This window comes from Zea mays, chromosome 5 (genome assembly GCF_902167145.1).
Source record: "Zea mays cultivar B73 chromosome 5, Zm-B73-REFERENCE-NAM-5.0, whole genome shotgun sequence".
Classification (NCBI taxonomy): Eukaryota; Viridiplantae; Streptophyta; class Magnoliopsida; order Poales; family Poaceae; genus Zea; species Zea mays.
Genome location: NC_050100.1, coordinates 34,474,954 through 34,545,622, shown reverse-complemented (window position 1 = coordinate 34,545,622; position 70,669 = coordinate 34,474,954). Strand labels below are relative to the sequence as shown.

Below are 70,669 nucleotides of genomic sequence, written 5' to 3'. Positions count from 1 at the left end.
GGCCTATTGACAATTTTCCCATGATCACAGCCAGCCTTCATGAAGGCTGCAGCAGTCCCTCGAGAAGCCACCCAGGCACAGAAGTCACCATGCCCAGCTATGACTTCGTCGAGCTCGTCAATCTCCCCCTCAATGTGTTCGAAGGTTTTTGGTAGGTCTTCAGCTGAGGGGGTAAATTTTTCGCTGCTAGCTCCAACCGAGTAAAAAATCTTTCTTAATCGTTGAATGCACTTGTTGCTAAATTCCAGGCATTTTTCTTGAAGATTTGTCAGTAGTTTTCTCAAATCCGAATTTTGCTGAGCTTCGGCTTCAAGTTTTTCATTAAGATCTTGTTTTTCTCGTTCGAACTGCTCAGACTGGCGGAGAAGCTTCGAGTTTAGTTCTGATATTTTTGCTTCAGCTTCCGCTAGTAAGCCTTCGGCTGCCTGGAGCTCAAAGTTCTTTTTCTCAAAAGCATCTGATTGCTCCTTTATTTTGTTTTCCAAATTTCCGATTATAATTTCATGCTTTTTATCTTCAAGATCTTGCTGCATTTGCAAGGCTTTGCTCAATAACATACTCTACACAAACACAACCTTCGTTAGACATGTTTTTATTAGAAGCAATAAAGGTTAAGAGGCGTCATTCACCTTGAAGTTGGAATAAAACAAACTACCAACGACATGCTGTCGTCGGTAGCGGCTGATATCTGCTTCTAGCTTCGGGAATCCAATACTCTTGGACAGAGTACTGATAACTTTGGCCCCTGTTTGGTCTCGAATACACTCTAATTTCTCATCATCAACGCCTCCGAAGAGGAGTGCCCCAGGTTTGTATCCACAGGATTGGGCATACTCTTTAAGCTCTTCTATTTCAGCTTTTGTTAGATGTTCTCCAATTAAGTTTTGGAACGCGAAGGCTTCGTTTTCTGAAGCTTCGTCAGCAATTTCTTTTCCTTTCTTTGACGCTACGGTCACAGTCTCTTCGGCAACGGTGGCAGCTTCTTCTGCAGCCATGTCTAGCAGCATCTGGTCAATATGTTCAATTGTGCTCTCTAAATTCAAATCTTCGGCTGAGGTAGCTTCGGCGGCTGCGGCCTCCGAAGGTGCAATTTCAATATCTGCCCCCTCTGCAGCTGCTTGTGTTTTTTGGGCCGAAGCTCTTGGCGGTGTTTTGTCAATTACCTCTGTTACGGTAATGATTCTTTGTTTCTTTGCCTTGATTGTTTTCCTCGATTTCTCGGGCTCCTTGTCCTTCTGAAAAAACTTTGTCAGTTGAGGATCCAGTGGACTTAGCTTCGCAGGTAAGGATTCAGTCATTACCTTCAGAATTTCCTCAACAACAGCAGCAGAAGGTGATGCGGGAGTTTCTTCTGCTTCGGATATTTGTTGCTTCGGAGAAGAAGTTTTCCTTTTCTTTGGAATTTTCTTCTTTATTGGCTCTTTTTCACCTTCATCTAGGGCTTCAGTTACCCTTTTCCTTTTTTGGCCTCCGGCACCTTTGTTCAGATTTTCGTAGTCTGGATATTCGAAACCCAAGGCGTCCAACACTCGATTCAGCCTTCGTTTTGGACGGGTGCCGAAGGCTGCGGTCATCAATTGATCTTCTTTTTTGGAATAATTACCAAGTATTTCGTTGCACATCACTTCAATCGTGTCCAGCCACTCTTGGCAAGGAGCTTTAAAGTATTTCTTAAATTTGAAGTAGTAAGGCAAACGTACAAGTTCACCTTTTTTCTTTTCCCCCTCCAGCTTCGGCATTTCCCACTCTTTTACACTAGGGAAAACCTTGAAAGCCAAGAATTCCTGGACCAGGTCCCTTGTACTGATATTCTCTGCAATTATTTTGAATTCATACATTGCTTTTTGAGTCGGACCCTCTGGTAACATGTGGCACTGGGGGCGGGTTTCTCCGAAGGTCAATTCAAGTGGACTCTGTACAAGCTTTTCCTTATCGTCATCAACCTTGACGTAGAACCATTCCGATTTCCACCCTGCTGCCCATTTGCTTCGATAGCTGATCACAGGATACTTCGTAGTTTTCCGATAAGCAAAATTATAGCAACCAAAATTCTCATGTAATCCATCTTTTCTAGCCTTTGTCTGATAGTGCAATTCGTGAACCCGGCAGAAGCTGTCCGCAAACGGTTCCATCGCCTGGCTTCGGAGTGCCCAGATATAAACATTGAGCCTAACGATAGCGTTGGGGGTCAGCTGGTGAAAATAGATCCCAAAATTCTTTAATATCTCTGCAATAATCCCATGAAGGGGGAATCTTAATCCAGCCTTTAGGAAGCTCTTAAAAATAACAATTTCATCTTTTTCCGGCTTTGGGGTAGTCTCTTCTCCCCCGAAGCGTAATAGCTTCTTTTGATTTTCAGTAAAATAGCCTGACTTTACCATCTTGGACAAATCAGCCTTCGAAACAGTAGATTTCCCGAAGTCCAAATGGCTGGGTTTGCTTGGCGTAGCAAGGTGATAATCATCTTCGGGGTCAGTTTCCTCAGCATCTTCTCCTTCTGCTTCAGCGATTGTTCGTTCTACATCATCAATAGGAGCCTTTTCCGAAGTCACTAGCCCGGATCGTCGCATGGCTTCGGAGATAGGGACGGTCTCCGAAGCTTCAGTTTCGTCCCCCTCACGTTCAACCCTAGCTGTAGAACGGACTCTGGCCATTTAACTATGAACTTGTGAAACTTTAATACTTTTTTCTCCGAAGCAGGCTTCAAGATCGAGCTTCGTTCAATTCTGACAAACAAGCTTCGGCGATGGTTAAAAATTTTGGCAGCAAAACAGTGCAAATAGCAGTAAATGCTGTGGTAACTTCACACCTACTCGTCTGTTTATATAGTGTCGCAGGTAAGAAGGCGAAGCGCTAGAAGTTTTACACCAGGCGGACACCCGCTCGCACTCGCTGTACGGTGGGCCGCAAAGACTGAACAGTAATTCTGCACGGTGGGGCCGCCACGCGCAGGGAAATTGAATCGTTTCTCGACAACGAGCTCAGGGAAGGTGTTTTTGAGACCTTCGGCGCTCCGAAGCTTAAGAAACTTTTTTCACGGATCAAGCTCGTTACGAAAAATGATCTAGCACCGCGAAAGGGGCTACTGTTGGGTCCATGCTTCGTCGCCGAAGGTCTTATAGAGAGAAGCGATCCTCGGATGAAGCTGTTTGTATAAGATAGCCGAAGGTTCCTCTTCGTAAAGCTTCGGCATTGCAAACCGACTTAAAGATAAAATGACCTTTTAGTCCATAAATGTCTGAGTCAATGTTGTAAGTTTTTATAAGGGGCATACTTGTAATTCCTCACAGGCTGCGTCCTGTGCCTATAAATAGGTGAACAGTACCCCCGTACTGTTCACGCTGACTCGGCATTTGCTTTTGAGCCACACTTGTATTTTCATCTCCTTCCGAGCCGAAGGTACATTTACAATTCAATATTGTTTCTATTACTCTATGATAAGATAATAAAGTTAAATGAATAATGTTATATGATTATTCATGTTATCTTTTATGTTTCATATGCTTCGTCTTTTGTATACTGTGATGATGAAGGTTCGTCCTTCATGACCTTCGTCCGGAGATCGTTATATCCTAAGGGAAATAATGCTTCAAAGGACGAAGGACCTTATCGTTTAACATTTTCTGTGTTGCCTTGTTCTTAGCTCATAGCATTTGAGAACAAGTCCCCAACAGTCCCCGTTCAGGCGGGGGGCCATGACCCACAGCTCGAGCAAATCCGCGGGGTGCAGGCCAGGCTTGACGAGGGAGCAGGGGCGCTTGAGCCGATCCGCCGGGACGTCGGGCAGGCATGGGCGGACCAACCCCCGGCCGGAGAAATACGTCATCTGCCCCAGGGTTTCCAGCACCGCGTCGCCGATGACGTCAGGGTCAGGCCGCCACCCGCATCTAGTGGGGTCGGCCAGAACCTGGCTGCAGCAGCGATGCTTCTCCGCGCGATGCCGGAGCCATCGACCACCGAGGGACGGCGAATCCAGGGGGAACTCAAGAATCTCCTGGAAGGCGCCGCGGTCCGACAGGCCGAGAGCTCTGCCTCCCGGAGGCAGGGATACCCCTCGGAACCTCATGCTGCGACTTCCCGATTCATGCGGGAAGCCTCGGTCTACACCGGGCGCACGCGCAACACCGCGCCTGCGGCCCCGGGCCGCCTCGGCAACGAGCACCATCCCCGCGACCGTCGGGCCCACCTCGACGAGAGGGTGCGCCGAGGCTACCACCCCAGGCGTGGGGGACGCTACGACAGCGGGGAGGATTGGAGTCCCTCGCCCGAACCGCCCGGTCCGCAGGCCTTCAGCCGGGCCATCCGACGGGCACCGTTCCTGACCCAGTTCCGACCCCCGACTACTATCACAAAGTACTCGGGGGAGACGAGACCGGAACTGTGGCTCGCGGACTACCGTCTGGCCTGCCAACTGGGTGGAACGGACGATGACAACCTCATCATCCGCAACCTCCCCCTGTTCCTCTCCGACACTGCTCGCGCCTGGTTGGAGCACCTACCTCCGGGGCAGATCTCCAACTGGGACGACCTAGTCCAAGCCTTCGCCGGCAATTTCCAGGGCACGTACGTGCGCCCCGGGAATTCCTAGGACCTCCGAAGCTGTCGGCAGCAGCCGGGAGAGTCCCTCTGGGACTACATCCGGCGATTCTCGAAGCAGCGCACCGAGCTGCCCAACATCACCGACTCAGATGTCATCGGCGCGTTCCTCGCCGGCACCACCTGCCACGACCTGGTGAGCAAGTTGGGTCGCAAGACCCCCACCAGGGCGAGCGAGCTGATGGACATCGCCACCAAGTTCGCCTCCGGCCAGGAGGCGGTCGAGGCTATCTTCCAAAAGGACAAGCAGCCCCAGGGCCGCCCATCGGAAGATGCTCCCGAGGCGTCAACTCAACGCGGCGCAAAGAAGAAAGGCAAGAAGAAGTCGCAAGCGAAACGCGACGCCGCCGACGCGGACCTTGTCGCCGCCGCCGAGTACAAGAACCCTCGGAAACCCCCCGGAGGTGCCAACCTCTTCGACAAGATGCTCAAGGAGCCGTGCCCCTATCACCAGGGGCCCGTCAAGCACACCCTTGAGGAGTGCGTCATGCTTCGGCGCCACTTCCACAGGGTCGGGCCACCCGCGGAGGGTGGCAGGGCCCGCGACGATGACAAGAAGGAAGATCACCAAGCAGGAGAGTTCCCCGAGGTCCGCGACTGCTTCATGATCTATGGTGGGCAAGCGGCGAATGCCTCGACTCGGCACTGCAAGCAAGAGCGCCAGGAGGTCTGCTCGGTGAAGGTGGCGGCGCCAGTCTACCTAGACTGGTCCGACAAGCCCATCACCTTCGACCAAGCTGACCACCCCGACCACGTGCCGAGCCTGGGGAAATACCCGCTCGTCGTCGACCCCGTCATCGGCGACGTCAAGCTCACAAAGGTCCTTATGGACGGAGGCAGCAGCCTCAACATCATCTACGCCGAGACCCTCGGGCTCCTGCGTGTCGATCTGTCCTCCGTCCGAGCAGGCGCTGCGCCCTTCCATGGGATCATTCCCGGGAAGCGCGTCCAGCCCCTCGGACAACTCGACCTCCCCGTCTGCTTCGGAACACCCTCCAACTTTCGAAGGGAGACCCTGACATTCGAGGTGGTCGGGTTCCGAGGAACCTACCACGCGGTACTGGGAAGGCCATGCTACGCGAAGTTCATGGCCGTCCCCAACTACACCTACCTGAAGCTCAAGATGTCGGGCCCCAACGGGGTCATCACCGTCGGCCCCACGTACAAACACGCGTTCGAATGTGACGTGGAGTGCGTGGAGTACGTCGAGGCCCTCGCCGAGTCCGAGGCCCTCATCGCCGACCTGGAAAGCCTCTCTAAGGAGGTGCCAGACGTGAAACGTCATGCTGGCAACTTTGAGCCAGTGGAGACGGTTAAGGCCGTCCCCCTCGACCCCAGCGGCGACGCCTCCAAGCAGATCCGGATCGGCTCCGGGCTCGATCCCAAATAGGAAGCAGTGCTCGTCGACTTCCTCCGCGTGAACGCCGACGTCTTCGTGTGGAGTCCCTCGGACATGCCCGGCATACCGAGGGATGTCGCCGAGCACTCGCTGGACATTCGGGCCAGAGCCCGACCCGTCAAGCAGCCTCTGCGCCGATTCGACGAAGAGAAGCGCAGAGCCATAGGCGAGGAGATCCACAAGCTAATGGCGGCAGGGTTCATCAAAGAGGTATTCCATCCCGAATGGCTTGCCAACCCTGTGCTTGTGAGAAAGAAAGGGGGGAAATGGCGGATGTGTGTAGACTACACTAGTCTCAACAAAGCATGTCCGAAGGTTCCCTACCCTCTGCCTCGCATCGATCAAATCGTGGATTCCACCGCTGGGTGCGAAACCCTGTCTTTCCTCGATGCCTACTCAGGGTATCATCAAATCAGGATGAAAGAGTCCGACCAGCTCGCGACTTCTTTCATCACACCCTTCGGCATGTACTGCTATGTCACCATGCCGTTCTTCTTGAGGAATGCGGGCGCGACGTACCAGCGGTGCATGAACCATGTGTTCGGCGAACACATCGGTCGCACGATCGAGGCCTACGTCGATGACATCGTAGTCAAGACGAGGAAAGCTTCTGACCTCCTTTCCGACCTTGAAGTGACATTCCGATGCCTCAAGGCGAAAGGCGTCAAGCTCAATCCCGAGAAGTGTGTCTTCGGGGTGCCCCGAGGCATGCTCTTGGGGTTCATCGTCTCCAAGCGGGGCATCGAAGCCAACCCGGAGAAGATCGCAGCCATCACCAGCATGGGGCCCATCAAGGACTTAAAAGGCGTACAGAGGGTCATGGGATGTCTCGCGGCTCTGAGCCGTTTCATCTCACGCCTCGGCGAAAGAGGTCTACCTCTGTACTGCCTCTTAAGGAAGGTCGAGTGCTTCACTTGGACCCCCGAGGCCGAGGAAGCTCTCGGGAACTTGAAGGCGCTCCTCACAAAGGCGCCTATCTTGGTGCCTCCAGCTGCCGAAGAAGCCCTTTTGGTCTACGTCGCCGCGACCACTCAGGTGGTTAGCGCCGCGATTGTGGTCGAGAGGCAAGAAGAGGGGCATGCATTGCCCGTTCAGAGGCCAGTTCACTTCGTCAGCGAGGTACTGTCCGAAACCAAGGTCCGCTACCCACAAGTTCAGAAGCTGCTGTATGCAGTGATCCTGACACGGCGGAAGTTGTGACACTACTTCGAGTCTCATCCGGTAACTGTGGTGTCATCCTCCCCCCTGGGGGAGATCATCTAGTGCCGAGAGGCCTCGGGTAGGATTGCAAAGTGGGCGGTGGAAATCATGGGCGAGACAATCTCGTTCGCCCCTCGGAAGGCCATCAAGTCCCAGGTTTTGGCGGACTTCGTGGCCGAATGGGTCGACACCCAGCTACCGACGGCTCCGATCCAACCGGAGCACTGGACCATGTTTTTCGACGGGTCGCTGATGAAGACGGGAGCCGGCGCAGGCCTACTCTTCATCTCGCCCCTCGGGAAACACCTACGCTATGTGCTACGCCTCCATTTCCCGGCGTCCAACAATGTGGCTGAGTATGAGGCTCTGGTCAACGGGTTGCGGATCGCCATCGAGCTAGGGGTCCGGCGCCTCGACGCCCGCGGTGACTCGCAGCTCGTCATCGACCAAGTCATGAAGAACTCCCACTGCCGCGACCCGAAGATGGAGGCCTACTGCGATGAGGTTCGGCGCTTGGAGGACAAGTTCTACGGGCTCGAGCTCAACCACATCGCTCGGCGCTACAACGAGACTGCGGATGAACTGGCTAAAATAGCCTCGGGGCGAACAATGGTTCCCCCGGACGTCTTCTCCCGGGATCTGCACCAACCTTCCGTCAAGCTCGATGACACGCCCGAGCCTGAGGTGCCCTCGGCCCAGTCCGAGGTACCCTCGGCCCGGCCCGAGGCGACCTCGGTTCAGCCCGAGGTACCCTCGGCCCCCGAGGGTGAGGCACTACGCATCGAGGAGGAGCGAAGCGGGGCCACGCCTGATCGAAACTGGCAGACCCCGTACCTGCAATATCTCCACCAAGGAGAGCTACCCCTCGACCGAGCCGAGGCTCGGCGGGTGGTGCGGCGCGCCAAGTCGTTCGTCTTGCTGGGCGATGAGAAGGAGCTCTACCACCGCAGCCCCTCAGGCATCCTCCAGCGATGCATCTCCGTCACCGAGGGTCAGGAACTCCTGCGAGAGATACACTCAGGGGCTTGCGGCCATCACGCAGTGCCTCGAGCCCTTGTCGGGAATGCTTTCCGACAAGGCTTCTACTGGCCAACGGCGGTGGCCGACGCCACTAGAATTGTTCGCACCTGCGAAGGGTGTCAATTCTATGCGAAGCAGACCCACCTGCCCGCTCAGGCTCTGCAGACGATACCCATCACCTGGCCATTTGTTGTGTGGGGTCTGGACCTCGTCGGCCCCTTGCAGAAGGCGCCCGGGGGCTACACGTACCTACTGGTCGCCATCGGCAAATTCTCCAAGTGGATCGAGGTCCGACCTCTAAACAGCATCAGGTCCGAGCAGGCGGTGGCGTTCTTCACCAACATCATCCATCGCTTCGGGGTCCCGAACTCCATCATCACCGACAACGGCACCTAGTTCACTGGCAGAAAGTTCTTGGACTTCTGCGAGGATCACCACATCCGGGTGGACTGGGCCGCCGTGGCTCATCCCATGTCAAATGGGCAAGTAGAGCGTGCCAACGGCATGATTCTACAAGGGCTCAAGCCTCGGATCTACAACGACCTCAACAAGTTCGGCAAGCGATGGATGAAGGAACTCCCCTCGGTGGTCTGGAGCCTGAGGACAACGCCGAGCCGAGCCACGGGTTTCACGTCGTTCTTCCTAGTCTACGGGGTCGAGGCCGTCTTGCCCACAGACCTGGAATACGGCTCCCCGAGGATGAGGGCCTACAGTGATCAAAGCAACCATGCTAGCCGAGAAGACTCGCTGGACCAGCTGGAAGAGGCTCGGGACAAGGCCTTACTACACTCGGCGCGGTACCAGCAGTCCCTGCGACGCTACCACGCCCGAGGGGTCCGGTCCCGAGACCTCCAGGTGGGCGACCTGGTGCTTCGGCTGCGACAAGACGCCCGAGGGAGGCACAAGCTCACGCCCCCCTGGGAGGGACCGTTCGTCATCGCCAAGGTTCTGAAGCCCGGAACATACAAGCTGGCCAACAGTCAAGGCGAGGTCTACGGCAACGCTTGGAACATCCAACAGCTACGTCGCTTCTACCCTTAAGATGTTTTCAAGTTGTTCATATACCTCGCACCCACGCAAAGTTTAGTCATCAAGGAAGGGTCGGCCTCGCCTCGGCAAAGCCCGACCCTCCCTCGGGGGCTAAAAGGGGGGGAACCCCCTCTGCGTTGAAATTTTCCTCGAAAAAAGATCTCTTCTGCCAGAATATCTTTCGTGCTTTTTGACTACTTCGAAAAGTGGATCCTGAAAACGACGGAGTACACGTAAGCAGCCAAGGCTGACCGAGCCGAGGGACTCCTACGCCTCCGGGATACGGATACCTCACTCATCACCTTCTGCGATAAGTAACTCACGTTCGGATAAGTGATTCCGTGGACCGAACAAGTCTTCACGTTCGGAAGTTCTTCTGCCGAAGCGATCCTTCGAGCCTTCTCGACTGAGTCGGTGACGGAGCCTCATGGACGGGTAAAAGTGCGCGTAAGCGGCAAGGCCGACCGAGACAAGGGACTCCTACGCCTCCGGGATACGGATACCTCACTCATCACCTTCCGTGAGAAGCAACTCTTGCTCGCACAAACATCCCTGTTACCGACAAAAAAGTCCAGATACTCGAAACAAGAGGAAAAGAGATGCAGCTTTACAACACAGCGAGGGTGTGTGTTCTGGCCTCGGCGGCCGCAGGAGGCACACGCTACAAGACAATCCGATCCTGCAGGCTCGGGTCTTGACGCTGGAAGGGGGCAGCAGCACCCTCGGCATCGACGACACCTTCGGCGAGGTCTGACCTAGCCTCGGACGGCGACGCGGTCCAAGGGTCTCCGCTCTAAAGGACGACGTCATCGCCACACCCGGGCAATCGCTGCCAGGGTCTTCTCCGGGAATCCGGCCCGAGCAGGCGGCTCGGCCGGTCACCCCGGGGCCTCGGCCAACCGTTTTCCAAGGGCGCCAGCCCAACCCGAGGCCTCGGCTGGTCAACTCCGGCGTCGGTCCCGCTAACGGACGACCCGGCTGGGCTTCGGCCAACCAGGTTTCATTTTCGAGCCAACTCTGCCCCTGTTCATGCTGATATCGCTGTCCCTGGCCTCGGCTCATCGAAGAGCGGCCAAGGGGTCCCTTTAACTAAGCTAGAGAAGCCTCAGACAACAAGGCCAACCGAGCCAAGGGACTCCTACGCCTCCGGGATACAGATACCTCACTCGTCACCTTGACACGGGGCGACTCAATCTTGGTGAAGCGGTTCAGACAACCAACAGGCGAGTCTTAGTGCTCGAAAATGAGGAAAAAACACGGCTCCGTGCCAAAATTACATACATGTTCAGGCCTCGACAGCCACAATGAACAAAAACACTGGCATTCAAAGTGCCATTACAAACGGAACTCCGGTTCCCCCTCCGCAGGTACGAACAACCCCACTCGATGGGGGAGGGCCTGCGGAGCGACAGAAGACCGACGAACGGCGCGTCGTCGCCCGCTCCAGCAGTAGCGACGACGATGACTTCTGCTCCGGGGGGCCGAACAGCGGCAGCACTGACCTCAGGGCGGATGCTGCTGCCAAGAGGCCCCCTCCCATGCCCAAACTCGTGAGGCAAGGACGGGTAGAAGGCCGTAGAGTTGGAGGTCGGTCCGTGGGCGGCCCTGGCTATCTCGTCGGCGGAAGAACCTCTTCCAGCTGCCGTGGCAGACGCCGGCGCCGCGAGCGGCTCTGAAGCCACTCGCGTCCGAGAGCCAGGCGCGGTGCAGCTGCCGGCGCCACGGACGACGACCGCCCTTCCCTCCGATCACTGAGTGAAGGAGCGGGCCACCGCCCACGCAGGGGCCGACCCCAACTCGGCACACTCCCCTCCCCAGCCCTGGTGATGAAAACCCTTGAGGCTGAGGTAGGGGCAGAGGCCGCAGCCCGGCTCGCTTTCCCCCACCATCAAGCTGGAGGTCACCATCTTGGGTGACCGCCGACGGAGGGGTGCAGCCGGGCTGCATGATGAAAATCCTTGAAGCCGAACGATGGCTGAAAGGTACCAACTCCCGCGGAGTTGCGTTCCTCCAACGATGAGGTGGAAAGACGGCGGGTATCCCCCATCCGGGGGCTTGGAAGGTGGAAAGACACGATGCATAAGGGAGTGCGAAGACATGGTCGCCTTCCAAGGGGGTCACCCTCCTTTTAAAGGCGACTATCCCTACTTGCGTCCCCAGCCGTCACGGGCTAAGTCTTCTCCAACACGCTCCAAGGCCCTCCCCTGCGGCGTGGGGGCTGGGTCCCACATGCCATGCAAGCCGGCTCAGAGCAGAAGAAGCCAAACCGCCGTGCGCGGTGCGCACAACCGCCCAGCGGTTACAAGTGACCCTCCACTTTTGCCCAGACCAACGGGCGAAACGGGCGGGCATCCATGCAGGCGGCATGCAACCACGCCAAGTGGGCGCGCTTCTCCGACTCCCAACACGCCCAGCATGGAGGCCCAGGCCCACGTGTCATGCAACCGGCGCGCCGAACGCTTCGTGCATGCAACCGCACCGCCACTTGCGCCACCATCGCGCCTCCTCGATTGCGGAACCAATACCGCGACTCGAGGCGACCCAGTGCACGACCCAGCAGCGCCAGCCTGGCGCGGCGGTCAGTGCGGCCAAAAATGGGCCGGCAGTAATGACGGTGGCAGGCGGGCAGGAGCAGCGATCACGTCGTCAGCCAAGCTCACGTCCCATCCGGGGGCAGCGAGAGAACCCTCTCTCACGGCGTGAAGACAACGCGCCCGTGTTCCGTTCCTCGAACGGCTCGCGCACGCGCAACGGTCGCCCCGCCAACCACTCGCCCCGTCGCATTAACTCCGCGACGGGACAGGCGGCGCCTCTGGCAGGAGAAGCAGGCGACGCTTCGCCTTCGTCGTAATAACCGCGCCAAAAAAGGTACGCCGCGTCGTTCGATTTCGTATCCTTTTCCTTTTTTCCTCTTTCTCTCTCTTGCAACAGGGACCGGGAAAGGGGGATACCCCAAAAAGGATCCTTCCCTGTGAAGGAACCTGGCTCCGAGCCACCCTACTGATCAGAGGTTCGAAGGCTGGCCCCCCGGAAGGGTTCGACAGCCGCCTCAGATCGCGTGGGCCCTACAACAACTACTGGTCAGAGGTTCGAAGGTCGGCCCCTCGGAAGGGTTCCACGGCCGCCTCAGGCTAGTCGGGCTCCGCGCCCACTACTGATCAGGGGTTCGAAGGCTGGCCCCCGAAGGGTTCACAGTCGCCTCAGACGTCGAGCGAGGGATGACCATGGGTACGTTCGATACATAACCGAGGCTCGGGCTGCGCTCCCGAGGTACCCTAGGACATTTCCGAGACCAGCGGGAACGATCTTGTAACGGAATCCCATCAGAGGGAGGCATCGAGCCCTCGGACCCCGTCGCCAGGGGACCGGGTCCGGCAGATCACCCGCAGGTACTTTTGGGCGTGCCTCTGGGCCCCTAGCCGACCCCTAACGAACGAGGCACGGACGTCCACTCGGACACCCGCTTGCAGCTCACCGGAGACACCATGTTCGGCGCCCATCGAGGGCAACATGGCGCTTTCCCCCCTCCTCCTTGCGGAAAGGCGACGCAGGGGCGTATGTAAAAAAGTCGAGTCTGTCCCTGGTCGCCCTCTCGCCCTGTGCAGAGGCTCGGGGGCTGCTCTCGCAAACCCGGCTCCGGCCGAACCGTTGACAGCGTCAACATACCAGCCCGAGAACTTGGGACCCGACCGTACACCCGGGCTACGGCCAGCTCGCATGAGGGAACAACCAGACCAGCCGAAGCATTATGCAAGGCATTAAGACCTCGAAGGAGTGAAACCACTCCTCCGAGGCCTCGGGGGCTGCACCCGGCGGGTGCGCTCGCGCGCACCCACCGGAACAAAACGCAACCGAGAAAGGCTGGTCCCCTTGCAAAAAGTGCGATGAAAGCCTCCAAGAGAGTGCTAACACTCCCTTCGAGGCTCGGGGGCTACTGTCGGGGACCATAATTAGGGGTACCCTCAAGCCTCCTAATTCTCAGCTGGTAACCCCCATCAGCGTAAAGCTGCAAAGGCCTGATGGGTGCGACTAAGTCAGGGATCAGTCCATTCGAGCGACTCGATCACGCCTCGCCCGAGCCTAGCCTCGGACAAGGGCAGCCGACCCTGGAGGATTTCCGTCTCGCCCGAGGCCCCCCTCCAATGGCGAACGTATTTCCGGCTCGCCCGAGGCCCTGCCTTCGCTAAGAAGCAACCCTGACCAAATCGCCGCCCCAACCGACCAAATCGCAGGGGCATTTAATGCAAAGGTGGCCTGACACCTTTATTCTGACGCGCGCCCCCCAGCCGGCAGAGCCGAAGTGACCGCCATCACTTCGCCGCTCCACTGACCGACCTGACAGAAGGACAGCGCCGCCTGCGCCACTCCGACTGCGGTGCCACTTGACAGAGTGAAACTGACAGGCAGTCAGGCCCTGCCGAAGGCATCATAGGAAGCTCCGCTCCGCCCGACCCAGGGCTCGGACTCGGGCTAAGTCCCGGAAGACGGCGAACTCCGCTCCGCCCGACCTAGGGCTCGGACTCGGGCTAAGTCCCGGAAGACGGCGAACTCCGCTCCGCCCGACCCAGGGCTCGGACTCGGGCTAAGTCCCGGAAGACGGCAAACTCCGCTCCGCCCGACCCAGGGCTCGGACTCGAGCTCAGCCCCAGAAGACGACGAACTCCGCTCCGCCCGACCCCAGGGCTCGGACTCCGCCCTGGCCTCAGCCGACGGCCTCCGCCTCGCCCGACCCAGGGGCTCAGACTCGACCTCGGCCACGGAAGACAGACTCGACCTCGGCTTCGGAGGAGCTTCCACATCGCCCAACCTAGGGCGCAGACCAGCCACGTCAACAGGAGGCGCCATCATCGCCCTACCCCGAGCTGACTCGGGTCGCAGGAAACAAGACCGGTGTCCCATCTGGCTCGCTCCGCCAGATAGGCAATGATGGCGCCCCGCATACTCTGTGACGACGGCGGCTGTCAGCCCCCTTACGGAAGCAAGAGGACGTCAGCAAGAACTCAACCGCTCTGACAGCTGTCCCTCCGCCAGGCTGCATCGCTCCTCCGACGGCCACGACATCACACCAGCTGGGTGCCAAAATCTCTCCGGCTGCCACAACGGCATGTACTTAGGGCGCTAGCTCTCCTCCGCTAGACACGTAGCACTCTGCTACACCCCCATTGTACACCTGGATCCTCTCCTTACGCCTATAAAAGGAAGGACCAGGGCCCTCTTAGAGAGGGTTGGCCGCGCGGGGACGAGGACGAGACAGGCGCTCGCTTGGGGCCGCTCGCTCCCTCTCCCGCGTGGACGCTTGTAACCCCCTACTGCAAGCGCACCCGACCTGGGCGCGGGACGAACACAAAGGCCGCGGGATTCCCACCTCTCTCACGCCGGTCTCTGGCCGCCTCGCTCTCCCCCCTTCGCGCTCGTCCTCGCGCTCGACCCATCTGGGCTGGGGCACGCGATGACATTCACTCATCGGCCCAGGGACCCCCTGGTCTCAAAACGCCGACACATAGAGATGAGCATATTTCTTTGTATCCATGATATATATATTGCTAAATTGAATATCCATGGAAGGCACCATGTATTGATTAGCAATTATGTGAATTGTTTGTGAGATTATTTACTTATATGGTTATTCTAAATGATGTCCCTAGTCAGAGTCGATGACTAGCACATGTATTAGTTGATGACTACATTTCACAAGTCATGAACATGGAGATGTTAAACTAATAATGTGGGCGCATGTATGACATGAGGCTGGACCGACCCAACGTGAGATATTGTAATATAGTTCTCTTTTTGCAACATGAATATTGTATCCTTAGACCTGAGATTGTCGCATGTTCTCAAGATGTGAATTGACTTACTTAGGGACTATCAAACGCTATCCCGTAACTGGGTAGTTATAAAGGTAGTTTTGGGTTTGTCAGGAAGCATGCTGTGAGGCATGGTCAGTCAAGATGGAATTTGTCCCTCTCTTTGTGAGAGAGATATCTCTGGGCCCCTCGAGTGATTGGATCAAGAAATGCATGACCGTGCTAGGGTTAAGAGTTAACCATTGAAAGGATTCCAATTCACAGTGTCGAGAAAGAGAGGTCAGCTTAGAGCCAGACCAAATATCGTGAGACAAAGGGAACAGCATGTACGTAATGTCGCAATGGTTCGTCTGATACAATCTTTACGTGCGCATAGGAGTTGACATGTCTTGCTAGAGGCTGCTGTCAATTATTGGGCCAAGTAAGAGTACTCGGGCTATGTCTATTTGTACGTGAACCTATAGGGTCACACACTTAAGGGGAAGGAAGCCTAACTCGGATTAGATCCGAAATTAGACTAGGCTTTAGGGTTAATGATGGGCCTCGGTGTCAGAAGCCCACCATAACGCCTATATAATGAGGGGCGGGGGCACGGTTAGGCTTAACCTAATCAGCCACCAGCAAACGAGTAGCCGCTCGCCCTCGCCAAGCCGTCATCGTGAACCTAGCAGTTCGGTACGTGGCGCTTCCTCCCTGTACGTGTGAATACCTCGGAGGTGCTGCATCTGGAGCACTAGGACGAACCGTGCGAGGACGTGAAGGACACCGACGACTACACGGCACTGCTCGACGTGTTTGTCTACATCGAGACGTCTTCCGCTGCTCTGCGCATCTAGTGGTAACTCCATGACCTATAACCGCAGTAGTTCTTGGTATTATGGGGTTGAAAATTTTGTTTTGCGCTAGCATAGCCTCCCCGTAATCCTACAAAATCATCAACTATAACAAGACCATACTTACTTCCTCCTATACTTAGATAGGCGACGGGTCCGAAGAGGTCCATATGAAGTAACTCCAGGGGTCTTGATGTTGTCATCACTTTTTTGGCATGATGAGAGCTTCCCACCTGTTTACCTGCTTGACAAGCTGCACAAGGTCTATCTTTTTCGAAAGTCACATTAGTTAGACCTATCACGTGTTCTCCCTTTAGAAGCTTGTGAAGGTTCTTCATCCCCACATGTGCTAAACGGCGATGCCACAGCCAGCCCATGCTAGTCTTAGCAATTAAGCATGCATCTAGACCGGCCTCCTCTTTTGCAAAATCAACTAAATAAAGTTTGTCGTCTAGTACACCCTTAAAAGCTAATGAACCAGCACTTCTTCTAAAGACATACACATCTACATTTGTGAATAAACAGTTATATCCCATATTACAAAGTTGACTCACAGACAACAAGTTATATCCAAGCGACTCAACTAAGAACACATTTGAAATAGAGTGCTCGGATGAAATAGCAATTTTTCCTAACCCTTTCACCTTGCCTTGGTTCCCATCACCAAATATGATTGAATCTTGGGGATCCTTGTTCTTGACGTAGGAAGAGAACATCATCTTTTCCCTCGTCATGTGGTTTGTGCATCCGCTGTCGATAATCCAGCTTGAGCCCCCGGATGCATAAACCTGCAAGGCAAATTTAGGCTTGGGTCTTAGGTACCCAACTCATGTTGGGTCCTACAAGGTTAGTTACAATAGTCTTAGGGACCCAAATGCAAGTCTTGTCTTCCTTACATTTGGCCCCTAATTTCCTAGCAATTACCTTCTTATCCTTTCTACAAATAGCAAAGGAAGCATTGCAAGCATAATAAATTGTAGAAGGTTCATTCATTACTTTCCTAGGAACATGAACAATATTTCTTCTAGGTATAGCATTTTTCCTAGCCAAATTTATGAGCTATTTCTAACTTAGCATTCAAATCATCATTTATGCTCTTCAAACTAGAAATAGAGTCATGGCATGTAGACAATTCACAAGAAAGCATTTCATTCCTTTTAATTTCTAAAGCAAGGGATTTTTGTGCCTCTACAAACTTATCATGTTCTTCATACAAAAGATCATCTTGCTTTTCTAATAGCCTATTTTTATCATTCAAGGCATCAATTAATTCATTAATTTTATCAACCTTAGTTCTATCTAGGCCCTTGAATAAACATGAATAGTCTATTTCATCATCACTAGATTCTTCATCACTTGAGGAAGCGTAAGTACTAGTATCACGAGTGCTTACCTTCTTTTCCCTTGCCATGAGGCAGGTGTGATGCTCGTTGGGAAAGAGGGTCGATTTGTTGAAGGCGGTGGCGGCGAGTCCTTCGTTGTCGGAGTCGGATGATGAACAATCCGAGTCCCACTCCTTTCCAAGGTGTGCCTCGCCCTTAGCCTTCTTGTACGCCTTTTTCTTTTCCCTCTTGTTCCCTTGTTCCTGGTCACTATCATTATCGGGACAGTTAGCGATAAAATGACCAATCTTACCACATTTGAAGCATGAGCGCTTCCCCTTCGTCTTGGTCTTGTTGGGATGCTCTTTGCGACCCCTTAGCGTCGTCTTGAAACGCTTGATGATGAGGGCCATTTCTTCATCATTAAGCCTGGCCGCCTCAATTTGTGCCACCTTGCTAGGTAGCGCCTCCTTGCTCCTTGTTGCTTTGAGAGCAATGGTTTGAGGCTCTTGGATTGGGCCATTCAACGCATCATCAACATATCTAACCTCCTTGATCATCATCCGCCCGCTTACGAACTTTCCAAGTATCTCCTCGGGCGTCATCTTGGTGTACCTAGGATTCTCACGAATATTGTTCATAAGATGTGGATCAAGGACAGTAAAAGACCTTAGCATTAGGCGGACGACGTCGTGGTCCGTCCATCGCGTGCTTCCATAGCTTCTTATTTTGTTGACGAGGGTCTTGAGCCGGTTGTATGTTTGAGTTGGCTCCTCGCCCCTGATCATTGCGAATCTCCCAAGTTCGCCCTCCACCAACTCCATCTTGGTGAGCATGGTGACGTCATTCCCCTCATGTGAGATCTTGAGGGTGTCCCAAATCTGCTTGGCGTTATCCAAGCCGCTCACCTTATGGTATTCATCCCTGCACAATGATGCTAGAAGAACAGTAGTAGCTTGTGCATTTTTGTGAATTTGCTCATTGATAAACATGGGACTATCACTACTATTAAATTGCATTCCACTCTCTACTATCTCCCATATGCTTGGATGGAGAGGGAACAAGTGACTACGCATTTTGTGACTCCAAAATCTGTAGTCCTCTCCATCAAAGTGAGGAGGTTTACCAAGTGGAATGGAGAGTAAATGAGCATTTGCATTTTGCGGAATACGAGAATAATCAAAATAAAAGTTTGAATTGACCGTTTTCTTTTTCTCGTAGTTGTCATCGTCCTTTTGGGAAGAAGAGGACTCGTCGCTGTCGTCGTAGTAGACGATCTCCTTGATACGCCTTGTTTTCTTCTTCTTCCCGTCTTTACTTTTGTGGCTTGAGCCCGAGTCAGTAGGCTTGTCATCTTTTGGATCATTGACGAAGGACTCCTTCTCCTTATCATTGACCACCATCCCCTTGCCCTTAGGATCCATCTCTTCGGGCGATTAGTCCCTTACGTGAAGAGAACGGCTCTGATACCAATTGAGAGCACCTAGAGGGGGGTGAATAGGTGATCCTGTAAAACTTAAAACTTAACACCACAAACTTGATTAAGAGTTAGAATAATGAAATCAAGTGAGTAGAGAGGAGAACTCTTGTGAAGCACAATAGACACAATAAGGACAAGCACAAGAGACACGAGGATTTTATCCCGTGGTTCGGCCAAGTACAAAAACTTGCCTACTCCACATTGTGGCGTCCCAACGGACGAGAGTTGCACTCAACTCCTCTCAAGTGATCCAATGATCAACTTGAATACCACGGTGTTCTTCTTTACTTTGCTCTTTTCCCGTTTGCGAGGAATCTCCACAACTTGGAGTCTCTCGCCCTTACAATAAGAATCAATATGAAGCACAAAGAGTAAGGGAGGGAAGCAACACACTCAAATCCACAGCAAATACGCACACACAAGATCAAGACTTGAGCTCAAGACAATACCTCGAGGTTCTCACTAGAACGGAGCTCAAATCACTAAGAATGTCGAACAAGTGCGCAAGAATGAAGTGTGAGTGATCAACAATGCTCAAAGGTTGCTTGGTTTACTTCTCATGCGCCTAGGGGTCCCTTTTATAGCCCCAAGGCAGATAGGAGCCGTTGAGAGCATTTCAAGAAGGCAATTCTTGCCTTCTGTCGCCTGGCGCACCGGACAGTCCGGTGCACCACCGGACACTGTCCGGTGCGGATCTCTTTCCTTATTTGGCGAAGCCGACCGTTGGCGCTTTGGAGCCGTTGGCGCATCGGACACTGTCTGGTGCCCCTTCTGACCGTTGGCTCTTGCCACGCGTCGCGCGCGGATTATGCGGCCGACCGTTGGCCCGGCCGACTGTTGGCTCACCGGACAGTCCGGTGCACCACCGGACAGTCCGGTGATTTATAGCCGTACGCCGTTAATTGCTTCCCGAGAGCAGCTGGTTGACAGTCGCCGGCCTGGCACACCGGACACTGTCCGGTGCACCACCGGACAATGTCCGGTGCACCACCGGACAGTCCGGTGCACCTAGACCGAGCTGTCTTTGGCTGAACAACGCCATCTCTTTTCCAACTTGATTTCTCCTGTTTTCAGCACTTAGACACAATGCATTAGTCTCCAAAACAGTGTACTAAGTCATAGAAACATACCTTTACTCTTGATTTGCACTTTGTCCATCACTTTGCATAAGTCCACTTGTGTTGGCACTTAATCACAAAAATACTTAGAAATGGTCCAAGGGCACATTTCCCTTTCACATTGTGTTATCCTCTCCACTGCAGCGTACCCTCCGGTTGCGAATGCCATGAGTATTGTATTATATGCGTATGCACAAGGCACAACTCTAGTTGTCTCTGTCTGGTCAAACAACTCCTCAGCATCATTTAGCTTCCCTGCCTTGCACAACACCCAAAACATGCTCGTGGTGAAAATGAGAGCCTGAGCATTGCTGATGCTAGCGATAATTGCTAGGATATGCTTGGTTGTTCTCTGGCTGTGAATTAGGGTACGGTTGGTTGCAATAACATGACGGGACGGGATAGGACGATCCCTCAAATAAGGTTGTTTGGTTCAGGGTCAAGGGTTGGGATAGAACTATCCCAGTGTTGTCTCCAGTTATCCCTCAAAATTGGAGGGATGAGAGAGGACACCAGGAGACGTCCCTGTCCTGGCTATCCCACAAACAAACGTGCCCTTAAAGGCTCAAGATCGATGAAGATGTGCCCCAACGTGATGAAGTGGTCCCAGCTGCCAGACCTCTGGAAGGACGTCTGGTTCTTGAGCCACCAGAGCAGCCTCAAGCCTGTCGTGTCGTGGTCAGCAGCAGTAGAGTTATTCCCCCATAGGTGACTGCCGACGTCGAGGCCGCGGATGAAGCAAATCATCGAACACATGTTGGGTAAGGTGTTGGGAACTGCCTCCTCCTCGTCGTGGCGCAGGCCGACGATGAGGTCACCGTTGGGGCGGCGCATGAAGACGATGGTGGCCCTCGTGTAGACAATTGAACCTTCCAGGAACATGTTAAGCCACATTCTGAGATCGGCGAGCTCGACGGCTGCCTGCCCGCCGCATGAAACCGCGGTGTCTGCCTCCGGAGCCACAGGGTCCACCGCCCATGAGCGCTTGAAGCCTAGGTCCCCGAGAGGCTGCTTCAGGTACCTCTCCTCCAACACTCTGAACGAATTGAACACGAACCTCCAGCTGACTGAGTTTATTACTATTATAACACTCGTTTCAGTAGCCTTCTCTGTTATAGTATTCTTAAATCCATCTTCTCTCTAATAGTATTTAAAAGTGTTTTCATCCTTTTATAGAGTATTCTGCTCGTTTTTTAATTAATTTACTTTTTCTTCCGTTGCTTTATCTCTTGACATGACAATATTGTCTGTGGCGTCTCCATCCGTTTGATCGCGAGAGGAATCTGATCGACTTCATTTCCCTACAACTCATGTCATCTTCAGACTTCACGTCGCCGCCGCCGTGGATCACCTCCCTCCTCGTCGCAGTAGGATCACCTCCATCCCCACCGCCACAACAGGTTCGAGTCATCCAACTGTTCCACCACAGTAAATTATTGTCTCCCTCCGCGATGAAGCCGATCAGACTCGTGGCGTTGGCATTTGTAGTACAGTACACTGAATACTGATTATGGAGGAAGTACTTTAGCATATTAATATTTTATTCATTGAATGCGAGACATGACTTTGACCTTCATGATTGAGCGGCATGCAGTCTACTGAACACTCGAGTAAACAATTAAGAAACGAGCAGGGCATGTTTGGAAGCCTTTTTCACCATGAAATGACTTCTGATTGTATTTCCATGTGCACAACAAACCTCTAGTGACTCTTTTCACTTAACTTTCTGGTTGGTTCATACGAATTATTTCGCTCAACCCTGAAAATAGAGATGTCAATGGGGACCCGATACCCGTCAACCCGTGGGGAATTTCCCTATTAGGGTACATGTATGATACGAAAATTGTCTCTATGGGTATGGATATGGGACAAAATCTCCACCCATTGGGTAAACGAGTATGGGTTTGGGAAGCAATAATCCGAACCCGATTACCCATGGGTATTTCATACGTGTACACCTGTCGTATTTGTATGAATGAGTTGAGCCGAGCCGGCCACCAAACCCAGCACGACAGCGCACCAGGCCCCAGGTCCTAGCCCAACATGGTAACTAGCAGACTAGTAAAAATCAAAACCCTAAAATAACCAGCTATATGCTACGCCCTGCCCAGACGACGGTGACGACCATGGATTCTCAGGCGCCAACGAACTCAGATGGTGACCAAGGAAGGTGAGAAAACTCCAATACTCCATTTCTCCAAGGGATGGGGACCCATTAGAGACCCGAAACCCGAATGTGGATGAGTATGAGATAAGTTTTGTACCCATGATGGGTATGGAGATGGGTATGGGAATGGATCAAATATGATGGAGATGGGTATAAGATGCTATAACCCGGTGAGAAATTCCCCATTGACATCTCTACCTGAAAACGCAGTAGCCAACTCTCTACATCGCGACGAGTGGTTGTCAAAATTCGAAACCCAAACGCGAGTAGAAAAAACCAGCTAGCATTGGTTCGCCTCTTGTTGTGCCCAATCCGACGTCTCGACGTCCTCGAGACATGTGACGAGGCCGTACACAGTGTTATTATTATTATTATTATTATTATTATTATTATTATTATTATTATTATTATTATTATTATTGTTGTTGTTGTTGTTGTTGTTGTTGTTGTTGTTGTTGCTGTTGTTGTTGTTGTTGTTGTTGTTGTTATTGTTATTGTTGTTATTATTATTATTATTATTATTATTATTATTATTATTATTATTATTATTATTATTATTATTATTATTATTATTATTATTATTATAGAACTTATACCGCAGGTCTTTTTCGTAATAATGCTTACAGTTCAAATTTCTCAAGTAATATTTATGAGTACATGTCTACTCTAAAATAATTATACAACCATAGGTTACCCATTTTAATTTTGTTTTAAAAAGATATCTTATTCTTTGCCTTCTCTCGTGATATAATAACGAAGGCAGTTTTGAAAGAACTCTCAACGCTGCCACATCTTCCTCACGCCGCCAGACGTCCTTCGGACATGCGCTATAAACATATTTCACTATTAAAATAGAGTTGTATGAAATATATGTTCTATATCTTAGTCTCCTTAAGCCATAGAGCATTTTTTTTAAATTTTATTGTTTATATTTTTTGAAACTACAATAAATGCTTCCGTATTTCAATTAGAACTTATAAAAAATGGCCACAGCAACTTCCAATGTCTTCTATAATTTAAAACGGAATGGGACAGATCGGATCTATATAAAAATAAGCATAAGGACTAGTATAAAACATAACTTTAAGTGGCAGAAAATAAAGAAAAAATAAATAAAATAAGATTTAGATCATATTTAGAAGCAACCCAGATTTTAAGAAACTAGTTTCTATCTCCAGTTTATGCCGTTTTCAGAAACTGGTTTGTAAAAAAACTAGTTGATAATGTTTGAAACTCGGTTTCTAAGAAACCACTTTCTAGTTTTTTTATACTCCGGACATCCCATAAAATAAGGCATATATTTTTTGACAAAGTTTTTAGAGTAAAACTTGGATCATTAATTTCTCTAAAAATAGGACATCAATAAATGTAAATTAAGCATCATATTAAAGTATTTTTAATACAAATTTAAGTATATAACATATACACTATATAAGTTTTTTTCTAATTGTTGGTCAAAATTTTAAAACGTTGACTTTTCTAAAAATGTGCATGCCTTATTTTATAGGATGGAGTATATAATGACTAGCCTTTACTTCCTCTATTTTAAAAATATGGTGGCAAAAGAAGTAAATTTCATGAATTCAACGAGGGTATGATGTAATAAAATGGACAAAACTGATTTTAACTAGGTAAGACCAACTACTTGGTTTTAAAAAAATTAAAAAACTGGAAATCAGTTTCTACAACCTAGGGTATAAAGTAGTATGTTTGGAACCAAATTAATATTATAAACCAATTTCTTAAAAATTGGGTGCTTCCAGATTCACACTTATAAGTACTATCTTAAACAAGTAACACTATATTAGTGTTATAATTGCAAAAATCTCGTTCCAACCAGACAGAATTTCTGTACTTTCGGTACATGTGACTATATATGTTCATTCTCCTGGTCATCTTGTCCTTCAAAACTGCAGGGATAAGACTATCTGCAACGTTTAACGCTACCGCGCCCTCTCCCCTGCATAGGGGCCTCTACGCGCGCAGCGGCTGACGCTAGAGAGCCTCCTACGCGCTGCAGCCGTAGGGGTGGGCGCGCGAGTCCCCTAGATCAAGGGGATCACTATTCATCCCCTACAGCACTGTGCTGTGGGGCCACGAGTAATTGTTAGTAGATAAAAAATTGGTAGTAGATATAGAAAATAATATTTTATAGTTGTAGTGGGGTATAAGGGGAGTATTTAGGGGGAACCGCTGCGGGAGATAAAAACATAGGGGATGAAATGCTGATGATGTGACCCAAAAAAGTGATATAGAAGAAAAATTTAGGGTTAACGCTTGCGGATAGCCTAAGAAACCCCCGCCCCCGACACCTTTGAGAAACAGCTTCTGTAGCCGCCACGTGTTCTCATTTTCTGCTATCAAAATGCAAAAGACCTCTAGCCAAACGTTGAACTACAAAGGTGATATGCGATGGTAGGCCATGCTTGCCAGTGAACTATGCTTCATGCCATAGAAGATGTATATGAGGGCCCCAGCCACCAGCCATATGGAAACACGAATCCACGTGTGACTCCTGCAACCATTTGAGTTGAAACTTAAGGTCAAGATGTTCTTCTGGATTCATAAAACTGTATATAATTAGCTTAAAAGAATATACGTGTGTTGCCTGATAAAAAAACAGTCTTATGAAATTCGCACACCCTGCAGACATAGCAGGTTGTGCAAAAGCAAAACGATTAAAAATGAATGTAAACTATATTTTGCATAAACCATAAACAAAAAAAGATGGTTCTAAGCTATATTTCTTACCCGACGTTCATAAGCAGGTATAAGTTGACCATGATGCAACAGACTGGAAGAAATGGGACCAACGGGCACATGAAACCTAGGAGAGACAGAGCTAACTTGAGATTGCAGAACCACATTTCTCACTCAGAATTCAACTTACAGGAATGCTAATAAATGGCCATGTTCCTTAGCTTGTACCTCCAGTTTGTCCCAAGAACTTCTTGTCTTGTCCAATGCACAAAAGCACAATAGAAGAACCCAACACTGCCAGCCCGCCTACAGTGCATGCGATCCTTTGCACATAACTATAGAAAGCAAAACAGGATCAGCTGATGTTGCCTTTTCCTGGCAAAAGAAAATAATAAAAATACTAATAATAGTATGCAATTTGGTCATTCTCTTCAATAACAGTGTTCCATTGCTTTGTTTGTGCACTGTAGATATTTCAAAGAGTGCCCACAGGGATACAGGAGGCGGAGACCTATCACTTACAATGGCAAAAAGGAGACAGAAACCGCAGAAATCAAGATGATGGCTCCAACGCATATCAACACTATGCTTCCAATGGCTTTCTGTCGCCTTACTTCTCTGGCTACCTCACTGACATCAAGCGCTTCTTGAACTAATTCCAGACAGAGAAAAAAAGAATCACAAAATGAATTAGAGCATCTCATTAATCATGAAGGTAAAGCTAGAAATCTTAATATGATTTCTGAAATCATGGGCTGCTGGTGCAGATACTTGCAAGCAATTCATATGCAAATTACAAATAATAGCAAAACAAATTTATCAAGGAAGCGCTGCTAATGTGTCAGCCAGCCGCATTATCAAAGAAAAAGAAGAATGCAAGTTACTCAACGCGTTTCTAACGTTGCTGCCTTGCTGGTGCAGATAACTTGCTAACATATAAAGTTCAGCCAGCATCTTATTACAGTGCAAATGCAAGTTACTTGATAAAAAAGACAAACATATATAATTCTGCTAAAACTTGAAATTAACAGTTCACACAAAATATTATCATTACCATTGCTAAAAGGATCTTCTGAATTTTGCTCATCATGCTCTAAGTGCCCAGAGAATGAAGCTACTGCAAGGGCCACTTCCATTGGCATCTCATACGGAGGAGCATATCTTACTACTAAAACAGAAATGGCAACCGCAGTAAATGCCAATAAGGTTCCCACGCTTACCTGAAAAAAAATCAAGAAACTGTTACCATCTGGTATCCAGCATCTTAAAATTTTATATGATAATTAGCATATTACCATCCCTGCCAATTGGGAGACATCCATGAAAAAGGCCAGGACAGAAGCACATGTGCCAATTAAGACTGTGCTCAAGATTGGCACTTGAGTTTTTCGATTAACATCTGAGAACAGTGGCGGGAGCAATCCATCTCTAGCCATGGCCATTATAATTCTTGGCTGATCAAAAGCAACATGTAAACAATTAAGAATCAGCATTTAAGGTTTAATTTAGGATAAACGGTCCTTCCTCAAATGGAATATACAATGACCACGTTACATTTATACTTCAAATAAATCTAATGATTACTTTGTGTCTTTGTTTCTGTTAGTTTGTTTGGGAAAACTGATGGGTAACCTTCTGTCCTTCTCTCACCATTCCACTATGTAGTTAACTGAATTTTTTTGATGCAAAGTAGTTAACTGAATTTGCCAGGAAGTACCTAATGTTTTTACATATTACAACAAAACACACCCTCAAGATAGGCAAATATACCAATCATGCATGCCTTGTTACATATTGATTCACCACCATTTTTCGGCAATTGTTACTAGACTATACCTTCTAGTCTTGATGCCACACTATTCACCTTACGGTGAACAGATCAATTTCAATGTGTTTGGTGAGATTATGTGACACAAGATTGCTTGTGATGGTGATTATCGATTTCTTTTGGGTTTTTTTACATTGGTGCCCTTAGTTGTGCCTTGTTACTCAACTCTACCCTTAGTTTTTCTTCTTGCTTAGTTTTGCCCACGGACCCGTTCCTTTGCTCAGAGAAACACTCGCACACCGTCTCCATCACAGTTAACGTGCCTGACAGCATGGGCCCACGTTTGTTGCTACAGGTGGAGCCCACAACGAACATCCCCATCTTCTATGTTCCTAGAAATCGATCCCCATCCCCATTTCATCGTCGTCGGCCGCCCCACTGCCAGGCTCCACCACTAGCTCCTCGCCGCCAGTCCACACCGCCGCTAGGCCGCTCCTTCACCAGCTCCTCGTCGCGATTCCACCCAGCCGCCAGCTCCTCGTCGCCCTGCCGCCAGCTCCCAGAGACCTCCACGGCTTCATGGCCACCGAGACGCCAACGCCTCGTCGAGGTCCTCTCCTCGCCCAGAGATCTCCCTGCGGCGCGCCCCGTCGAGCTCCTCTCCGCTTGTGGTTGCGGCCACCGCCTCTCACGTCATCTTGCTTGGATCGCTGCAGCACATTCCCGGTCATCGCGTGTTATATGGAGACCGTGTTGGCCGAGAAGCTTGGGCCAGAGCATAGCGATATTAGTGACCCTAATTAGGGTTTGCCATGTGTCGTCATTTATATGCTTAACAGATGTGATGGAGTGGTACCATACTAAATTGTTTTTAGTTATTTGCCGAGTATTGATAAGATCATTTCTCTGTGTAGGATGGATGCATATATCCTCCATAGCCACTACAGGAAAATAGGCGATTTCGGTTGCTAGAGGCAGCTAAAAATAAATCGTTTCTACCGAAAATAGCTTATTTTCAGCGATATTAGGGTTATTTTCGGCGGCAGTAACTCGTCGAAAGTTTCTAGTCGAAAATAAAGATTATTTTCGATGGCTATAAAGTGGCCGCCAAAAGTAATCTTGCAAATGGTTATTTCGGCGGCGGCTCGTTGCCTAAAAAATAATTAAGTTATTTTCGACGGCTCGACCTGACCACCGAAAATAAAGGCTGATTATTTTCGGCAACTAGAGGGCCAGGTGTTAGCCGTCGAAAATTCACTTATTTTCGGCGGTCATTGGATAAGCCGCCTACAATAATTGCGGCCCCCGAAAATGTACGGTTTTCCTGTAGCGAGCCACAACCATCAGAACCTCCACGAGCTCCACTCCAGTCACCACAATTCTATGTGAAGGACAGCTGTAGCTCAAGTGTCATGCCCACAATTGTAGCATTTCCTGCCATCAACTATGCTCTGTGTCAGCTCTGGCCTTTGAGTCGCTCCTCTATTGTTTATTTTTCTAGAAGATTATTGGCGACTCACATATTTTATGTAGCTCCAGCATATTTCAAAACAGTAGTTTTTGCATTAATTTTACTCAGTCCTAATAGAAGCAGGAAAGCAACTGAAATGAAACAGGAGACTCGACAATACTTTGGTTCATACATATACCTGGGGAAGAATACCACCTATCAAGGATGCCACAAGAGCAAGAACAGCTCCACTGGAAACAACATACCTACAATTCAGTGGGGTAAAAATGTTCAATAACATACAATACACAAGATGTTCAAATGACCTCAATCACAGCTGGATCATTCAGCATTCCAGCTGGAAGGAACCTAGAACTTACTCGGCCCACTGCATCCCATATCGCGCAAACACAGAAGAAATAGGGGTGTCCGGATCCATCGCGTGGTACGGCACCAAACCGACCACAACAGCAGAAACCATCATATATAGGAAGCAACACAGGGATAAGGTCAGGCCCATACCCAATGGAAGATCGCGTCGAGGATTCTTCACCTGAAAATCACTTTGACAGGCCTAATTAATGGTGATCATGTAACTGCACACAAGCTGGAGCAGAATTTACAGGAACACAAATGGCATTTTGTACATGAATGTAGGCTGACCTCCTCGGCCGTACTAGCAACTGTGTCGAAGCCAATGAATGCGAAGAAGAGGGTTGCTGATCCAGAGAGAACTCCGCTGATACCATTAGGGAAATAACTGCGTACCAGCCAGACAAGTGTCAAAGTCCAATTGGGGGTCAATTTATTGATTTGGTTATATGAATCAAGAAATTTTACTATACCCTTCTGGCACTTTATAACCAACCCAGCCATTCCTGAATCCTAGCCATCCACCAGCGCAGATGACAAAGAGCATCACTATGATATTTGCAGTGGTGATGATGCCTTCCACAGATGAGCTCTGATGAGGACATAACTCATACTTGAGTGTATAATTTTAAGTTGAAAGTAGCCAACTGTTGAACTCCAGAACAAATGGAGTCATAATTTCATAGAAGAAGAAACATTTTAATATATACCGGAGCACAAATGACGACACAAAAGAGTGTGGCATCAACACGTTTCCATATTTTACTATCTGTATTTATCTCATGGATAAATGTGCTTGTGTCTAGAAAGGGAACTAACACACAAAATAAAAACCTAGATTGTAGAATCCACACCACAAATGTTGATATAACTGCATAACTGAAAAGATGGAGAACAAAATTTCCAAGACAAGTTTGTAGGCTCAGTGCTGCTACCTCTTTAATTCCCAGACAGAGTAATGCAGTAACTATCAGGACAAGAATAGCAGCACATGGATCAACTGGGGTGTCGAGGCCTTTGACATGCACCTGTGCTAGAAAGAATGGCAACTTATCTTGGCCACCGAAAAATAGAGCCTGAAAAAAAGGATACTGATGACCTTGTTCTGAAGAGATCACTTCTCCGAAGAGATAACTTAATGGATAGCATTACCAAGTTTGGTGACATGCCACGTGCCACTGATGACCCCCCAATGGTGTACTCAAGGATCAAGGCCCACCCAATCAGCCAAGCAACACTGGGCACAGTTTTCCGGAGTTTGTCATGAAGATCAAAAGGCTAAGGTGAGCAAGGAACCCACGGTTCCTCCTTAATTATGATGTGCACTGAGTATAATACAGATGGGAAAATAACAAGAAACCGTTGCCAGTGTGCATTTGCACATGTACCTCTCCCCAATGCAGATGTAGGAGTAGTGATAGGCACTCCCTGCCGAAGGGAAACGGCAGGAGAGCTCGGCATAGCACAATGCTGAAAGAGCCGCGGCGACGCCGGCTATCAGAAAGGAGAGCGTCAGTCCCGGCCCGGTGTGCTCACGAGCCACGGTTCCAACCAGGACATAGATGCCGGCGCCAATCGTCGAGCCGACACCTGAGGATCATGCATGTTCAAGTGAGGCACGTATTGCATTGTCTAAATCTGACAGAGCAGTAGTAGATGTAGATTCAGTGAAAGCACAAAACCCCTCTCCAGCTCCAGAGACTGCATGCCACAAAAAAAAAGGTACCGATGGCGACGAGGTGGGGAATAGATAGCGTCTTGGCGAGGCGCTGGACACCTCCCCTGTCAGCGTCTTCGGCCCAGCCAGCGGTCGCCGGCTTCCGCCGCACCAGGCACTGCAAATTGGGCCAGGAGGGGCCTCCCACGGCCATGCCTGGTCATCCAAGGGCTGAATGGATGCCGTTGGGAGAGAGGAGGTGAAGAACTCGAGAGATTGTCAGGTTGATGCAATCCTCCACAGATCGAGATCGCTGCTGCAAAGCGTCAAGCGTAATAAGGTGTTTGACCTGCTCCATGTGAAAGCTGGACTGCTAGAACGGCATTGACTTCTCCTTGGCTACTCCGCCTCAGCTCGAGTAGTTTTCTTTCGGAGAAGGGCAACAGCCAACAGCAGCTAGCTGCCGCTACTTGTGAACTGGACTACTACAGACTCCCTCCTGTTTCGATTTAGCATACCAGGTATGATTATTTTGAATCTATCTATTCTTCTATGTTTGCCCTTCAAGGCTTCAATGTTTTCTATTCCCGGGTTCAGCGTTTTTTCAAGCTTTTTTTCCATTGCGCGCGTTCTAGCGATTGTGGATGGGCGCTGGCCATTTGTGCGGCGCTTTTTTTTATTTTAGGACTAGTTTAGAAACTTTATTTTTTTCAAATGATTTCTCTTTTTTAAGTAAAATTAAATTATTTTTTCTTAAAAATAGAAATCCTTTGGAAAATGAGGCGTTTAAAGTAGCCTTTAATTTTTTTCATTCGTGCCTATGTTGCTCTTTTTTCGGTTCCCGTCGTGTCTGTCTTCGTCTTAGCCTATTTTTTAAACACAGGTTGTTTTTATCTTAGCCTATTTAAACGCACGGCAAGCCGGCATCAAGGTCTCGAGCGTGAGCTTTTTCTAGCCTTCCAGCAGGGCTTCTTTCTTCAGTTCCTGTGCATGCAGTTATCTGTTTAGTATGTCATCGGTTCTTAGCTTTTTTTTAATAAGATTTGATTTAAACATGGAGGCACAAAATGATGGTTTCATCGATTTGAACTTACCACACTAGATGAATATGATACCATTGATTTTAAGGCACCCCAATATGGTCAATTTGTTATTTGTAACTTTTTTACTATCATTTTATTATGATTTTGAAACACTCAAACATGATATCATAACATGTCAACGAGTTTCATGATTTTTTGTTTTCGTTTGTGTTTTATACAATTTTAAATAACTAGATCGCAAGTTCACGTTAATGTTTCGTGAGCATGGTGCTCGAAAAATCCAATTTACTCCTAAAATAGGTCATAACATGTGCTAAATAACATGAATATTATTTTTTTTTCAATGGATTCATAATTTTCAAATAAAAAATAAAATAATTTCTCTTGGAAAAATAAAAATCTCTTAAAAATATGGTTTCTAAACTAACCCTTAGATTGATTAGAATTCTCCCATGGATCCTTGACCGAGCCATGCCTCCTCACCTCATAAAGAACCGCCTTGTAGCTCTGTCATTGCTAGGCCGATGGAGAAAGAACGTAGGCAGTTGATTTTTTAAACCACCAGTAGACATCAATTGCAAGCATGTTCTCCTCGAGCTATAATCCAATGGCTCCAACCAACTGGAACCTAGACAAATACTATACAAGGATTCAAGCCTACATGTAGAGTTATATTTGAATAATCCTGATATATGAGACCAATGTGACATAGAGGCGAAGGATAGTACGCACAAATTTGTCGTGTGGAAGTTGATGGGGTTGACATAAATTTGGATTTGTATAAGGGATGATTTTGGGCGAGCTTAAAAATAAGTTGTTTGTTTTGAACTCTGTTGGAGAGATTTTGGGCCGTCTATGTTCCAAGAGTTGCTCAAAATTGCGATGTTATCTAAATCTAAGCTTTGTAGCGTAGAATGTGTGATAATGTTATGAGAAATAAGAGTAACTCCAAGAGTTTACCAAAAAAATTACTATCAAAAACTATGTATTGGGGGTTTCACTAAAAAAATATTTTCCTTAAAATTTAATCTTCCCACAACAGATTCTTAATAATTAACCCCAATAGTTAAAAACATAATTTTAAAGGTGAAAGGACTTGCTCCCCAACCCCAACGATGTGCTCCAACTGCTCGGCATCAAAGTGACGGCGTAATGAACTCGGAGGCAGTGTGTTTGGGTTCATCGCGGTCACTGCGAAGGGCGCCACCGTGGGACCAAAGTCATCTGGCATACTACTTCTCTGTCATGCCACCGTAGCTGGCTAGCTGTTGCATTGCGTCGCCTCCTCACTGCGTATCTGCTGCCTCCCTCGGTGTCGTCGTTCTTCATCGGCAAAATGGTGCGGGAAAGGAAACGATGAAGCACGGACAGGTTGGATTGGGGAAGACTCGTGGTCACGGATATATGCGGGACAGTGACGCTCAGATTCAGGACGACAGAAAATTGGGAGAGAAAAGGGGAACTGTTGGTTGAAGGATTTTCTATTTTCAATCCTAAAAAGGTTTTCCGTGATTGTTTTAGCGTTCTTTTGGACACACTCTAAGAGAGATAGACAACGAAGAGGTTAGGAATAATAGTAGTGACGGAGTCTGTTGGTCTCCGCTGAACGGGCGCGTGAAACGGGGTAGTGGAAAGAAGGCAGCAATAGACCGTAGCTAGTCCTAGTCGCCTGCACTGCTGCTAAACTGCTGGCGGCGGTGCCGGACGTGGAATCAAGCTTGGGCGTCTCCTTGGACATATACAATCCTCTTCAGGGTCATGGCCTCCGTCGTCGAGCACGTGTCCCATCACCAGCTCAAAGGCACAACAACGAAATATGGTGTCCAGGCTTCCACTACGGCCTAGCTTCGCCACTAGATAATGGACAACACATGAAACAAAGGTCTCTTTAGTCGTGTCCAGCAGTTCACTCATACCGTATTCGTAGATTGAAGTTTGAATATTGACATAGGGATATGTAAGCTGCTAGAGATAGTTTTATGCTACCCACAACATGTTATATGCATTAGTTATGTATGACATGCGAAATGAAAAACGAAATAAACCGAACCTTATTCACATTTCAAACAAATACCCTCCAACAAAAATCTTGGAGTGTTTGCTGATGCTCTATGGGCGCGTTTGGATCGTTTCCCAGGCCTGCCTGGCTCGCACCATACCAGCCAGGTTACAGCTGGCCTGGTTGAGTTCCTCCAACAGCCCAGTGTTTGGTTACTCGGTCAAGTCGATCCTGGCTGCACAGAGTCTATGTTTGGTTGCTTGTATGAGATGCGGATTCAAATTGCAGATGCAAGCACATGGACGTTTGGTTGGCTGCATGCATGTTGTTAAAGTCACCTCTTGCATACATTGGTAAGGTTACCACCACAGACCAAGAGGGGATAAAACAGCTAATGTAACCATTATTACATCAATTTGGAAACTAAAATTGTAATGATTAAAGCTTGAACTAATATTACAACACCTCCTGCAAATATTATTACATCTTTAATTAGTGACCTTACAGACAAGCAAGTTGTCTCACAGCAAAAGCAAAACCTCTCATGGTATATGTTTGGCTACCCAAAAGAATGATCAGTCAGTTAGCATAATATGCATCTACAGGAAGTAGTTCTTGGCTAGCCATGTCCTTAGCCACAGGACACGATGGGAGTCAGTCATGTGGACAAAAGCATCCCCCTGCGCCTTGTTGTCCACCAGATGAGAGAAAGCACAAATTAAAGCTTCCTCACTAAATCCAGGCATATACATCACTGCAACATATAGGTCAGGATTAATCACCTCCACTTTGGTCTCACGAATAGCAGCTGCCACATCCTTGACAGCATCTGTCATTTTAGACAACATCAGAGTGTCCTCATCAGTGAGCACACCCCTCTTCCTCTTATTGCCTACACCACTACTACCTTCTTTCATATCCTTTGTTGCCTCACCAAGGGAATCAGTCTTAACTGACTTACCACTCTTGTCTTCATCAAGGGAATCAGTCTTAACAGAGCTAGTAGCAACCTCGCATGGAGATCCTAAAGCTTCATTTGAACCCATAGCATACTTCCCAGTTGCTAATCCTGTCCCAAATATAGTCATCATCTCCTTATAGTTTTCTATAGGCTTGTTTAAGAACTCAGCATCCTTAGGGTGGGCCTAAGTATAACATTCAGGACAAGTTAGGCATACAATACAAGTGGAAAAAGGAATGCCACCACTGTAGTAATGTTCAGGACAAGTTAGGAATAAACACAGACCTTAATGTGGCCATTGTAGTGCTCATCCTCCAGACTTATCATGCATAAGTCTTCATCCCAATTGGCACCACTCAACTCTCTTAATTTTGCCACCCTCATCCACCTCTGTCTCCATTTACGTAAGTGGTTGTACACCTGAGTACCGGTCACCTCACTGCCAATAAACTCTTGTAGAGCCTTGGCAACCTGGTTCAGGTGGACCTCCTTAAACCCTTTGTCTGTTCTAACACCACTTGAGATCAGCTGGCACATACGGCGGAGCACAAAGGCAGACATAACACTAGTCCACCTCATTGCACCCCTGCCACGCTGATCAGTACCAGCATGCACTTCCACCACTTCCTGCACCTCCCCAATTACTTGAACACTGTCCTCGGCCATCCCCTAATTAGGTTATTCAATCATTGCCTCAGTTAGGAACACAATCATAGATAGGAAAAATCCATTGCCTCATATTAGAAGCAGATCAGCGCAGATAGGAAAACTCCATTGCCTCAGATGTAAAAAATGCAAGGAGATCATCACAGATAGTGTAAGTCCATTGCCTCAGATGTAAAAAATGCAAGGAGATCATCATAGATAGTGTAAGTCCATTGCCTCAGATGTAAAAAATGCAAGGAGATCATCACAGATTGGAAAACTCCATTGCTTCAGATTTAAAATACAATCATCATTGCACATGTCTTTAGTCTCAGTATATTCAACACATAATTCATCATTGCACATGTCTTTAGTCTTAGGTTATTAAACACATGTCTTTAAGGTTACAAAACAATACAAAGTTACAAGGTTGACATCAACTAAACATGGGAGTTGCCCCTATTGGTCCACATCAGGTTGGCCATTTCATCCCTCTTATTACCCCAAGCTACATTGTCTACCACATCAGTACCATCAAGATGTGAACTGGTATTACAATTGGGTTCCCATGTAGATTCGTCAGGAAACACCTCATCTTGTCCATGATCAAGAATCCAATTATGAAGAATACAACATGCAAGCACTAATTGCACCTGGGTCTTGTAAGGATGGAATGGTTTGTTATCTAGAATACGGAATCGATTCTTTAACGCGCCAAAAGCCCTCTCAACAGTCACTCTCAGGCTAGAATGCCTCAAGTTGAACAACTCTCTAGCATTGGTAGGATAATTCCTTCCACCATATTCTTTCAAGTGGTATCTAGTGGCTCTGTAAGGGGGGAGAAATCCTGGTCGGCAAGCATAACCGGCGTCCACTAGGTAAAATTTCCCTAAAAAAGTTGTATTATACATCAATTATACATCAATGGGAAACTAAGTATGTGGACCATCATGTTGTATAAGTACCTGGAGGAACCCTTAACCCATCATCCCTTTCTAAAGCATCAGCCAGAATGAGGGCATCATGTGCAGAGCCCTCCCAGCCAGCAAGAACATATGTGAACTTCAGATCAAAGTCTACTGCAGCAAGTACATTTTGGGTAGGATAATGCTTCCTACCCCTAAATGCTGCAGAAATCTTTGTTGGAACCCTAGCATGAACATGGGTTCCATCTATTGCACCAATGCAGTCCTACATCATACCAACAACTGTCATCACCATTTGTATATTCCAAAATGTCACTTTAGTTGATTAGTTGTTATGTTTTTACCTTAAAATATGGGTACCACCTTGGGCTGGTCCTGATTTTACTAGCTGTTTCAAGTGATGGTGGTCTTATCATCTCCTGCCTTAGTTCACCAGTTGCATACAAAACCTCCCTAAAGTACCTACAAATTGTCTCCATGGACCTCCTAAATGTTTGGTGAATGACCCTAAATCTTTGGTTGTGGCCTACTACATGAAGAAACATTGCCACTTGCTCTTCTATAGAACTGTGTATGGTGTCCCTTAGCAAGTTTCTATCCCTAAACAGGTTACACAAGTTGAAGAATGGAGCTCTACGCATGCGCAGCATGCTAATACATTCTACATCATTGCAATTGTAAATTTTGTTCAGGTTTGCTTGCCTTTCCTCATCCATAGCACTTAATGGGCCGTATGTGATTTGAGGACGCGTAGCTTGTGCCACCCTAAGCCTACTCATGAAGTATGCATAAATAACAGCAACAAAAGCAGCCGCTTGATTGACAAGCAGTGTTCTCTGATCCATAGGTTCCATCTAATACATAGCAAGAATGGAAAATGCATGGCTCAGAACATGTTCTCACATAACAAAATGAAACATCAATGACTAAGATATGTGCTCAGATAACATAATGAAACATCAATGACTAAGACATGTGCTCAGATAATAAAATGAAACTTCAGTAAGGGACATGAATCATATGCAAAGTTTCAACACTAATCCACAGGGAATCACAAGATCTAGGGCGGATTTGAGGTTACCTGCGCTTTTTGGTCAAGAACCCTAACCGAGATAACCACGAACCCTAACCAGATTCCAACAGATCGAAGGAAAGGGGAAACACAAAAAATGTTAGGAGCGACCACAGATCTTGCACATCCCGAAAATGAAGAAGGAAATAGCACAAAACATCACCTGCTCTCACCGACAGAAAGAAATGAAGAGAGAAAGATGAAGGGACGAAAGAGGGCTGCGACGCCACAGAGGGGTACATATACCAGAGATTGGCGCGAAAGGAGGCGGTAACCCTAGGAGCTTCCCGCGCGAACGCGGCTGCATGGCGGGAGCCGCCTTTCGGAGCGCGCGCTCGCCCGCTCGCGTGCGCAGCCAGCCAGGCCGAGGAGAAACGAGAACTCCAGGCGTTCCGCCGGAGCCAGGCTGGGGAGGGGGTATTGCACGAGCGCATGCAGCATCTGGATGCAGTGCAGGCAACCAAACACCCTAACATAGGATTCCATGGGCCAGGCTGGGCCAAAACCAGGCAACCAAACGCGCCCTATATGGATTTTTTTGCCTGGTCAGGATTCAAAAGGAGAATGCGCGAGAAAGGGCGGAAAAGGATGGCCTCCCCTCGTGGCCACACGTTCTCCACGGCCTCCCCTCGTGGCCAGCAAAGTCGCACAACCTGCACAGCGGAACGGAAGGGGGGAAAGACTCCAGAAAAGGCCAACAAAAAAAAAAAACGCAACAGAAGCTAGCAACGGCACGAGTTGGCTCGAACCGAGGCCTCCGGCAGTCCGGCCCACTCGGCCACTCCCGTCGCGGCTCGCGAGGAGAGAGAAGAGTAAAAGAGCACCTTCTTCTCCGCGTCCCCATCCCACCACACCTCCGGATCAGCAGCGAAGTAGCCTGCACTACGCCGGTGCCTAGTAGTAGTAGCACCGCTCCGGCTCCACTGTTGAACGTTGAACGGAAGCCAGACCGGCCCGCACCTTGATGCCCGCTCCTATGGCGGCTTCCACCTTCCCCGTCGCCCCGCTGCACGCGCCGCCGCTGGTGCGCCCCCGGGTCGTCCCTCCTTCCCCCACCTTCGGCTGCTGCTGCCGCTGCTCCGCTCCGCGCGGGGGGCTCACCTTGCGCCCGCAGGCTTGCGCTCCACGCCGCCGCTGCAACCCCGCGATCCGCCCGGTGAGCCTGTCTCTCTCTCTCCCTCTCGCTTGAAATGCGCGATTGTTTTAGTGATCTGGCAGCTGAAATTATCGGCGGGGTCGCTCTCCACCGGTGCCCTGCCGCACCGCGACCTAACTCAGTGTTGTGAACATAAGTTTTTCAACAGTCAAGCCTGGGCCGATCCGTTGGCTCTGTGGGTTGTTTCCAGGTCATAAATCGGTGGAGCATGGTGGATTTTGGGAGTGCAGGTCAAGTGTTTTGCAGTGCGTGTGCTGACTGGTGTTGCTCTCTCCGTGTGTTCCTAGGTGAGGTTCTGTGCGGAAGTTGGTTCGGTGTGGCCCGTGGTGCTCACTCGATCGATCAGAAGGGGGTTTCAAAAGGGTATAAGTGTCGCAAGGGTGGATGACAATGCTGCTGGTCAAGTCAGTTTAGGTGATGACAACGAGGATTTAGACCATATCACCAACGAAACCCTTCGTACCACAATAAGGAAAAGCAAGGAAGTGCTGGCAAGGCACAAGATCATAATGAATCAGGTACTGTTTTACACGTTTTTTTGACGGAATCAAATGTTTTGGTCAATAATTAATCCATACCATTTTTAGATTTTATGTACTTCTTGTGGATCTCTGATATATCGCGTGACAATTCATGAAACTAGAAAATCACTATCTGTGTTCTAGCAATTGAGTCCAATGCTGTTGTACATTACATAGTATGTCTTCTACTAGCATATAGCCTGTGCTAAAGCTTTTATCCTAGGGAGGGGTCGACGGCGGCGACGACGACGACGTGAGTGAGGGATGGGGAAGGGGGCGGTGGTGTCGCGTGGAGGGGGAGGGGGAGAGATGATCCAAATAATATTGTTTATTGGATTTGAGTAAGGGAAAGAGGTTATCCAGCGATCTGAACCGTTGGTTTTGATGGTGCATTAAGTCTGTGTGCAATTTGTTTGGTGGATTTAGTGGATGTTATGAGTGTGAGGGTGATTTGGCTGGTTCGGTTTTGCAAAGTTTAAACTGGTGGATTATATAGTGGTAGACATATGTGTAAGATTGTATAGGAGATGCGGTACATATATATAGACTCAGAACCCTAACCTTAATGGGCCGACAGCCCAACAGTGGTGTCGCCCCCACACACTCAGAGTACACACATTGTCTAACATCCCCCCACAGTCGCAACGGGGCACCACACATGATGAGACTGGAGTAGAAGCCAAAGGTAGCAGCCGACAGGTTGAAATCCCCCCGCAGTCTCAGCGTCGTGAGGTTGTGAATATTGCGGTTGGAGTAGAGACCGGTGTGTACTCCAAGAAGATGATAGCCCCTGGATGCCGAGGTAGTCGAAGTCGAGGTGGCCATGGTCGAGAGACACGTGACAGTAGCCTGTTCTTCTGGAGGGGTCGACGTTTGAGCGTCAACGATCGATGGGGCGACGCAAAAGGGACAACATCAACCTCTGGGCCTTCGTGCTTCTTTCCGCGTTCGGTCGTCGAGGAGCTCCACCAGGGAGGCCGGCATGGTCAGGGTGGCCACGTCCGTAGCAAAGTAGAAGGGGAAACATTGGATCCAGTCGGGAAGGCCACGACAGCGACAGATCCAGCCACGAAGACGACGATCCAGCCAAAGGGACGACGGATCCAGCCGGGAAGGTCGCGACAACGGTGGATCCGGCCGGGAAAGCAGCGACAACAACGGATCTAGCTTCGGCGGCGACGGAAAAGGGGTGGGACGATGGGGCGGTCCAGCCAGGCAGGGGTCTGCGCCAGATTCAACCAGATAGGGGCGTTGACACCGGCGACAGGAGAAGCTTGAAAGTATGAGGCACTGCTGGTCTTCTCAGGCGAGCGGGCAGGGACCGCTGCTCGCCGGCTGTGGAAGGCCAGAGCGCGAGCGCAGGTCGGTCGACACTGGCCCGCGAGGCTGGAGGCTAGCAGGACGCTATAGAGATGTCCTCTAGTATGCAGCACTAGAGATGCTGCTGTCCCTGTTGTCCTCTAAAGGAGGATAGTCAAAAGGCTCCTGCTGTCCTCTAGATGCTAAAGGAGATGCTATTGTCCCTGCTGCCCTCTAGATGTTAAAGGAGGACAGTCAAAAAGCTCCTGCTGTCCTCTAGATGCTAAAGGAGATGCTGCTGCTGCTATCCCTGAGATGCACGCTGTCCTCGCAGTCAAAAAGGAGCTGCAACAAGATCTGCAGTCCCCCACAAGAGACCCACAAATGCTCAAGACTTATTCCATTAGAGGGAGGCCGGGCAGGGTGCCTGCGGCCTAGGTGGCGCCGCCGCCGACCATCAGATTGAGCAGAAGGCCGGTGGCGGCCGTGCGGCCTGTGCCGGCGAGGGGGGTCAGGCCCGCGCCTGTGGAGGACGCGGCAGCAAGGGTCGTGCCAGCGTAGGGCAGGGGAGCTACGCTTGCGCTGAAGGCGGCGACGGCGGTGGCAGTGCGCCCTGCGCCTATGAGGGGGGCCGAGCCCGCGCCTGTGGAGGCCACGACGGGGAAGGTCGGTGGCTAGAGGAGGGAGGGAGGCTAGGCAGGGAGCCGGCGGCGGCTGTGCGACCTACGCTGGTGAGGGGGCCTGGGCCTGTGGAGGACGCGGCGGTAAGGGCCTCGTCCGCGCTGGGCAGGGGAGCCGCGCCTGCGTCGACGACGGTGGCGGCGGTAGTGCGGCCTGCGCCTGTGAGGGGGGCCGATCCCGCGCTGTGGAGGCCGCGACGGCAAGGGACGCGCCCGCGACAGACAAGGCAGCGACACCCGAGCCCTGGCCGGCGGTGGCTGCGACGGCGGCCCCTGCAGTGGAGCAGGGAAGCTCCATGGGGGGAAGGGAGGGGAGGGAAGTCCGACCGGCAGGGGGGAGATCGGCGGTCGGAGGTGACCAGTGGCGGACATGGGAAGGCCGTCGGCTGCAGGAGGGAGGCCGCACGGCAAGGGCCGCGCCCACGCCGGGCAGGGGAGCCGCGCCTGCGCCGACGGCGGCGACGGTTGTGGACGTGCGGCCTGCACCTGTGAGGGGGGCCGAGCCCGCGCCTGTGGAGGCCGCCGCGTGGAAGGCCGACGACCAGAGGAGGGAGGGAGGCCGGGCAGGGAGCCGTCAGCTTGGGTGGCGTCGCCAGGAGCCTAGGTGGCGGCGCCGGCGTCTTGCAAACTGAGCAGAAAGTCGGTGGCGGCCATGCGGCCTGCCGGCGAGGGGGGCCGGACCCGCACCTGTGTAGGATGCATCGACAAGGGCCACGCTCGCTCCAGGCAGGGGAGCCGCGCCTGCGCCGACGGCGGTGGCGGCGGCCGTGCGGCCTGCGCCTGTGATGGGGGCTGAGCCCGCGCCTGTGGAGGCCACGACGGCAAGGGACGCTCTCGTGGCAGACAGGGGAGCGGCGGCGACCCCTACAGTGGAGGCAAGCTCCATGGGGGGAAGGGAGGGGAGGGAAGTCCGGCCGACAAGGGGAGATCGACGGCCGGAGGTGACCAGCGGCGGGCATAGGAAGGAAAAACCCTAACCCTAACCTAGCCCTCCGATACCATATAAGATTGTGAAGTGCTTGATGTATTGCATAGGAGATGGAGTACATATATATATATAGACTCAGAATCCTAACCAACATTGGTGCCGGCCCACACACACAGAGTACACACACTGTCTAACAATATGTAGATGAAGTTTACATACATGAACCTGCTCAAATTGTTTGAAGAGTCAAACTTCGTTTAGATATGGTTTTACAGAAGAATGTTGAACTCAAAATTGAGTGACTTCTGTTTTCACTGCAGTCACTTTTAAAAATCTTCTTTAAATTTTTTTACTGTTTCACACATGATGTGTGTTTATGGTAAACATGGGTTGTGGGTAGTCTGAATGGGTTACATTTCTGTGGAAGGAGCTGACAGTATCAGGAATTGAGCCTGGATGGGTTATATTTTTGTGGAAGAAGGTGACAGTATTAGGAATGATGTAATATTAATATATTATCATTTTACAACCTTCCATATAAGCAAATGATTACTGCTAGAGCATAGAATATACTGATGAATGTGTCCCTTTAATATATTCCTGTCGGAATTTATGATTTTTCATAATACATATTGGGAATGTGCGGACAATTTAAGAATGTCATCACACTGCTGTTCTTTTCCCATTTTGGCCTGTTTCTCAGTACCTGCTCTGCTTTGGAACTAGTGTTTCATGATAGATTTGTTGGAATTATTTGCAATTCACCTTACTAACGAGGTGTTTGTTTGGGATTATAATCTGTCCAGATTATATAATCCAACAAATTTTGAACTAAGTGTTAGTTCAAAATTTGTTTGATTTTATAATCCGAGTAGATTATAATTCCAAACAAACACCTCCTAAGTTAGCATGCATTCATTTTACTAGCTACTTGTATGGAGGTGTAGTGACTAGTGTATGCATCTGTTGTATTGTTTATTGACCTATCGGATGTTTCAAAAGATGATATTTGGTTAACTTATTCAGATATCAGAAAAGAAGCAGCTCATCTCAACTATACTAGACAGTTCCATTCATAATGAGCAAGAGCCACTCAGTGGTCAGAGTGATGGTTCCTTATCAAACCTGAATGCAATTGCAAAGGGCACAGAGATTGGTTATGACCATCAGACATACCATAATAGGTCTTTACAGCAATATGAATTTGACACCACTTATGGAGAATCCATCTACGATCAGAACACATACTATGAAAGTTCAGAAGACGACGGCACTGATTTCAGTGAGAATTATCAGTATAAAAGTTTTCCTAGAGCTACTCGTAGTGTGTATGAACTAGAAGAAGATAATGGTATGAAACAAGGCTATGTGGTACAACTAAGTCAAGCAAGTGGACATGAGCAGTCAGTTAACGAGGGAACAAATGACAATGCGTCTGAAGTTGATGTTATGAATGTCATATTGGTAGCCGCAGAGTGTGCTCCTTGGTCCAAAACAGGTAAGAACTGAATGATATAATTACACATTATTTTTCCAATTTGTATGCTGTTGCTGTCACTTTACCACATTCTTGGAAAAATAGCTGTGTATGTGTGTATGTGTGGACAGGGGGTGGGATTGGGTTGTGATTCTGTGATTTGGGACTGTAGCGATAGCTAAGAAAAGGAAGTACAATCTCACAATCTGACATTTTTTGAAGGGATCATTAGATAAGTAGGATTGTGATTAGTCCAAAAAGAAAAAAAATATAGTACATCAAAGAACCTCAACAGCCAAATAACTCCAGAAAGGATGGCAATTTTAGAAAATAGCAATCCCTGGAATATCCCATATTCCCATTAGACATTTTATTATAATGCCGCAAATACTCTACTTCTCTAACTTAGATTAGGCTCGGAGGGCAGAGGAATCCATCTGTTCTCTTGTATGGACCTTGAACTCACTATAATGGTGAAAAACCACCATTTTTTGTTAATGTAATGACATACAGCTTTCCTACATTGTTTGAGAAAAAAAGCCATTTGATCAAGGAGTGTAATTTTCAAATTTACATATGTTTGAGATTTTATTAGGTAGCCAAGTGCAAAATTGATGTTATTTCTCTAAATACAACAGAACAGGTGCTATTAGGCTCATTTCCCAATTTTCAAACCCAACTCTGTAACTCACTAGGAGTCATGTCCACTACTCTGTAGTGGCTGCTGTAAAGTCGACATGCAATTTGGGCGATCTTTTCAGTTTTAGAAAGGCGTGATTGCTTGTCAGTGGGTTGTTAACCTATGTTCTTGTGTGGTCAAAGAGACAACTAGACAGACTGATATTTTTCTTTTTTTTCGAGACACGCAGGAGAACTGCGCCCCATTATATATTAAGCAGAAGAAAAAAGAAAAAACAAAGGTTTACAGAAAAAATCTCCTTACGGAGGCCAAAAACAGGCATACAAATATAGATCCATAAGGGGATCAAAAAACAAACTACTCAAACTTCCTAAGGCTCTACCACGGGAGCAGCCAAATGAGCTAGGCCTTTTGCACCAGTAACTTCTCATTTTCTTCTTTCCTCATCAGCAGCTCTGAGACTTAAGGACATACTTGGGTTGCAGCCATCAAAAATGCATTTATTTCGATGATTCCATAAAGTCCAAGCTCCCAAAATGATGAGAGAGTTAAGGCCCTTTTTGTGAGTCCAAATACTGCTCCCCCACCACTTCCCACCATCCCAGGAAGGAGTTTGCGGTCGGCTGTGGTGCAAGTGAATGAAGACCAAATTTCCTGAGTAAAAAGGTACCAGAATTCTCGTGAGAAGGAACATTGCACAAGGAGGTGGTCTATAGTTTCTTCCTCTTGATCACATATGAGACACTTATCTGGATGATTTAGGCCTTGCTTTGCCAATCTATCAGCTGTCCAACATCTCTTATGGGCAACCAACCAAAGGAAGAAGCGACATTTTGGCAAGGCCCAAGACTTCCAGATTCTCTTGTAGTGTCCAAATGTCACAGATCCCAGGAACAGACCTTCATATGCTGATTTGGCTGAGTATACACCATTCGGGGCAATACTGAAGATATGTCTGTCTTCAACCTCCGGCTGCAGCTCGGTGCCAGAAATCAAATCCCAAAGCTGAAGGTAATCTGACAAAACCCCTACTGACAAGGCTCCTCTGATGTCGGAAATCCATTTGGCGCCAACAATTGCTTCCTGAACTGTCCTACAATTGATTAGCCGCTTCGGAATTGCGCCGATCAGCCTTGGAAACAAATCTGCAATTCTTTTTCCATTCAGCCATTTATCCTTCCAGAATTTGGTATTGGTTCCGTTCCCCACTTCAGTGGTCACTATTTCAGAAAAGAAGGCTCTAGCCTTTTTGGGGACTTGTATTTGAAGACCAGACCAGGGGCGAGAGTGATCAGTCTTTTGTAACCAAAGCCATCTTAGTCGAAGTGCCCAACATAATTCTGGAAAACTAGAAATACCAAGCCCACCAAGCTTTAGGGGGCGACATACTTTTTCCCAGGCAACAAGACAATGACCACCTTTAGCTTCTTTGCGGCCTCTCCATAGAAAACCTCTTCTAATTTTATCAATAGCCTCCAAACCCCACTGTAGGATATCTACTGCCATTGCTAAATATACCGTCATGCTAGTAAGAACATGCTGAACTTGCACTCTTCTTCCAGCCCTTGTCATTAAGTCTGCCTTCCAGTTAGGAAGCTGATCAGCTATCTTATCCACAAAAGGTTGGAACTGCTGCCTTGTTAACTTGTGTAAGGATAAGGGGAGCCCCAAATAACGACAAGGAAAGGTTGAGATTTCACATGGCAGCAAAGATTGGACTTCGAGCAGAACCTCCTCAGAGCATCTAATAGGATACACATTTGACTTTTGGACATTATTGTGTAACCCAGAGGCATCTCCAAACAATTGAAGAATGCTAAGAGTAAGGTCTATATCTGTCGGTGTTGGGCATAAGAAAAGGACCACATCATCAGCATACATGGAGACTCTATGGAGCTTTTTTGAACTAGAAAGCTGCTGAAGCAAACCATTATTTTCTGTCTTTGAGAACATGTTTTTCTCTTTCTCTAACAGGCAAGTTGAATATTTTTTATTTGGCTACTTAATATGCTTGGACTGAAGGCTTTGCTGTTGATATGCGTGCCTACTTTAGTGACATCATTTCATCCCTTATTTTTAAAAATAAATATGCACAAGTAAATAACCTTTTCTTTTGGCAAAAAGGGTGTGGGTTTAGTGACCACCTAGTGCACATATGAGTTTGCCACTGATTTTAATGATATATCTGCTAAATTATTATAGATATTAGGAATTGTTATTTTTATCATGTTTCATGTGTTATCATGTTTCTAGTTTATTCCTGACTGAGCATAAAACTGACCCACTCTAGAAAACAGGAACTACTTTAATCTAAATGAATGATAATCCTAACAAACTTCAGTGCTTGTGGCCACGCCAATTTGGTCATTCGTGGATGCTTGTACGGGTGCTCTTCTTCCACTTTTTTTCTGGCCGTATACCACCGTATATCCATACACCGGCTAATAATTTGTTTTTTTTCTTTTTCTTCCTCTGCTTTCTTCTGGCAGGTGGCTCTAGATATCTCCTGCACTAACAGCACCACAAAAATTGCATTCAACACTGACCATTTTAATCCCTTGTTCACTTTGTTTGCAATAACCTTGTACCAATTTCCTGCAGGTGGGCTTGGGGATGTTGCTGGAGCTTTGCCTAAGGCTTTGGCCAAGAGAGGTCATCGTGTCATGGTGTGCCTTTTGTGAGCTATTGTGTCTGAAAGAGATTTAACTAAGCTCCTACTAGTTGGAAGTGGTGCAAGTTAACATGGAAGATAAACAGGATGGTTGTAAAGTCCATAAAATCACTCATTCATCCTGTAGATGGTTGCAAAAAGATTTTTTTGAAAATGCAGGAGACGTGTTTTTTTATATTAAGAACAAAAAAAGGGATAAGAACCCTTACACACACCAACACAAAATCAGTTCAGTTCACATGGTTACAGAGATCACCAATCCTAAGCCTTCTACTGTTCCCCATCCGGCACAAGGGAAAATCACTTTAGTTCAACTAAAGAGGATTGACAATTAAGTTTGTATAGGTACCTGACATTGTGGCCACTATAAAACCATATTGAGTGGACAACCATAATTAACCAGCTGTGCGAGTCATGTGCTCTATGGCCTCCTTATACAAAGTGGGTTTTCACAAAAGACTAAGATCTATTCATGATATGTTCAGCAGAACTCATATACGTTTGGGCCAAAAATATTTGAGCTATATAGAAGCATTTTTCTGCAGCTCAAGTTGCCTAAATTCTAAGCAGTGTACCTGGATATTCTGTTTTTCAGTTTTAGGGCTAGATTGCAATGTTGTGCTCTGCTACCTTCACTGTGCAATCTAGTTAATTGTGGGAGCCTACTATTCTATTAAACTTTTGCTTTATGGTTCCAGTAAAAACATACCTTCATATAATTGTTATGTCCAACATTAAAAAGTACGCTCTTGAAAAGCCACAATACCAATAGGCACAGTAGTTTTTCTAAAAAGTAGGAGCTGTATTGTTAATCTTGGTTAGTGCCTCATATGGGAATAACTCATGCAGTACATTCCAAAGCAAACCAGTGTTCTTATTTGAGAGAACATAGGCTATGTTTCTGTGATTTTTGGTTAGAACAAAACTAAATTTTCAATAGCTACAGTTGGAGAAGCATTTAAATACTAAACACATAATCATTTTTTATATTTTTTGTTAGGTAGTAGTTCCAAAATACGGTGACTATGAGGAACCACAAGAGATAGGAGAGCCAAGGAGCTACCACGTTGCAGGGCAGGTATTTTCCTCTGCTATCATATTATATTAGCTTAACACATTGAATATAGCTTGAAAATGTTCTGTTTGGACAGGATATGGAAGTAAAGTATTATCATGCATACATAGATGGTGTGGATTTTGTTTTCATTGACAATCCTGTCTTCCACTATGTTCAAAGTGAAATTTATGGTGGGGACCAAACTGTGAGTATACCACTTCATTTGCTGATACTTTTTTCTCTGATGACACTAGAGAGTTGCATGTCATTTCATTAAGAAGAGAGAAAAATCACAAAGGAGAGGCAGTTGCCTGCTCCTAGTACAAAGGAGAGGCTTGAACCTGCTCCCAAACACACCACACACCAGGCTATAAAAACATTTGCTTTACTGAAAGCTAATATGAGATCTGTATCATATACTCCATTCCAAATTATAAGATACTTCCCTTTCAAAAAAACTCGACCTGCGGGGTAAGACAACCCTCGATATTGTATTAAGAAGAACTTCTCATGCAGGTTGAGAAACCCATGTCCACCCATACACAATGGCGCCGTAGCCCATGTAAGAAACGACCGCGACCGGGGCCGGGGCCGGGGCCGGGCCTTAGACCTGTGATTTGGCTTGGGACAAACGAAGGGATTTTTTTATTCCCAGCCTAAAAATTCGCTCCCACAGGAAGTCGAACTTAGGACCTGAGGATGCTACTCAGACTATCTAACCAACTCAGCTAGATGTCCTTTTGCACATCTCGCTTTCAAATTACATAGCTTTTGATATGCACTTAGATATACACTATATCTAGATACATAATAAAAATAATATATATAGGAAAGTTAAAACGCCTTATAATTTGGAATGGAGGGAGTACCTGTCAGTTTGTCTCCTTTTTGTTTTGTTTATTGTTGACACTAAGCAGATTAACTTTTATCTGCAGGACATCTGGAAACGAATGGTTTTGTTGTGCAAAGCAGCTGTAGAGGTAACCTTTCTTGTCTTGACATCTAAGATGCCTAGTTACACAATTAACACTCCTTCAGATACATCCAGTTTTTATGTATATAACATGATATCTTTATGACTATCATTTGGACTGTTTGAGTGCCCTTTCTAGGGGTAATTTTTCCCAGTTGAAGTATTGCCTAAATGCGTGGCCTTTTTTAACCTTGTTATTTCTCTTTCATTGTCTTATTCAATATGCTTATAGAAAACATCATTTTAGGTTCAATGGTATGTTCCATGTGGTGGCTTCTGCTACGGTGATGGAAATCTTGTGTTTATTGCAAATGATTGGCATACTGCACTTCTACCTGTTTATTTAAAGGCATACTATCGTGACAATGGTTTTATGCCATATGCCCGTTCAGTTCTTGTGATACACAATATAGCACATCAGGTAAGATCTTTTTCGTTACTGTTACCTTCTATATCCTGTGTATATAATTTGCCTGAATTATTGCTCTTTAATACTACATGGATCTCACTTGTTTCGGTTATTTGAAAAATATTGCTCTTACGATACATATGTATATGAGAATTATTTCACACACATACAGACAAGCACATACGTGCACACACACACTCGTGGCACGCCCGCACGTACACACACACACATATATTCTATTGCTATACCTATTTACTTATTTGTCTTCTTCATTAATGCATCCTGTTGGGTTTATAGGTAGTCTACCCCAACTTGCTTAGTTCTAAGAGACTTTGTTGTTGTAGTAGTTAGTGGAAAAATATGTGATCCACTCTAGGGATGGCAGTTAGGCCAGTGGTGCATGCAGGTCATAGTGGCCCATGGTTGTACCTGCCAGGCAATTTGAGCCCAAGCGCATATCTATTATCTAGCATGTGTATGGCAACCTTTACCCTTCTCTTGTGAGCATACAAAGACAAATCCAAAGAGATTGAGAAAATAAGTAGCTGGGAAATCATTTTGGACCAACAAACATGGTCAATCATGTAGCATAACCCCTACCTTCTGCCATTCCTTATGCTGAACTGACGATGTCTTGACACGTTTGGGGTTGGTCTCAAATTGGAAAGAAGTCTATAATATCGAATGCAATCTTTGACTGAGCCTTTGCTGATTAATAAGGCGTCAAAATGTGGGAGCTTCTTTGATTTGGGCATGGAACCCAGAAGGTAGCATTGAGTGTCTGGAAGGCAGCAGGTAGGGCTGTAGAGGCAACCAATGAAGGTAGCATTGTGTGACTGGATCCAGGAGGATCTCCTTACCTTAATGTGTGTAAGAGTGTGTAATGAGTCTGATAGAGAAGTGAGGAACAGTGCCTGAGCGATGAGTTTTGTTTCCCCTAGATTCTAGGGCTAGGATTTGTACATAATTATGTGGGTCCACATGCCAAGGTAGTGTGGATCTCTCTCTGAGGAGGGGGGGGGGGGGTGTTCCCAGGAGTCCTGGTAACCAGGTTCCCGGATCGAGGAACAGGAACGTGGTACACAGTACACTACTAAAGATAGGTTTTAACACTACGGGAACTAGATTGTTCCCACATTCCCAGTTCCGGGTTACTAAACCAGGACGCAGGACTTTGTGTTCATGGATGCGCCTGCAGTAAAAAGAGAAGATGAGAATATACACCTGTATTTACTCAGCCAATCGGGCAAATGAGCAAAACTGAGTACCTGAAATTTGGTTCTACAAAATGAATCTAGTAAAGTAAACAATCACATGATGAGTGATTAAAATAACATATACCTCTAGGCCTCATTAAAATTTTAAACGCTATAATTCTAGACAGGGAACCAATGAACCGTGTGGTTATTAGAGCCTTTGGATGCATCATAACTCATGTAAGATGATGGCAGAGTTTTGTATGCAAACAATGGGCATGAAGATTAACATGGTCTCAGATAGGAAAGCCAGAAATTATCTAGTGCCTTCACTGTCTTGCATATTTGTTGCACTAGAAAATAATGGAATATACAAGAATGTTTGAACATATATGGTCACAGCCACAGCAAAACATGCGGAACAAACCTTCCAGATAGCCAGACAATGGTAGTTTGGCCAGAACATTGTAAAAGTAGTGGGTGGTTCATGTTTGCTGTCTTTAAAGATATATATGAGATAATAGCTTCTATTTTTTCTCTCGAACATGCAGGAGAACTGTGCATCATTATATTAAGAAGAATGAAAGAAAAAACAAGATGGACCAGTACAACTGACACAACCTCCTTATGGTGGTAAAAAAACAGCAATACACAAAAGAATCCATGATTCTAGACATAACAGAGCAACCCTCTAAACTCAACTAAAGACCTGGGATGGGGGCGGTTAGCAGGGATAGCTCCCTAGCCCCTGCTAGACACCATAATTTCTTCTCTTGATTAGCTTTTCTGAGAGCTACAACCAAGTTTGGAGACTGCTTATCAAAAACACAACTATTTATGTGCTTCCATAGTGTCCAGGCTCCAAGGATTAGGGAATTCATCCCCTGCTTAGCTACACCACTGACTTGGCTGCTGGCCTAGTACCACCAATTCATGAAGCTGCCATCATGAGGTTGCGGTTCAAGCTGCTGGAGATTAATTTGTTGAAGCAATTGGAACCAAAAATCCCTGGCAAACACACAACAGGTCAGTAGATAGTCAATTGTTTCTCGTTGCTGATCACACAAGAGGCAACGTTCTGGATGTTCCATGCCTCTCCTTCTCAACCGATCAGCAGTCCAGCACTTCTGTAGGGCAGTTAACGAAAGAAAAACTTACATTTAGCCGGTGCCCAAGCCTTCCATATCCTCCCAGCAAGATCAAACTGGGTAGACCCAAGAAAGAAACACTCATAAACTGCTTTTGCCGAATACTTCCCATTTGCAGCGAGCCTGAACATGTTTATCCTCAACTCCCATGTGGCATCTGCAGCTCTACATCTCGCAGGAGGTCCCAAATGGATAGGAAGTCCACTATTAAAGCCTGAGATCTCACAAGGCATCATCCCTGCAACGTCTCTACCTCAGATTCTCCACACTGAATAGGAAAGACACTGCTATTTTTAGCATTATTTTGGAGACCAGAGGCATCTCCAAAGAGCTGCAAAATATCCATAACCATCTGAATGTCCTGGGCTCTAGGCCGCAGGTACAAGACCACATCATCTGTGTATATAGAGATCCGATGGTTAATAGGCATAGAGGTTAGGGACTGAAGCAGTCTCTCAGCTTCTGCTGCCATCACCATTATGTCCTCTGTAAGCGTTGTACTATTTTACCCTCTGTAAGCGCAGTACTGGCTGCTTGTACTCCAGAACCTGTTTGCATAGCAATTTACCATTGATGCTATTACTTTATAAGTATTTTATCTGTTAAAACTACTTCGTTTATACTGTCCATGAAGATAAATTCACTTATTTTGCCATCCATTCAGGTAAGTTAATTTCAATTTCTCTTTCCAGGGCCGTGGCCCGATAGATGATTTCAGGTACCTGGATTTGCCTGGTCATTACATGGATCAGTTCAAACTTTATGATCCATTCGGAGGTGATCATCTAAACATTTTTGCAGCTGGTATTAGAGCTGCTGATCGTTTGCTTACCGTTAGTCATGGTTATGCATGGGAGCTCAAAACACCTGATGGCGGCTGGGGCCTTCATAGTATCATTAATGAAAACGATTGGAAATTCCAGGGTATTGTAAATGGTATTGATACTGCTGATTGGAATCCTAGGCATGATGTCCATCTACAATCTGATGGGTACACCAACTATTCTCTAGAAACCGTTCAGACTGGTAAAGCACAGTGCAAGGAAGCACTACAGAAAGAGCTTGGACTCCCTGTTCGTGGCGATGTTCCGGTCATTGCTTTTATTGGACGGCTGGACCATCAAAAAGGTGTAGATCTGATAGCAGAGGCAATGCCGTGGATTGCTGGTCAGGATGTACAATTAATTATGTTGGGTACTGGAAGACAAGACCTTGAAGATACATTGAGGAGGCTTGAGAGCCAGCATTATGACAGGGTCCGGGGCTGGGTTGGGTTCTCTGTCCGGTTGGCTCATCGGATGACAGCAGGGGCTGATATACTATTGATGCCATCAAGGTTTGAGCCATGTGGGCTGAACCAGCTATATGCCATGATGTACGGGACTGTTCCTGTAGTTCATGCTGTTGGTGGTCTCCGCGACACAGTCCAACATTATAATCCCTATGAGGAGGTTGGAGTTGGATGGACTTTTGAGAAAGCAGAGGCAAACAGAATGATCGATGCCCTAGGGCACTGCTTGAACACATACAGAAATTACTGGAGCAGTTGGGAAGGTATCCAACGTAGAGGGATGATGCAGGACCTAAGCTGGGATAACGCTGCTAAACTCTACGAGGAAGTTCTTCTTGCCGCCAAATATCAGTGGTGACTGTTGTTGAACTGTCCAAGGAACTGTTGATATTTGTCATTCATAGACCTGAAGGCTTTCTGTCGCATAGAAGTCACCGACTGTTTCAATTCTTTTGGTGACTGCTTCACACAGCTGCTGCATGCTTTGTCCTGAATTTTGCAGGACGGTGTGCGTCGCAACAGCCAAATTTTTTTTGTTGTTGCCAGTTCCTAATAATCGCATCAGATGTGAATGTGAATTCTGAGTCTACCTCCTGGACAAACACAGTGGATGAGGCTTTTGCTGGAAACAGGTTAATGCTGGAGGAAAGATTGAGGGGAAGCGTCGTGCACTTTTTGCAAGTGTTTACGAATTCATTTGTTCTACAGGGAGAGCTCATTTAGACGCTTTGGTACAGGAGGGTGGTAGATAGCAGAGAAACTGATGCTTTGTATCTTGAGTAGTTTTGTTGTATCTCTAAATTAGGATACTTGTTACAATGTTCAGTTCTTCATATTTTTTTCCGTGCATATCCTGTAGATGATTTAGTGTTCCGGTCTTCCGAATGATCGTAAAAAAGGGGTTTGCAGGTTGTTGAGAATAATATATAATTATGAAAGGGCATCGGAATCCCTGAACAATACTGAAGTTCTCTGAAAGAACCGAGGCCATGAATGTATGTTTCGGAAGTCTACGACTCACCTAGGGTTGCCGTGCAAGTTTTTACCATGTCATACATAGACAACTTATTACACTATGAATCGTTTTATTTTGTCGTAAGCAAACTATTCAATACATATACACAAAATACGAAAATATTATTCATATATCATTGTGTTTCTTATTAATTGTATGGGAAATACAAACAACGTTGTCTATTACTATTATCGACAGACGTCACGGCGCGTCGGCGCCGCTGCTTCGAAGGGCTATAGACTGCCGTTGGCGCAGCAATTCCATACATGACAGCCTGAAAAGCAACGGAATCAACTGTTAAATCATTAGAGACCAATCGCGTGGCTGATAATAGCATCTAAATTTTAAACTATAAACGTAATATAAAGATCGGATCGGATTATGATCGTACTCTATTTATATTCATTTTTAACAAAAAATGTAGTAATTTATAAAGAAATATTTACATTACATTTACATCGTGTTTAGTTTAACGAATGAGTAATCTATCATCTTCTCACTCATCACTTTTTATTTGGTTTGTAAATTAGAACAAATTGATCTATCATTATTTCATTACTTGTAGACTAATAATTAGTACTAATACGAGGAATGAGTTTATTCTACCAAAATTGTAAAATAAACTCATGATATATCACCTTATTATCTAGAATAGATTAATTCTTCAAACCAAACACATTCTTACTCTTTAGATCACGATCAATGACCACTCCTACGTGCGATGCTTCGGCGTCCGGGGACGGTGGCCGGGGATACACGATACAGGCAGACGCGGGATCCTGGGAGAAGTCGTGCATGGTCCAGGGAGTGGGACAAGGTATCGCGCCGTTCCCCCGTCGGAGTTGCAGTTGCCCCAAACTCCACCTGCAGAATTACCCCTCCGTCAAGCGATTCCTACTCCCCCGACCTGCGCTACTTCTCACGACGACCAACCATCTCCCTCCATGGTGATTGGTGTGTATATATTCATCTGGCCATCAACGCAATCTTCCACTCAACAAAACTACTGCTCCGTGCATACTCCTCTCCCAAAATTTCCTTGTTTTTTGTTTAAAAAAAAATCGGCTCGTCCATCGTCAGTACCGTACGTCTGAGGTAGCTCTGCATCGGGAGGAAGAACTGAAGGCGGGTGATCCATGGCTTCCGGCGAGCGCGTGTACGAGGACTTCAAGCCTCCGCACAAGATGGAGCGCGAGCCGGCCACCCACACGCTCACCGTCGACCTCTCTGCCCAAGGCAAGCAACGCCGACGCGCGCGTACTATGAACAAGCACTTCATTTCCCTCGTGCAAAAGTACGGTGAATTCGTTGGATAATACAATACAACGGCAGGGTACAGGAAGGAGCACATCAGGGTGCAGATGGTCCACAGCCACCGGTGCCTCATCGTGCGCGGGGAGCGCCCCGTCGACGGCAACCGCTGGAGCCGCTTCCGCCTCGATCTCCCCGTCCCCGACGGCTGCGACGCCAAGGCCGTCCACGCTAGGTTCGACAACGGCGTCGTCCGCGTCACCATGCCTGGCGTCCAGCAGCCGGAGCCCGTCCTCCCGGTCGTCGCCGGCACCGCCGACCAGCAGCAGCAGCAGCAGGAGACGCCGCTGCCGAAGCATGCTGGTACGGCCGCTGCCGCTGGCGACGACGACGTGCAAGGGCGGAAAGGCGTCGTCGGCGCTGCGGGGCAAGACGGCGGTGATCGTGATCGTGCCGCGGGAGGGCAGGATGAGGTGGACAAGCACGAGACGCCGCGGAAGCAAGAAGCGAGGCAGCGCGTGGTGAGCTCAGCGAAACACGCCGGCGGCAGTAGCGGTAGGGGCGACGACACAGCTGCAGGTGGGGTAGGGCAGGAGGTGATGGCCGCCGCTTCTCCCACGTCGTCACGCCAAGGCTACGGCTTCCTCCATAACCGGAAGAAGGTGACCTTCACCGTGCTCGGCGGCGTGGCGCTCGTCCTCATCAGCCTCGGCATCTATGCCAAGTACAGCCTCTCGCCATAAACCGTGCTACCGGCCTGGCGCCGTGGCGCATGCATCATAGTGATGACGACTGCACCTTGCGTATGTATTGTTGAAGTATACTCAGTGGAGAGAGATGGAGAGAATACAAATGAGAGAACTGTTTGTATTCCACAGATCATTACACTTATATACAAGTGAAGGGGTGTATCCCAAGAGGTGTGTCCATTGGGGAAAACTGTCGTACCCCTTGGATTGATCACATATGTAATATTTTGTAACACTCCCCCTTGATCAATCCAACTTCATTTGATGATCTGTCAGATGTTCTTCCAAGATCTTATCTCCTCAAAAACCCTGTGGGAAAAATAAGGAGTACACAATGTCTTTTGGATAATGAGAATAATCTCACACAAACTCCAAAAGAAAATATGCTTGTAATCATCATTCGTAAAAACCCCTGTGGGGAAAAGTCAATGATGAAGCATATAGCTTAGTTGATATTACCTCGTTAAAAACTTTGGATGAGAAAACCCCAATAAGGCAAAACTCATACAAAGAAAAGAGTGTAATATGATGGTTCAAAACAGGTCAAATATCATGGAGAATTACTCCCCCTGATCCTTGGAAGCACTTAAGTCTTCTCATACCAATCACCTCAACACATTTCTGAAAACGTTGAGTATGGTAGAGATTTTGTGAATAGATCAACAAGATTATCACAAGACTTTGTTTGCAAGATATTCATATATCTATTTTCCTGTTTCCATCTGAACAACACAAGCTCAATTATCCTTATAGATAATTGTCGGTGATTCAATCGAATCATGGTACGTTGTTCTCCAATGGACCTCTAGCCCAAAGAACAATAATATGTCTATAGCCATCATCTCAAAAACCCCAGTGGGGAAAATAAATGATGAGACATATAACTCAGGCTAATATTTCTCCAAGATAATCTAGTCAGAAAATCTGAGAAATCAACATATCAGCCGAGTCTCCTTAAAAACCCAACGGGAAAAATAAGGAGAGTAGTCATACTCTATTGTTGATCCATTTGAACTCTAGGGATATAAACTCATATCCTAGTTCAAATACAACAATAACTATGTCATAATGTATCATCCTTAAAAACCTCTACGGGAAAAATAGATGATACGACATAGGCCTTGTGTTGATGTTGCCTCGTTAAAAACTTTGAATGAGAAACCCAAACAGGGGGAAAACTCATGCAAAGAAAAGAGTACAACATGATGCAGAAACAAGTTCTTCAGATCAAGAGGAAACTCCCCCTGATCTTTATAAATCACTAAGTCATCCCATACCTGCTCTCAAACACATCTAAAATGTGGAGTAAGTAGAGACTTAGTTCGTAACTTGTTTTTTTATCTAAACAACACAAAGTAATATTATCTCCATAGATAATAAGGCCAATGATATAAAATCATGACCACCACATACCTTCAGTATGTAGTATATCATTCTGTACAATCCCACGAAGTGTGCTACAGAATGATTAGTGTAAGTGACCACTAATCTCTGTTGATAGACATTTATCAAACAGTAGGTCCAACTTACCAAAAGTATGTCATTGATCTTGTACCTGGGGATCTTCTTTAGATATCCAAGATCAATATATCCAAACATAAGGAGAGCATGAGTACACCTGGAGATCATAACTCGATCTCATGTGCTGTTAGCTAGCAAATCATTGCAAAGCAATATCCGACCGGATGCTCTTGCAAGATACAATAGCACATCTCATGATCTGAAAGAATCAAATGACTATGATTCCATTATATTGAATTTCTTCAATATACGTTGGATATAGACAACTTTGTATCCAAGATACTCAAGATAGTTTAGTTTGAATTGAAAATCTCTTTCAATTCATATCCTCTATCTCGAACTCCGTCGATAAGTAATGTATGTTTAAAATATGTTGCACATATTTACACTGAACATACCATACTTTGTGTATCCTTTCAGAAGGAAGGATTCACTAGGTCAAATGTACCATATTTGACCAGGATGCTCTAAGTCACAAAGACTTTCCAAGCATTGCAAATTTGTGATTGGTGATTATGTATTTGGAATCCTTCAAAACTCCATAAATACCATAATCCAGTGACCACATATGCACATGTTGTCACTACATCTATCAACTGCACAGATAGATGATTTACTGCCCATATTATTGTATCGGAATTTAACTACTCACAGTAGAGGAGAATTTATAGCATTAAAATAATGCTTGGGTTTGCGTATAAACCCAGTTGCTACTAGCCATGCTTTCTCACCACCTCATTGTTTCCAAGTCCATGAAAACAAACTTGTATCCACAGTAAGATACCTTGAAGTGAAAATAAGTTAACACTTCTTTCCGGTGAGCAAGGCTATCTCTGCAACATTGTATCACTCAACAAGATCCAGTTTGAGCATGCTCGTGCTCTGCTATGGCCATAGTCTTTTGGATCACTTGGAGTGCATATACAATTGCTGAGATGTATGTGTCGACACTTGTAGCTTTTAAATAACACAATTCTCCAGTTGACATAAAGTCATTTTTTATGTACCCTTATGATTCCTCGTGAAATCCCAAAACGAGAATCAAGGGCTTCCGATAACCTAGCCTCATCAGTGCGCACTGAGCTAGGTTGTGAATGTCTTCCATTCACAGGATAATCCATATCCTCTAGGTGTCTACCAACACTAGGTTGGTTACCAACGAATAGTTGGTCTGCATTTACTATCTCAGAAGGCATAGCCTTCAGTTGCTTGCAAGCATCTTAATCCCAATTTGTGACCATACTTCTCCCCCTCTTATTTACAACAACGTTGCAATAGGGAGTTTAGTGGTGTTCCATTTAACCACTCTTTCTGGCACTTCCACATAGGATTAATTTGAGTGACACCTCATAGTAAATGCACATGGCAGTTAATTTGCAACTTCTTGCAAATCATTCGAACCCAAAGGTTCAGTTTTAGTACGTGATCCTGAGCCTAAATGCTTACTGCATTCATTATAATTTCCTAGCATTCATTTTGGTACTTGAAATCTCCCCCTAATGCCTGGAAAAGCTCATGATTCAAGCAAGCGTACGGGCCATAAATAGATTCTCATGAAGAGATTCTAAAACTTAATGATCGACGGAGAATGAATTCTCACATAGATCCCCAGTTTTCTGTGTGCCCATATATGTACGCTGCGGTGGTGAGATTGGGAACATACCCAATGTACGCATGGGAAATCTTTCTTGGATTCCCACGTACTAAAAACCATAGGGGAACTTGTACATGCAGTACATGCAGTTAATCACAAGTCAGGAGCGTGCAAAATTCCTGACTCCAACCATAACCAGTTGGAAATGACAATTCATTGTTGATGGTCATTAATGATCTGAAATTTTTCGAATCTATCACAGATTCATCATATCCTTAATGGATATCATTCTGAATACCAAGACAAACAATCATCATTGTAAGCACATTTGGTAAATTCAGTAGTGTGGAGGCTAATGTGCTCAAGCTTGAGACATTATTACTTAATGGTCATGTGTTGTCCAAAGGACACACTTGAGGTCATCATATAGATGCACCAGAGAACCATATAAAGCCTTCAATGTCCATACAATCTCTGTAATGGACCACACTCGTTTCTTTGAAACAATTCAAAGAACTTAACCATTTCATATCAGATTTTAAGATAAGAGGGACTTAAAATCTCATTCTCGATGATACTCATCAAGTATCCATCTTATTGGAAAAACATGACCAACAGAATTGTCCATAACTTTACATTTCATCCCAATAATGGAATTACCATTTCAGTCTTACCCAGCATGGTAAGAATCATCACATGAAAAGTTATAACAAATGCAACACTTTGTATGGGAGGATGTATGTAGAATACAGTCCATAAGAAATGTTTCCGAGAAACACATGCAATATCCATCACTATCACCTTGTGTTTCCACATGATAGAAATTATATGGACATATCTATAATTTGGTAAGATAAAATTAGGATATATCAACACATCCTTGATACTTCCATTACCAAAAGGGGACTAGATATTAACATATCATGATATCGCACGAAGCGATTGTCAAAATATTCTTTCATCTTTCCATAGGAATATGAGAATATTTTGTTTCCCCACATATAGAGTTTGTGGTTCAATTCTCCACATTGCATGTTTCTTCCTCAATTGGAAGAATCCCTGTACAAGTTTGCACAACTCAAATTAATGAGTCTTCAACTCCCTTGATGAGTTTGTTCAACTCTAATCGATGAGTTTGTTCAACACAAATCACATGAGTGATCAACTCCAATCGATGAGTTTGTTTAACTCAAATTCATATGAGTTTTTACACTTAAATCACATGAGTGTGTTCAACTCACAGCGCATGAGTTGAACCTATCACAACATCAATTATGAGATTATACCAAATCTCATGCATCATTTATATAGTACTCAAAAGCGAATCATCTAACAAAGTGGTCTTCTCTTAGAAAAAGAAGTGTTGTTACATGATTATTCCAAATCACGATTTACACAACTAACCACTGTTATCATGTCAGATGGAAGATTGAAGTACACTTCATATCTTAGCTTTCATGAGTAGTATGCATCTATTGGGATTTCATATACATGATTAGATGCTTAGGCATACAACACTATACCATGTATAGTGTAATGACAAAAGAGTTTGTCATACTCATTGCCCTTCCCTTTTTAATGTGCTTATATATTTGCTTTCAAGCAAAAATATTTGAATACAAAGTGTTAGTCTACAACATAATGTAGACACATACTCATAAGTCCACAAGTCTTATGATTTTCTTTGGTATTCATTTTGGGCTTGCACATCATGCCACAAAAGCACATTAGTTCTTTTCATAAGAACCACAAGAGAAAGGGAGCATCTCACTTCCTCCAAAATAAAGAAGTGAATCCCCATGCAAAGATGAAATGAACATATCCAATGAACATTAAGGATAATTAAGCCCATTAGGCGAGTTCATCAAACTCTATTAAATAATTATCCTCCAAATGGCTTAACCATTTTCATTTGTTGTTGCAACTTTGCCGCAAAATATACCATATCTTTATATGTTGGAGAATTCCAGGTATCACATAAAAGTGTACCAAAGATTTTTGAAAATTGGTGTACACAACGTAGATAATCTCCATGTAATGAAACAATGGAGTAGATCTCCCAGTAGTGGGCAAAACTTTTGCTGCCTGAAAGCATGGTCTCTGGGCTGATATATTCAAGGAACATACTGCAGCCAATGCTTAGGACTCCACTACCCTGTGCTTGACCAAAATTTCAAAAACAAAATGGTAATCACCATAAAGGTGAATAACCAACATCACATCTCCTATATATCTACTTGGGACAACACATAGGTAATCATCATCCTCATATGATGTAGACCTCTTACTGATGGGCAAAAACATTTTGCTGTCTAAAAGCTTGGTCTCAGGGCAAATAAATTCCAAGAACTTATTGCAGCCAAAGCCTAGATCTCCATCATGTGTTGAATAATCCCAAGTTTAAGATATGTGTCATATTTTGCAAGAATTCATCATTTAATTAAGTAGAACTTAATTAAAAGAATTCTTTTAGCAGTCACCATGACTGCAGCGTCCAGCCTGGCTCCATAGCCCGCGACGCCTGCGTGGTCCGTGATCTTTTTGGGTGGCACGTATAGGTAATCATCTCGAAAGATGTAGACCTCATAGTGATAGGCATTTCAAATGCGGCCTAAAGCACGGTCTCTGGGCTACTAAACTCTATAAAGAATTTAGCGCAGCCGGTGCTTAGGACTCCATCACCCTATGCTTTTCCAAAAATGCAATATCATTTTGCATGAGGACCATTAGTTTCGACTTAATTATGTGCTATGTTTTCCATGCAAACATAAACGAATGCAAAAACAAAAGCAAGTCGAAAATATGTGAATTATAAATGTAAAACAAAAATATAATTCACTAACAAGTCTTATTTTCATAAAAAATAGAGAAGTATGTACAATTACATATGTCATGAGTAGTCTAAATATTTAAATTTAGATGCTCAACATTGTTGAATAATAGTAATTGAATTAACGCACATGTCCTCTCACTATAATTGCAGAAAATAAGATACTAAAATAATAAATTTTATAGATCCAAAATGGCTTATAATGTCCAACTATGCAAGACGGCCCATGAGGCCCATCTTAGCGAAGCCATAAGGGGCTGGCAGTTAGGGTTGAACCCTAACCGGCCACCCCATCACAGGCGGCGGCGGCCAGTCGGCTCGGCGGCCAAGCGCGGCAGTGGCCTAGGCGCTCGTGCGTGGCAGCAGCCGGCCCAGGCGCGCGAGGGCGCGAGCGTGCGGCCCCCTGCCGGCGACGCGCGGCCCCTCCGCCCCCCAGTCGGCTCAGCGGCCAGGCGCGCGGCCTCGCGGCCTCCCCCGGCGCGCGGGTGCGCGGCCCAGGCAGCGCGAGGGTGCGCGGCGCGGGCGAGCCCCCCGGCGATGGGCGGGCGCGGCGCAGCACCTCGGTGCGCGCGGCCCCGGCTGTCCGGCATCGATGCACGGGCGCGCGGCCCCGGCAGCATGCCTGCCCAGCGGCGCGGCAGCCCTGCCGCAGGAGCACGAGGCGTGGCCCCGGCACAAGCGCAGCCCCTTGGCGGCGCGCGGCTCCCCGGGCGCGCGCGGGTCCCGCGGCCCCGGCGGCGAGCGTGCGGCCGCCTGGCGCGTGCGGGCGCGGCCCTCGGCGGCGCGGGAGCAACGGCCCCGACTGCCCAGCGCGGTGCGGCCACGGCCCGCCGGTGGGCGGCCCCGGGGCGGTGCAGGCGCGTTCTCAGGCCCCTTGAGCGCGTGGGTGCGGTGGCCTCCGATGCTCAGTCGTGCAGGCACAGCTCCGGCCATGCGGGCACGGAGGCCAGCCCTCGGCGGCCCGTGGGCGAGAAGGCCATGGCCAAAAACTACCAATCGAGGACAAAAAAAAATCTAAGCAACGTTGCCTGAGCAACGTAAGAATGCAGATCAATTTTTTTTATGTGCATTTCTGTCGCTAGATACTCACAGACAGTCGCATCGAAGTCCATGCACATGATAAATCCAAGTTCATGCCAGAGTTCTGCGTCGGAAGAATCATTGTTCGCCGACGTCTACTTCTTCGTTTCCCTTTCTCGCATCTCGATCTCGTGAGCGGTGCTGATAACGTGTTGAAGTATACTCAGTGGAGAGAGATGGAGAGAATACAAATGAGAGAACTGTTTGTATTCCATAGATCATTACACTTATATACAAGTGAAGGGGTGTATCTTAAGAGGTGTGTCCATTGGGGAAAACTGTCGCACCCCTTGGATTGATCACATATGTAATATTTTGTAACATGTATCAAAGAATCTGTCAATCACATGGATGGCCGAAGGAAGGGATGCGTGTGTGTGTTTGTTTGATTTAATGTGTTTCTCAAACATTAGCGACGAAAAGGATTTCTTTGGTGTTGCCTCTCGAAAAAAAAAATGTTGACATCTATATAAAGGACAAGTACAAGTATATAAAGGACAAGTACATTGCTACATGTCATATAGTACCACATAGTTTCTTTTATAATATGGAGGAAAGACAAAGGAAAGAAAAAAAGGGTTGTTATTTCGAAACGACTACCATTGATGAGTTATTATCATGCAACTCACAGCTTTAATTTTATTCTATGCGTGGTTTTATATAGGTCGCTTCTTGTTGGTGCCTCACGACCGCCTGCTATGTTCTTACTCAGAGTAGAATTGGTTGAATTTGACAATAGGCCAAACTCGATGGCGAATCCAAAGACAACAATTTACGCTGGTTTATATGTTGTTGAATAGTGTAATACTCTACATCTGACTATGTGTGTTTCCTTCTGTTAGATTGCTGATTATGCCTGATGCTATTGTTCTTATAAAGGGAGTATCCTGCCTCTTATGTACTCCGAAGAGTAGGTGTACAAATCAAATTGTAGTCAACTAAGGTAGAAGAGTACTTCTAATTCTATTAGGACCCGTTTGTTTCGTTGGAATTGAATTCCATTTTAATAATTATAATTTAGACAAAACTAATTAAGTTTATATATTTATATATGTAATATATTTGTATATTATCCTAAATCATATGAGAGAGATAGTTATATAGTACATTTATGTTATAGAGGCGCAAGTAGAAGAGTGTGCTATAAGTTGTACATCGGAAAATTAGCATGTAAATCTATAGAATCAATTTCCATCTCTCACCCCATGAATTTGAGATAAGCTTATATGATAACTTTGGAAAGTGGTGGAATGTCATATTCTAAAAAAATAGCCTATTTCATTAGTAAGATTCCAATTCCTCGAAATGAAAGGAAACAAACGGGGACCTTATAGAAAGTCTTTTCTTTAGTTTGTCCGGCTAGCTCGGTAGTCTTCTGCCTTAGAGCATATAGTACCTTTGTGAGCATATAGTCTTCAAGTAGCTTTGTGAGCCAACCCATCTTCTTAATGGGTAGTCGACCCCTACGGGGAATCCTTAAGATCTTGGTCCATCAAGCCCACAAGCTCTTCATGCATGGTTAAACTTTTGAAGTATTCTTAAGTCTCTAAATCAAGAAGCATATGAGTAGTCATTCTTGAGGGAAGCCATGAAATTCTCTTCAAGTCTTTTGTATGTGTCACCGTAAGGTGAAGCATATATACTTAGCCCCCAAGCATTTGCCTAGAATAAATAGGCTAAGGCCCCATTTGTTTGGTTGGAATTGAATTCCATTCCAATAATCATAATTTAGACACAAACTAATTAAGTTATTATATTTATATATGTAATTTATTTGTATATTATCCTAAATCATATGAAAGAGATAGTTATAAACTACACTTATGCTATAAAAAGCAAGTACAAGAGTGTGTTATAAGTTGTACATTAGAAAAATAACATGTAAATCTATAGAATCAATTTCTATATCTCACCCCATGAATTTTAGATAGGCTTATATATAAATGTTGGAAAGTTATGGAATGTCACAATCTAAAAAATAGACTACTCTATTAGTTAGATTCCAATTCCTCAAAATCAAGGGAAACAAACGGGCCCTAAGGGTATTTTTCGCACACCTTTCAATCTTTTGAGGATATGTAGCTTGTAGCTCCTGAGCCTAAAAAAGGCTATTTAATTGTCGATTAAAGGGTATTTTGACATCCTTAGAAGACTACCAGGGTAATCTTCCTTGAAATGATGGCAAAAGCCTCCAGTCCTCAAGTGATTTTATTGCCTTATGTAGTCACACACATACAATGTATATCCCTTATCCTCGACAAAAGCAAAAGCATGCTAAGGGTGTGTTTGATTTAGCTTTTAGCTTTGACTTTTCCCATAAAAGCCAAACTAAACGGCTGGATCTAGGAAGAAGCTTTTTCATAAGATGAAAATATGGAGATATCAATACAAACATGAATATTGACTCTTGTATCTATCCACCAATCATTAGATTGACATATAGAAAATATATATGATAAATTATCGTACCCAGATCCTCTAGGATCACCAATAGTCACATTAGCAGACTTTTGCCCTGGCTGGTTCTTCTTGTCTTTGCGGTTCCTACACTTAATGAAATGCTCATTCTCACCACAAACGAAGCACACAACCTCATCCATGTTTATCATCATATTCTTCTTAAATTGAGTAGTCTGCTTGGGCTTATAATTCTTCTTTCCAGCATGCTGCATTATGTCGGCGCTAGACTGCCCTTTAGGTGCTTTTGTTGGAGCATCCTTTGCTCGAGCATTCTCTTCCACATCAAGACTAGCCAAAGAATCCTCAATAAAAATTTATCTTTTATGTTTCAGAGTTGTAGCAAAGTTTCTCCATGATGAAGGAAACTTGGCAATGATGCCACATGCTAAAAACTTATCAAGCAAGACGTGTTCATGCTATTCGAGTTCTCTCACAATAAGTTAAAACTCATGAGCCCGTTCCACGTCAAAACGGTTATCAACTGTCGGGTACCGTAATTAGGGGTACCCCCAATACTCCTAAACATGGCTGGAAAACATCTTCAGAACAAACCATAAACAGCTGATAAAGCACGGTTCAAGTCAGGGCCTCGTCTACCAAGGGACGCAACCTCATCCGAGCCCAACCTCGGCCTCGGGCGGGAACAGTAGTCCCGGGCGGATTCACGCCTCGCCCGAGGGCCTCCTCAGGCAGTGAGCGCACCCTCGGCTCGCCTAAAGCCCAACTTGGGCAGACTTTGTAGTGCAGCGACCTCGGCCGGATCGCCCTACCAACCGACCGTATCGCATGCACATTTAATGCGGGGATCGCCTGACACCTTATCTTGACACGCGTGCCTCAGTCGGCAAGGTCGAAGTGACCGCAGTCACTTCGCCCCTTTACTGACCGATCTGACAGGAAAACGACGCTATTCACCCCGCTCCGGCTACTGTGCCAACCACCAGGGCAAGACTAGCAACAGCAAGTCGTGACCTCTCCCGAGTTCAGCCTCGGGTGCAACAGGGAGCTCCGCCTCGCCCGACCCATGGCCTCAGCCTCGGCCTCGGGAGAAGGTCTCCGCCTCGCCCGACCCCAGGCCTCGGCCTCAGCCCTAGCCTCGGGAGGAGTCACAACCTCGCCCGACCTCAGCCTCGGCCTCAGGAGAAGTCTCCGCCTCGCCCGACCTGGGCCTCGGACCGACTACGCTACAAGGGATACATCATTACCCTACCCCTAGCTAGCCGCCTCAGGCTACGAAGGAACAAGACCGGTGTCCCATCTAAGGTTACTCTGGTAAACAGGTAATGATGGTTCCCCGCGTGCGCCCATGACATCGGTTGCTCTCAAACCCCCTACGGAAGCAAGCAAACATCAGCAGGATCCATGCCGCACTGCCAGCTGTGCTTCTACAGGGCTCAAGGCACTCCTCCGACGGCCACGACAGCTCGTGTACAGGGCTCAAGGCGCTTCTCCGCCAGCCACGTTAGCATATAGCTACACCCCATTGTACAGCTGGACATCTCCTTGCATCTATAAAAGGGGATGTCCAGGGCCTTCCTAAGGCACGTTCACAGGACAACACGGACGTTGAGGGAGGTTCACACGAGGACAGACGGGGAGACACGTTGACGCAATACGTCGACGTTGAGATAGAGGTGGACGCACGCAGAGACTCTCTCTCTCGCTCTCGCCCTCGCTCCCTCGCGACGCTTGTAACCCCTACTACGAGCACCCCGGTGCAAGATAATATAAGCCTCATTCCCCCGCTTGTGTTCCATCTTGCATCAACCCATCTCGGCAGGGGCACGCAGCAACAAATTCACTGGTCGGTTGACGGACCTCGCGGGTCCGAAACGCCGACAGTTGAAGCGCTAGGTAAGGGCTCGCTACGTGTTAACAAATACTTTCCCGTTGAGTTCCAGATGGGTAGCCATCAGCAACCTCTTCGGCCCGGGACGGTGCTCCGCTTCGGGAGTCTCGAGTTCGTGTCCCGCGATGGCAGCTACGACATGGTGCTTCTCCCCTCGCAGCGCGACAGCAACAACGGTCGTCAGCTCACCCGGCGGCGGCGAACTCGAAGACGACTTCCCCCCGTGGCAGAAGAGGAACACTCGGGTTTGACACGCCACCCTCCTCGCCGGAGGAGGAGACGGGGCAACCGTGGCCATGTAGGAGGCGGCACCTCGTCGGCTGTCGGGCCAGAGCGAGTCGACGACGCCGGCACCCCTGCGGGGGTCATGTCGGGTGTTGTTCTCGCACCTGAGACAACGAAGGGTGTCGCTTCCCCGCAACGTGCCAACCCCAAGCGGACTGATGACGCCAGCACCCTCGCGAAGGACTTGCTGGGCGTTAGCTTCGTACTTGAGATAACGGTGCAGTCCGTCCCCGATGCGACTTTGCCACCGTCCATCGACCAAGAGGTATCGTCCGTTTTCCACCCTGTCTCTTTTAGATTCAGCTTCGATCCACCAAGCGACCCCGCTTCGGTAAGCGCTTTCGTAAAGGCATATCCTAACCTTCCGGGGTACCATATGTGGTCATCTTGGGACCGACTGACGGTCGTCTCAACCTCCGGACCCACGGGTTCCGAGGAAGACGACGACTCCGACTTCGGTTGGGATTTCTCCGGACTCCGTGATCCTAGTGCCATGCGAGACTTCATGTCCGCATGTGACTACTAACTCTCCGGCTGCTCTGACGATGACCACAACCTCGACGACAAGGGTTACGACCCAAGTCGTGAGTGTTTCCACGTCGATCAGGGGGATCATGGCGAAGGCAACCACCTCGGCATGCCAGAAGATGACAACGCCTCTGTGCCTGCGTCTCGCGTTGACATCCCGTGGGAGCTAGCTGTGGTCCCAGTCCCTGCGGGGGGTCAGGACACATAGCTCGAGCAATTCCGCGAGATGCAGGCCAAGCTCGACGAAGAAGCGGGGCGGCTTGTGCAGCTCCGAAAAAACATCGAGCAGGAGTGGGCAGGCCAAGCACTTGTCGGAGAAGCGCATCATCGGGCCCGAGACGTCCAGCGCCGTATCGTTGGTGATGCCAGGGCGGGGCTGCCCCCGGCCTTTGGCGGGGTCGGCCAGAATCTAGCTGCAGCGGCGATGCTACTCCGAACAATGCCGGAGCCATCCACCACCGAGGGGCGGCATATCCAGGGCGAACTCAAGGATCTCCTGGAAGATGCCGCAGTTCGATGAGCCGAGAGCTCGGCCTCCCGAAGGCAAGGGTGCCCCTCGGAGCATCGCGCAACACCCTCCCGACGCATGCGGGAGGCCTCGGTCTGCACCGAGCGCACACAAGACAGTGGCCCCAGACCGCCTCGGCGACGAGCAACACCGCCGCGACCGTCGAGCCCGCCTCGAGGAAAGGGTGCGCCGAGGCTACCACCCCAGGCGCGAAGGGCGCTACGACAGTGAGGAGGATCAGAGCCTCTCACCCGAACCGCCAGGTCCGCGAGCCTTCAGCCGGGCCATACGACGGGCGCCGTTCCCGGTCCGGGCCCCGACTACCATCACCAAGTACTCAGGGGAGACAAGGCCATAATTGTGGCTTGTGGACTACAGGCTGGCATGCCAGTTGGGAGGGATGGACGACGACAACCTCATCATCCGCAACCTCCCTCTCTTCCTCTCCGACGCTGCCCGGGCATGGCTGGAGCATCTGCCTCCTACGCAGATCTCCAACTGGGACGACCTAGTCAAGGCCTTCGCGGGAAACTTCCAAGGTACGTACGTGCACCCTGGGAACTCATGGGATCTCCGAAGCTGCCGCCAGCAGCCAGGGGAATCCTTGCGAGAGTACATCCGGTGGTTTTCGAAGCAACGCACCGACCTGCGCAACATCACCAACTCGGACGTCATCGGGGCGTTCCTCGCCGGCACCACGTGCCGGGACCTGGTGAGCAAACTAGGACGCAAGATTCCCACCAAGGCGAGCGAATTGATGGACATCGCCACCAAGTTCGCCTCTGGTCAGGAGGCCGTCGAAGCCATCTTCCGGAAGGACAAGCAGCCTCAAGGAAGACAGAAGGAAGACGCCCCCGAGGCATCCGTCCAGCATGGCTCGAAAAAGAAGGCCAAGAAGAAGGCGCAAGCAAAGCGTGACGCCATTGATGCGGATCTCGTCGCTGCTGCCGAGCACAGGAATCCTCGGAAGCCTCCCGGAGGAGTCAACACGTTTGACAAGATGCTCAAGGAGTCATGCCCCTATCACAGGGGTCCCGTCAAGCACACCCTTGAGGAGTGCGACATGCTCCGGCGTTACTTCATCAAGGCGGGACCCTCGGCAGAAGGTGGCAAGGACCAAGGCAACAACAAGAAGGGGGCGACAAGGAAGAGGAGTTCCCGGAGGTCCGCGACTGCTTCATGATCTATGACGGACAGGTGGCGAATGCCTCGGCTCGGCTCCACAAGCAGGAGCGCCGGGAGGTCTGCTCGATGAAGGTGGCGGCGCCGGTCTACCTGGACTGGTCCGACAAGCCCATCACCTTCGACCAAGGCGACCACCCCGACTGTGTACCGAGCCCAGGAAGGTACCCGCTCGTCGTCGACCCCGTCATCGGCAACGCTAGGCTCACCAAGGTCCTCATGGACGGAGGCAGCAGCCTCAACATCATCTACGCCGAGACCCTAGGGCTCTTGGGGATAGATCTATCCATGATCCGGGCCGGTGCAGCACCCTTTCACGGGATCGTCCTTGATAAGCGCGTCCTGCCCCTTGGGCAACTTGATTTGCCTGTCTGCTTCGAAACTCCCTCCAACTTCCGTAGGGAAACCCTCACATTCGAGGTGGTCGGGTTCCGAGGGACCTATCACACGATGTTGGGAAGACCGTTCTACGCCAAGTTCATGGCCATCCCCAACTACACGTACCTCAAGCTCAAGATGCTAGGCCCCAAGGGAATCATCACCGTCGGATCGACGTACCGCCACACTTACGAGTGCGACATGGAATGCGTGGAGTACGCTGAGGCCATCGCCGAGTCCGAGGCCCTCATCGCCGACCTGGATTGCCTCTCCAAGGAGGCGCCTGATGCGAAGCGCCACGCCGGCAACTTCGAACCAGCCGAGGCGGTTAAGACCGTTGCCCTCGACCCCAGCAACGATGCCTGCAAGCAAGTCAGGATCGGCTTCGAGCTCGACCCCAAATAGGAAGCAGTGCTCGTCGACTTTCTCCGTGCAAATGCCGAAATTTTTGCGTGGAGTCCCTCGGACATGCCAGGCATACCGAGGGATGTCACCGAGCACTCGCTGGATATTCGAGCCGGTGCCCGACCCGTGAAGCAGCACCTGCGCCGTTTTGATGAAGAAAAGCGCAGGGCCATAAGCGAGGAGGTCCACAAGCTGATGGCTGCAGGGTTCATCAAAGAGGTATTCCATCCCGAATGGCTAGCTAACCCTGTGCTTGTAAAGAAAAAAGGTGGGAAATGGAGGTTGTGCATAGACTACACTGGTCTAAACAAAGCATGTCCAAAGGTTCCCTACCCTCTGCCTCGCATCGATCAAATTGTGGACTCCACTGCTGGGTGCGAAACCCTGTCATTCCTCGACGCCTATTCAGGTTATCACCAAATCAAGATGAAAGAGTCCGACCAGCTCGCGACTTCTTTCATCACACCTTTTGGCATGTATTGTTATACTACTATGCCATTTGGCTTGAGGAATGCAGGTGCAACCTACCAAAGGTGCATGAACCATGTGTTCGGAGAGCACATCGGCAGAACGGTCGAGGCTTATGTCGATGACATCGTTGTCAAGACAAGGAAAGCCTCCGACCTCCTCTCCGACCTCGAAGTAACTTTTGGGTGCCTGCGTGCAAAGGGCGTAAAACTCAATCCCGAGAAGTGCGTCTTCGGAGTCCCTCGAGGCATGCTCCTGGGGTTCATCATCTCCGAATGAGGCATCGAGGCCAACCCAGAGAAAATCGCACCCATCACCAACATGGGACCCATCAAAGATTTGAAAGGAGTACAAAGGGTCATGGGATGCCTTGCGACTCTGAGCCGCTTCATCTCGCGCTTTGGCGAGAGAGGATTGCCCTTGTACCGCCTCTTAAGGATGGCCGAGCACTTCACTTGGACCCCTGAGGCCGAGGAAGCCCTCGGAAACTTAAAGGCACTCCTTACTAACACGCCCATCTTAGTGCCCCCCGCTGCGGGAGAAGCCCTTTTGGTCT

At 47.8% G+C, this 70,669-nt stretch overlaps 4 protein-coding genes across 9 annotated transcripts; 2 read left to right on the top strand and 2 right to left on the bottom strand.

Moving 5' to 3' along the window:
• Nucleotides 1-26,697: 26,697 nt before the first annotated feature.
• On the bottom strand, nucleotides 26,698-30,333 carry LOC100192997 (uncharacterized). Its single transcript, NM_001138168.2, has 7 exons — nucleotides 29,414-30,333; nucleotides 29,197-29,337; nucleotides 28,735-28,853; nucleotides 28,553-28,649; nucleotides 28,270-28,442; nucleotides 28,089-28,155; nucleotides 26,698-27,149 (listed from the first exon to the last, which is right to left on the bottom strand). Exons 1-7 carry the CDS (start codon nucleotides 29,426-29,428, stop codon nucleotides 26,937-26,939), a joined length of 825 nt encoding a protein of 274 aa, NP_001131640.2. The 5' UTR covers nucleotides 29,429-30,333; the 3' UTR covers nucleotides 26,698-26,936.
• A 2,952-nt stretch (nucleotides 30,334-33,285) lies between these two features.
• Nucleotides 33,286-36,920, bottom strand: LOC103628121 (protein ALP1-like). 5 transcript variants are annotated; one of them, XM_020538306.2, is made up of 4 exons: nucleotides 36,811-36,920; nucleotides 36,574-36,617; nucleotides 34,207-34,590; nucleotides 33,286-34,105 (listed from the first exon to the last, which is right to left on the bottom strand). In XM_020538306.2, exons 1-4 carry the CDS (start codon nucleotides 36,869-36,871, stop codon nucleotides 33,560-33,562), a joined length of 1,035 nt encoding a protein of 344 aa, XP_020393895.1. In that variant the 5' UTR covers nucleotides 36,872-36,920; the 3' UTR covers nucleotides 33,286-33,559. The 5 variants fall into 5 exon arrangements, with proteins under 5 accessions (XP_020393895.1, XP_020393897.1, XP_020393896.1 ...); XM_020538308.3 differs by having other exon boundaries at nucleotides 36,728-36,897; XM_020538305.2 differs by adding an exon at nucleotides 35,532-35,757 and having other exon boundaries at nucleotides 33,896-35,455; nucleotides 35,837-36,617; nucleotides 36,811-36,862.
• A 403-nt stretch (nucleotides 36,921-37,323) lies between these two features.
• Nucleotides 37,324-52,930, top strand: LOC100136828 (starch synthase IIc precursor). Its single transcript, NM_001398261.1, has 9 exons — nucleotides 37,324-37,720; nucleotides 38,008-38,238; nucleotides 42,175-42,646; nucleotides 45,867-45,931; nucleotides 46,937-47,014; nucleotides 47,088-47,198; nucleotides 47,929-47,973; nucleotides 48,214-48,387; nucleotides 51,412-52,930. Exons 1-9 carry the CDS (start codon nucleotides 37,529-37,531, stop codon nucleotides 52,366-52,368), a joined length of 2,325 nt encoding a protein of 774 aa, NP_001385190.1. The 5' UTR covers nucleotides 37,324-37,528; the 3' UTR covers nucleotides 52,369-52,930.
• A 1,117-nt stretch (nucleotides 52,931-54,047) lies between these two features.
• LOC100193100 (HSP20-like chaperones superfamily protein) lies at nucleotides 54,048-55,300 on the top strand. 2 transcript variants are annotated; one of them, NM_001152981.1, is made up of 2 exons: nucleotides 54,048-54,261; nucleotides 54,358-55,293. In NM_001152981.1, exons 1-2 carry the CDS (start codon nucleotides 54,162-54,164, stop codon nucleotides 55,017-55,019), a joined length of 762 nt encoding a protein of 253 aa, NP_001146453.1. In that variant the 5' UTR covers nucleotides 54,048-54,161; the 3' UTR covers nucleotides 55,020-55,293. The 2 variants fall into 2 exon arrangements, with proteins under 2 accessions (NP_001146453.1, XP_008681107.1); XM_008682885.2 differs by having other exon boundaries at nucleotides 54,178-54,261; nucleotides 54,365-55,300.
• Nucleotides 55,301-70,669: the final 15,369 nt, after the last annotated feature.

Bases quoted from the DNA above. Each gene is read 5' to 3' on its own strand.
- LOC100192997 (NM_001138168.2), bottom strand. The intron at 28,650-28,734 runs GTATAGTAAAAT...GCTGGTACGCAG, and splicing joins GGTTATAAAGTGCCAGAAGG to TTATTTCCCTAATGGTATCA. The intron at 28,156-28,269 runs GTAAGTTCTAGG...ACTGAATTGTAG, and splicing joins TATGGGATGCAGTGGGCCGA to GTATGTTGTTTCCAGTGGAG.
- LOC103628121 (XM_035958993.1), bottom strand. From the start codon at position 36,346: ATGGAACCTATGGATCAGAGAACACTGCTTGTCAATCAAGCGGCTGCT. The intron at 35,758-35,836 runs GTAAAAACATAA...GGTATGATGTAG, and splicing joins GGTGGTACCCATATTTTAAG to GACTGCATTGGTGCAATAGA. The intron at 35,456-35,531 runs GTACTTATACAA...CAACTTTTTTAG, and splicing joins TGGGTTAAGGGTTCCTCCAG to GGAAATTTTACCTAGTGGAC.
- LOC100136828 (NM_001398261.1), top strand. From the start codon at position 37,529: ATGCCCGCTCCTATGGCGGCTTCCACCTTCCCCGTCGCCCCGCTGCAC. The intron at 45,932-46,936 runs GTGTGCCTTTTG...ATTTTTTGTTAG, and splicing joins AGAGAGGTCATCGTGTCATG to GTAGTAGTTCCAAAATACGG. The intron at 48,388-51,411 runs GTAAGATCTTTT...TTCTCTTTCCAG, and splicing joins TACACAATATAGCACATCAG to GGCCGTGGCCCGATAGATGA.
- LOC100193100 (NM_001152981.1), top strand. From the start codon at position 54,162: ATGGCTTCCGGCGAGCGCGTGTACGAGGACTTCAAGCCTCCGCACAAG. The intron at 54,262-54,357 runs GCAAGCAACGCC...ATACAACGGCAG, and splicing joins CGTCGACCTCTCTGCCCAAG to GGTACAGGAAGGAGCACATC.